This window comes from Lepeophtheirus salmonis, chromosome 3, assembly GCF_016086655.4.
Source record: "Lepeophtheirus salmonis chromosome 3, UVic_Lsal_1.4, whole genome shotgun sequence".
NCBI lineage: Eukaryota > Metazoa > Arthropoda > Copepoda > Siphonostomatoida > Caligidae > Lepeophtheirus > Lepeophtheirus salmonis.
The window spans coordinates 38,472,739-38,532,139 of NC_052133.2; the positions used below are offsets into that span (position 1 = coordinate 38,472,739).

A 59,401-nucleotide genomic window follows, 5' to 3' on the forward strand; every position below is an offset into this window, starting at 1 on the left:
TCCTTACACACGCTGCAGATGTAGTCCTCTGTCATGGCGTCTCAATACTGCCTGACAGTGGGTTTAAGGGCCTCGGTGTTTGGATGAAGGACACTCCAGGCCTTCCCCTCGAAAAGGTATAGTCGAGGGGTTAGGTATCATGGCTGTAATGGGGCCAAAAGGGTAAAAAAAAAATTGAAAGAACCATTCAAAACTAATTCAAAATAGTCTTGCACTGGAGGAGATGTTTTTTTTAAATTTTCATTTTCAAAAGTGGTCTCTCGACCTTCACAAGGCTCTTCCTCCCACATTTTTTTATGTCTCTCTGGACAGTCTTATTGAAACTCTGAGATCTCTTCCATGTGCCCTCATAGACTTGAGGGGATTGGCCTAGACTGTTTTCTTTTACTCCTCCGGATCCAGTTTGGCTTTTTTGACAGAATCCTTATTCTTCTACAATGTTTCGGACTTACTAACGGCTAAACGACGGTCCTGAAGACGCCCAACTGCATGGAGTTTGCGAATATAAATTCGTCGATCACGTTCAAGTTTCATTTTCTCGACTTGTACGTAAGCTATAGAGTTCAGGCTTGTTTTGTTCTGTAACTAATTGCTTATGATTTAATATATTGAAATAGGAATTAATTTCAATCAATCAACCTCCATTAATTATTGAATTATAGGTGTTCAGATTTCAATGGACCCCCCAGTATACAACGAGTATGGGGCAAGTCTCGAGTTTTTGAGCTCATTGAGTCAAACTCAAGGCAAGTCGGTACACGATAGTCTTTTAACTTCCAGTCCTAGTATGCCTGAAGTTGAGACACTGGTCTGGTACCTTCATTGAATTTCATATATTTAATTTGGGTTAAATATGGCCTTCTAACTATATAATTTATATTTTTTAAATTGTGATGAATAATTTGCAACTTTTGGGTGTACTTATAGCGTGCCAGAAGAAACAAACTGTGGGTTATGATTTATGAGACTTAATTCGCCATCCATATGCCCTTTCAAATACCAGAAATCTATCATATTCATTTTTTGAAATTGTTGAACCTTAATTATCACGAACTTTAAATAAAGTGCTCCCGTCAGAATAATTTATTAATAAAATAAGAAGATAATTATTAATTTATTTTATTAGTTAAAGAGTACAAATGTAGGCTTAACTAAAATCGGTCCTTTTTCCGTCCTAAGTTTCCATCCTTGAAAATGTATTTGAAAAACGCTCTCTATATCACATAATAATTACAAATATTGAATTCATGATAGAAAACCTTCAATATCTTTTATCTGCATTAATATTTTCCGACTATAAATGCTTAATTAAAGTAACTATTATTTTTATAAGCATTGAATGTTAATCAATCTAATCAGGGGCATCCACAAGATTATATTTTGGGAGGGCTTTGTTTTCAAATTTTATTTGGAAAAAAAAAATCCAAAAATCTATAACTATTCACAAAAATTAAATTTTGAAGAAAATAAATGTCATATATTAAATTTTATAGAAAATATTTCAAAATCTATGGATATTTAGAGCAAATTCAATTCATAGGTATTTACAAAAATTAACTTTTTCAGAAAAAAATTCAAATATAAAATTTTTTCGAAAAAAATTTCAAAATTTAAATTCTTTGACAAAAAAATCATAAAACTCAAGGCTATTCAAAAGAAATTAAAAAAATTTCCAAAAATTTTAAATATCAAATTTTTTGCTCTGCTGCATAGTTGCTATAATGAAGAAAAAAAAATACTAGTGAAAGCAAAAATTCCTTAATTTGGGGAGGGAGGCTATAGCTCCTCCAGCCCAAACCCTGCAGACGCCCCTGCCCATATAGCCGAAGAAAGTTAATTTGATGATGACGTCACTAGGTCATATCTATGATGCCGTCATTTATTAAAGATTGCTTCATGAGACGTTTTTTCAAGGACGGTTTTTAGCGTGAGCGATTTATTAAGGCAAAAATAAATGTGCAGCCCTTTTTGCCTTTTGTTTGTGTTAATTTGAATGTTGTTTTTTTTGGAAAAAATAATCAAAATCTCTTTAAAAACAATTTTACATACGCGAGGTCCTTTTCTTTTTTCAAATGACCTTAGGTTTTTTCAAATGGCAGTTTAAACAAATAAACGTTATGCATATATTATTAAAGTATATATTTTTAAGAAAATAATGTTTATATACAAATGACCTTAGATTTTCCCAGAAAGAGAAAAAGAAAATATATATTATAGAACTTGTTAAAACATTATGCCTCATGTCTCAAACTGTATAAATAAATTATTTCAAGTTCCATGGACGCAAGATGACTCTTTGCATACCTGTAGTAAGTGAGAAATACCAAAAAATGGACATTCGAAGGGAGTCTTCAAAGCAAATACTTTTTCTATTTCTCTCTTTTTGTTTCTATCTCTTTTTTTCTTCTCTCTCTTTGATCATATCTTTTCTAGCTGGGGCATATAAATATTTATGGACTTTTATTATGAGACCCAATCAAAAATGAGTTATATTCTTGTAATATTGTCGTGGCCTTATTTCAAATTGACAACGATATAGATGGAGAGCCTCTTTAAAATTAAAGTTCATAGTTTTAGCTATCCAATGCAATACTTTTAAACTTTTTGAATCTATTCGTCTTGAAGCAATAACGAATAGAATAAAAATCACATATTCTCTACTTTAAGCAAATATAACTCAACTTAGAAGTATGATGCAGACATTTTAAAAAGGGTTTTAGAATTTTTTTTTCGGATTTAAAATACATTAACATAATTTATTCCCTATATTCAACTCCAAGGGCTTAAAACAGGTTTGAACCTTAAAAAAACCCAAAATAATAAAAAATGTATGGCCTTTTTCTGAAGGCCACGAGGCTTTGAGAGAAACAATAAGACCAGATTTATAATTACGGGATCAAATTCTATTACATAAAGCATAGGACTGTTTTTGCTCGATTTTTGCTGTTGGACAGTAAGTAAATAATTTATTTTTTTATTATAAATTTTTAATAAAGAAAATATTTATTTACTTTTTTCAATTGACCTTTATTTCATCAGCCGATCGAATTTTTAATTCTTCTCAGTATCTACTCGTATGTATATATTTTTAATCTGTCTAGCGTGGAGCCCCCAGTTAACAACAGGGCCTAGGAGAAAATGCCTCCTATGTCCTCCCCTCTAAAACTGGCCTATCAACTTTTTGCTTCCAAATCGTACGGTGAAATTTTGGATTGATATTTCCCTAAAAATGATATAAAAGCTGTTATTTATTTGATTTAAAATATATTCCAGTAAAATATTCCAAACGTTGCTCTAATATAGAAAAAATATATTCCTCCTACCTAATATTTTAAGAAAATTTAACAAATTCGAAATTTCTTCTGTATAAAAATAAATGGTGGTAAACCGAAGGACAGTCTAAAATGTATTTCTTAAAAAAATACAAGATCCAAAATTCCTGTGAGGAAGAGGAAACAAATTTTAAAACATAATATTGTAAATAAATGTGATTTTTCAAAAATTTCAGAATTTTGAAGGGTAAAACATCTAATGATAAAAAGCTGACAACATACTCCAAACTTTTTCTTCGATATAAAAATAATATATACAGCTTATATCTTGAATAATATAATATGATGTAGTAGGTTGGTTCTACATCCATAGATTAAATAACGGAGGTGGTCGCCCCCTAATTTTTTGTCAAAATGAAGGGAAAATAATAATGACGATCTATTGTTGTGGAAATTACCCACCCACTTGAGTTAGCTCGGTCCTATCATCTGCAGCGAGGAAAAAAATAGAAAAAAAACCTTTTATATCATTATAGTTAAAAATGATGCTTTATCATATTTATAATATCTATATTGTTAAAAATAAAGCACATAATTTAATACCATCATATTTTCAAATTGATTGGCCTAATTTCGAACCCTTTGGTTCTCTGGACTCGATTTTTATATGACTCACTAAAGAGATTAAACGAATATATAAAAATGGGGATATTTCAAAACTGTTGATAATCTGTTGATCCATCACAGGTCAGGTAGTTTACACGGTCAGAGGGACTTCTTTATGGAGAAAACAATATGGAAACAACGCCCTTATATATTTTTAATTGGGGCACAAATTATATCATCAGGGATGTCCATAGGATTTTTTTTTTTTTTTGGGGCCCCCCCAAAAAAAAATGTGGTCCATTCGGCTTTTTTTCACAATTTCGAAAGAAAATATTCTTTTAGTTAAAAATTGACCAAAACTGCGGCTTTGACCTCAAATGCTACAACTTTTATCCCCTGAAAAAAGTAAGAACCCTATTTAAAAAACAAAAACAGTATTGAGTCTTAATTAATTATCAAGATTCCAAGGTGAGTCACTAGTTCAAAAAGATAACATCAAGTATAGTCCTAGTCAATTTGTTGATCTTTGACACGAGTCAATTTGACTAAGAACCGAAAAATCAACAATTTTCAGTTTTGGCTCCTAAACCCGGAAAAGTATATAAAATACCCAGATAATTAATCAAAACGAACCTTAACTATCCAGATTTTAAAAGTATGACCTAAAATCTATCATTGAAGGGGATAGATTATGTCTCTAACTCTGTCTATCTATTAGCATTACCTTGTGATGATACCAAAGTTCAATTTGGAATCTGATAGGAAAAACCGCTTTTAAACTGCATCAAATATTCGCATTTGCCTTTTCAAATTATCTGCATTTTTTATATTACCTGAGATAACATGGATCTTTATCATATATTTCACGTCTAACGATACTTGGTATTCAGACAAAACAGGGTTGATCTTATCTAGTGGTTCCCATTTTATTATTTTCAATTTTTCAAGAGTAAAATTTAAACAAGAGATTTGGTGAATACATTTATTAAACAAAATCATCTACAAATAGTTATTGGTACAACTTTTATACAATGTCTGAGACTTTAGTCTTAATAATTACGACAATACGAGGCCTCAATCCCTTGGAGGCCTTGACTATGTAGTCAGACTCGAGCTTGGGTCCACTCCTTCTTGATGGAAACCTCTAGATACTGGACAGTCCTATGAGGATTAGCACACAACCTCTCCTCCAGATACGCCTAGATAGAGTAGTCCAAGGGGTTCGCGTCTGGAGAGGAGGGTGGCCACATGCCGAGGTCCCAAAAGTCTGTAAAAGTTATCTCTAAGGAAGGCCTGGGTATTATCGGTGCTCTGAAGTTTTCCCAAACTTTTCTCTGGCACAAGGTAGCACTTTCTCATCCAGAAGTTCGATGTAAGCATCTGTATTGAGCCGATCCTTCCTCTCCAAAAAATGGGGAGGGGGCAGACTTCCCCTGTACTGCCCACAACGCCAAAAATCATGGTGGCGGTGAATAAGTCCCAAGCACGATAAACAGTCGTACGGCTGCTTCAAAATTTCAATCCTTGCTTCTCCATTTTACTCGTTCTCGTTTGTTTTGTTTTTAATTGAGTCGAAACTTTACATAAGGAATTTTGAGTCACAAAAACTATCTGTCTAGTATTATTATTTTTTTTTTGGTCTCGTTGTGAATATTCATGTTAGTAACTTAAGAGTTTGGAACTATAGGGGATAATTGGCTAACTATTAATTAATTTTGGTTTTTTTTTTCTTTTTTGGAAGAAGGGAAGTTGAGAGATATATAGTATTGTGTTGGTTCCAATTTTTTCGGCCCAATTCAATTTAGAACCTGCCCTTCAAATGTTCTTACAAATATAGATAAATTGAGCGAATTAAGCGATATGTAATAAAAATATTATACATATCTTTCAAAAAGTATTCCTGTTTTTATTACAATGCATTATAATTCGGACACGTTTTATTATTACTGATTTATTATCACATGCTCCAAACAAAAATTTTATTCCTTAGATCAAGTAGTCATGCAGTTCTATGGTATTGGGTGCACAATCAAAAATGAGGACTTCACAGATAAACTTTTCTTTATTAATATAGATAGATAAATGAATAATTATTGGTAAATAGGAAATATAAACACACTAAATGGCGTCACAATCGGTCAATTATACCTTTTTAAGGGCCCAAGAATAGGTCTGAACGATGTTGCAGTCCTTGGTTCTAGATGCAGAGACAAACACTAATTTTTGAGTAATGTCTTCATTAGATTTTGACAAATTAGAAAGGCTTGACAACCAGGGCTGGTTTTAGGGTAAGCAAGAATTGGGTTAAAGATAAATGTACAAGGCCTTTTTTCTTTCCCATATGCCCCCTAAATAGGGACTGCTCACAACTTCTTGCCTAAGGCCCACAAAACGCTTTATTTTAATTTTACTTTGAATTTAGATATTTCAACAATATATTTTGATCCTTTTGTCTTAAACAAGTATGTATTTATTCAACTACTGATTTCTGAATCACCATCGTGGTAGTTTGTTTTTCAATTTGATTACAATTTTGATTACGGCTAGTGTGTAAATCTCAGCAAAAATCAATTTCTGTAAGTTGTCCTTTTTAGGTCGCAAATCTTGGTCAAATTTTATAAAAGGGGCTATTTGTTTTTAAATATGTAAATAAAGATTATAAAAAAGCATTTTCATTATTTCATATTAATTTTATTTGATTTGATTTCTGTCTAACCTATAACAAATGTTTCTGAAGCAATTTTATAGAGCGAAAAGGAAGGACCACTCGCGTCAATATGGTACGCCATGGCTCAAAAGCTGCCTATCTGTTTGCCGGGGGGTGAGACTGTTAATGATTGTGAAGGAGGACATATTGAAATAAAAAATATACTTAAATAAAGTATCTAAACATACCACAAGTTGTCTTTTGTTGATTCCATAAAAATCCCGCTTTTCGTATTTCAGTCATGGTAGTGCAAATTTTGAGTCCCCAACATGTATTTATTTTGTATTTTTTCAAACTTTGATGTGGGCGATCTAAAGATGATATCTTAGAAAAATAAATTTTTGCAAAGGTTGATATTTTCTACCATATGAGGCCAACTTTTCTACAGTAGCCGTAATTGAAATTTGACAAAAGTTAAAAAACTATCGCCCTAATATACAATATTGTACATACAATATGTTAACCCGTCAAATACCTATTTTTTCCCCGTGAACCAATGTTCAAGTCTTTCAATACATTTTTTGACTGACGTAGGTCAGGTATTCTATTAATTTGTTTTTTTCTTATTTTCCTTGATATTTCATATCTGTATGTGTATTAAAAAATAGAAATAAAAATTATCTTCAACTTTTTTCAATAACAAGGTGAAAATTTGAGGTAATTTAAATCATTGTTGAAGGAGAGAGAGAGAGAGAGAGACAAACGACCACCACCTGAACCATATCCAAAAAATAGTAATAACAAGGGAAAAAATAACATGATTTAGCGTAAAAAATAATGTATTTGAGCTTATGTGACGACTTTATTTGTACAATGTTGTAAGTCTATTAAAGTACACACATAATATAACGTTATTTCTTGATAAATGTATAATACAAATATAATGAAAATATTTTATTTGATTAAGAAGAAGAAAAAAAACCTCTAAGATTATTCGAACATGAAATTCCTTCGTATTCATTCAGAAAGTTACTTCATCATGGTTATACCCGCATTTGTAGTTATTTTCTTGGGTTATTTGTAGCTGATTTGTTTTAAAGAAAGGTAAAGTGATATTTATTAAAATAAAATGATACCAGGTTTGAATATCAAATATCATCAAAAATAGTTTTAATTGGAGAATCACATTTTATTATATATATAATACATTTCCTCAAATTTTTTCACTTTTGAATGGAACTGTGCCGAACAATTCTACCGATTGGTCCATTGAAATTTGAACCCTTACTAATTAAGAAATAAATGAAGGTAGTGTGATTGAAATTAATCCAAATTTCGATATATTACAGCATAAAGCAATTAGTTACAAATCAAAACAAACTTGAACATTTTAGCTTACGTACAAGTCGAGAAAATGATACTTGATGAATATATGGATGAATTTCCATTGACACTCTCCAAGATGGCCGTCTCTAGGACCACCGTCTACACAGTCAGCAAGTCAGAATCGTTAGAGAGGAAGAAGAGCTCTGTCAAAAGGGTCAAATTGGACACGGAGGAGTTAAAGGAAACATCCCATGCCAATCCCCTCAAGTGTATGAGGGCCCATGCGAGAGATCTCGGGGTTTTAAAATAGACTGTCCAAAGATTTATCAAAAAAGGGGGTTGGAAAGAGCCTTGGGAGGGTGAAGAGGCCACTTTTGACATCTGTAATGAAATAACCCCATCTCCTCCGTTGTAAGACTCTTTTGAACTCTTTTTACCCACATTTGCATCCCCCCCCAACCCGTCACCCCCCTCGACTACACCGATGCCTCAAAGTTACTGTCAGCTAGCACTGGGACGCCATGACAGAAAACTACATCCGCAGAGGGTGCTAAGCCTTTCGCAGCCGCCTGTAAGCCATCATTGCCGCTAAGGACGGCTTAATAGAGAGCTCAGAACACATTTATTTAAAGTATTATTTTTTTTGAAACTTTATAGTTAACTAATAAATTATATCTTGTTGTAGTTTAACATTCAAAGTGTTCATATTTAAATGAAGCACTCGCTATATATCCTAATTTGATTTCAATATTGAATATTTGGAGACAAAAAGTGACTTGTCATAATGGATGAATTACTACAGATTTTGATAGACAACGCAACCTCTACCTTATCAACATAACAATAGAAGCATTAGTGGGTTGGGAGTGGTTTCATTTTAAAGGAAAGATTCTAAAGTTTTCTCTAAAAAAGAGGCATTCGCCATCAGGCATGTAGCAGTGAGGAACGTGCTTTTTCTGTCGAAAATAAATATTGCCGAAAAATGATTAGACATAAAACTTTATAAAATTAAAATAATCTCCATTTATCTCTAGAGGTTTTTAATTCTGCGCTTTATGAGAATCCATCCATTCCTTCCATTTTTAATATACAAAAAACAATATTTTCCGTTCATTATAATTTGAAATTTCTTTGACCGCGAATAACTCTGTGGGAAATAATGCTAGAGAGCTAAAACTGGCGCCATCCATTTTTTTCTCATTCATAAGGTCTAAATTATTGCAATTTGTTCAAATCGGGTTATTGGAACCAGATTTATTTTGTAAACGGACAAACTTTTAAGACCTTTGCAGAATCGCCATTAACTGATTTATTTTATGAACTAATTATCCACAACGTAAAAAAGATATATTACCAATATAATTTTGCATTTTTTTATATAAATATCTATTTTTCTAAAACCTCTCAATGAATAGTTATTTAAAGAGGATAAAAAATCACGAAAAAATCACAGGGTATTGAAAATACAGAAGTTAGGTTTATTCAGTGAATGGGCAATGCCCATATGGTACGTCACCTATCTGATATGATATTCAAACTATGTCAAACAAAATTTTATATATGTACTGTTATTATGAAACAAAAATTTAACATTTCTGATTTATAAAACTTGTTTTATTGCTATTTGAAAAAAGGAAGTTATATTGATGCACCCCGTATATTAAAATAAATTAATAATTATTCTTCGATTTAATCGAAAGGAAGAATTAAATATTACCTTAAGTTTTGCGGAAGTGATGAATCATGATCCCGTAGATAGAGAGGTATCCCTAAGAAGACCCTTCGTTGTGAAATTGAAGATAGAAATGCAACTATGAATCATCTAGTGAAAGATTTACCCATTAAAAATGGATTAACTAATAGTGCTTCAAGTACCATTCCTGATCATAATCTAGTATATTGATAAAAGGAAGCCAAAATTTATATATTGAATTTGATTTTATTTATTTCGAATATAACATTTAATCTCAGATGTGCCATATTATTGAGTAAAGACTTTAAGAGTGGGAAAAAATATTTTATAAACTATCCACTTCATAATTATCTTTGTTATTTAACTCTCAATTCAATTTTTTTACTTGTGCCGGATAAAAGCTATAAGAGTTTCGTTCAACCCCTACAGATTGTCTCTTATAAACAAATGAATTGTATTTAACAGTCTCTCTTTATAATTAGTCAAATTATTAAAAAGTTGTGTTTCTGATTGGATTTACAAAATGTATTCATACTCTTGGTTCATTCCTGCTAAATTTATTATAATGGATATACATTGAACATGATTGATCATTTCTGCTTGACTCTGTTGCATTAACATTTAGGATTTTAATCTATAATTTAAGTTCAATTTTTATTAATGTATTTAGTGAATTCTTTGTCTAATTTAATACAAGTCATTATCATTGTCATAGCTCAAATTGAAGAGACGGTACATTGTGAAACCCGGTTGACAATTCTTTCATTTTAAAATGATTTTAATGATATAGTACATATGTGAATTTTTTCTAAAATACTTTGTTTTCAGAAATTAAATTAGCCTTTATTTCTAAGCTTCATTGTATCAGAACAGCCAATTAGTTCTATAAATGGGTTTTTAGCTCCTTGTGTCTGCCTAGTAACCTAAAATTGTGTAGACAAAGACGAAATAAAATATAATATTTTACTTATAAGAACTTCACCAAAAGTAATCTATGAGATATTACTGAAGTATAAAATACCTATGTATATTTGTATAAAATCGTTGAAATATCATATGTTTTTAATAATCGAATCAAAACAATATAGTTATTTAAGAGAGGTTGCGTGATTTTAAAATTAATAGTATATCCAGCAGGGTGTTACCTAATTAAAAATAAAATTCCCTATTTATGTCGGTGCCAGCATAGAGAAAGAAATCTATGGGTACCAGCTATCCATTCCGGCGTTTCACTTGATACTATCTTTTTTCTTTCTTTTTTGAAGTAATAAGTTTTAATATACTTATGCTCCGTGAAACGGAGTCCGTTTCCAAAAGGACATGAATACAATTTCTTGTTTATTCTCTTGTCGTACCTATATAAAGAGCAATGAATTTAGTTATCCTTGATAAAGAGACTATAAAGGAAAATATATCAAGAGCATGGATATTCATTTAAAAAATCAAGTTAATGATGAATACATCAAGTCAGACTTTAACTCTGATCTCACAAAGATGTTTTTTATATGTAATATACCCTTATCCATTGCTAATCATCCTACGTTCAAAAAATTTATGGAGAAATAAACGGGTAAACACGTCCATTCCCGAGGAACCATCATTAAATTAATGGAGGATGTTGGTAATGATGTCATTTATAGAAATACCCCCATTGTAAATTGTGAAGTTGAGATAATTTTCAGCATGAGTCATCTACACCAAATTACGATCAAGTTATCAGTAAAAAGTATAAAATATTTACTAATTTCGAAATGGAACTCTGAATTTTTTACTATCTAACAGTAAGTATTCAATTTTTTTCAAATTTAACCATAAAATATGATTCAATTTTAGCTAAACATATCAAGAATTATGATACACAACTCATTAAATAGCAAATACAACTACTTAAATGGTCACAACAACGGGGGTAGTAGCTTGGATGGTTCGCAACAAGTTTGTCTGACACTAGTTTCTTCACTTAAGGCTTAGCTATGGTTAATAAGCCAAGAAATGGTGTTCAGAAAACTCATAAAAGGCAAAAACAACTGCTTAAATGGTCACAACAACGGGGGTAGTAGCTTTTGATGGTTCGCAACTAGTTTTTCTGACACTAGTTTTCTTCACTTAAAGGCTTGGGTATAATCATTAGGTTTTCCAATGTTACATAGTCAATAAATATTACTTTTTTGTCACTTAAGGATTAGCTATGGTTCATAGGCTCCAAGAAATGGTGTTCAGAAAACTCATAAAAAGGTAAAAACAACAGCTTAAATGGTCACAACAACGGGGGTAGTTGCATTGGGTATAACCGGGGGAAATCTTTTTTTGATGCTTTTTTGAGTAATATCGCGGGACATTACTACATAATTAGCTTTTGCTCTAAATCTTTACAATGTCATGTTAGAAAACTATATTAAGTCAAGAATGGTTGCCTGAATTGTCCTATCAGTTATAAAGGAGTCTTATGTTTATATCTAAGATAAGTAATTAAGGTTTAAAATTTGACTGCAGGGATTAACTTTTCTTTTTTTAGATAAACATGAAATAAATGAAAGTGGGATTCTAAAAGCTGTTCGTACTAAGATTGGAAGAAGATATGGATTTAAATCTAACATTATTTTATGATTTTAACATTTACTTTATTATTAATAATTATTAAGATCTCATCGGTAGAGATATATCTATCTTGTGCACAATTGTATATGCAACTTGCACATGAGGAAAAAAGGCTGAGATATTTTTGATTAAACTCCACGTTTGGCTTGTGTTTTGTAACCTAAATGTTATGACATATTGAACTGAATTCTGATGTTAGAACAAGAAAATATTATTTGGATCAATCTATTATTTCAATATTCTGTATTTATAATTTATTGTTATTATTAGTTATATGATTATAATTGTTTAATTTTGTATATTTAACTTAAATGTATGATGGTTTATTTTTTAGTATGTAGATTATATTTGATTTAAGCCTTCTATTTTAAACTTGGAACTTCAAATATATTTCGAAATACTCTACTTAGTCGTTTTATTAGTTATTATTCTGAGAATATGGGCCATAATAAATTACAATTTCATGCAGTGTGACGTTTTCAAATCTACTGTAACGGATAAAACCCGTCTAAGATATACGTAGTATATCTTTATTAAGCAGTTTGCTAATAAATACTTTCGTTATACCCTCAAAAATCATAATAAAGCAGGCAACTGATAAATACTGATGTGATTATCAGTGAGAATCACATCAGGAAGGATATGCGTTACTAGAAGATAAAGTTAAGCACCCACAGTGAGATGAACTATTCAAAATAATTAAAAATACAAAACATTTATATTAGGTTATCACAATAATTTGGTCTATTAAAATCAATCTATTGAAATAATCAAATTCGTTCTACGTTTCATAAAATTCCTAAGAATCGATAAATTAATTACTGAGATATCTAATTCTACCCAACTAATGATCTATTTATTTTTATAGAAATAAGTAATAAGCCATTTACATTGATGTAAATTTAATGGGATCTCTGTGTTATCATTCCACAAATATGATATAATTTAACCTTATTGTTGAGAAGTGTATTCATTATTTTTGATACCATATGCCCCTTGGACTCCTAAATACATAGTAGATTTATATTTTTGTATGAATAAAGCTCTTAACGATGAAAAAATGTTCAGCTCCTTCATTATTTAGTTACTAACAATTTATGAAATTCAGTTTATGATAAGTTAAAAATTATAGTTTGATTTCAATATAGTTAATAATGTATTTCCTTATTATTATTTAGATAAGATGGTAAATAATTTCTTCATTAATTGATGTATATTATGTTTATTCATGCTCTGTTCTTTTTTTGTTCAATATTTGTATTACGAAATATGTTATTAATCAAGAAATATTTTCGTTCAAGTTATGCATTTTTTTCTTAGACAGCTTTATTTTTATTTATAAATATTTATAATAGAATATTCCTTTAGCATTTTGTGTCATTAAAAAACCAAATAATTACTAATGATAATAAGTATATTCATTAGAAGGTATTAGAAAAACAATAGTTCAAGAAATCATTGGTCTAGGTATCTGTTTTAAAATAATTTCCGGGGCCCCTTTACTTACTTCTTGGGTTGAGATGGGTGTGATGTATTTTTTAGCACCGGGAAAACATGGGTTTTTAACTTCAGACTTGGCTATATTTTAATACACGCAAGTAATTTATATCTATATATTCTTAAGTACAAAGAATCTCTGTAACCTTAAAGTCACATCCCTATGAAGACATGATCTATTTTTTTATGAGGAAACACTCATTAGTTGTTTTTTTGAGCCAATAAAAAATGGAACATGAAAAATCGATTTCCTCAAAAACGACTCGATACATTTTCTTGAAATTCTTAAAATTGATAAATATGTACATACTTCAAAGAATATTAAACAACTTTTAAAAGTTTTGGGAACGATTTCGACAGTTAAAATCATGTGTATACAGGGATGTCCAGAAGGGGGAGGGGAGTTGCTTGAGAAGCGACTAAATTTGAATGATTAACAAACAAAAAATATTTCAGTAATGTTTGAAAAGTCTAAAATTTTATATTACGATAGCAATAAATATTTTGGAAAAGTTGGGAATCAATATTTAGTGAAGTAAATCGTGTTTATTTTTTAGCTAGCCCACTTTTTTGGAATTGGAATCTGAAGAATGCATTTTCTTTTCCTTGGCAGTTGTCATAATGATTTATTTCCTGAGTAGTTAACTTCCTTTAGTGAAAAGATTCAATTATATTCAAAACTTGATTGAACATTCGTGTTTGCTAATAAAAGACGAAGAGTACACTTTAGGATTTGTTGCGGAGCTGTAATTGTAAGCCCTTTATGGACTCAGAGTAGAATTGAGGATCGATATCGGAGTAATTCTTGCCTTTATCCTTGTTTATCCCACTCCTCCCTTGTCACAGCTGATTGTAAATGATCTAATAAAACATTATCACAGCTAACTGCTCTCCTCCAAAACATTCTTCAAATTGTCAGGGTTACCATGTTGAGTCGCAACCATTTCGATCCAAATTTTATAATGCCACCCATACATTGAGCTTCTTCTTAAGACCAACCTAATGCAAATGGTTACAAATGGTCCTGAGCACTGGAATAAATGTTCACATGCCGGGCCAACTCCACGATTTATATTATTTTATCGACATTTTCGATGATTTACCTACCAGAGCGTCCCTCATCTTCGACGTCCATATTGCCGGAACGGAATCGTTAGGACCACCCTTTCGATCTTGCATTATATACTGTATTGGTTCCATAAACAGAACTTTTTTTTTTGCCTCCTTCTCCGTCTTTTCACCTTGGTCGTAGTGATACTGAAGAATGTATCAAATTTTTTTGTATTTACTTCCATTTTGGAATGCTGTAACACACAACCTGGCATCACCAAACACAAAACTATAATTTTTTTTTTTAAAGAGTACGCTTAATTTAACCTAATAATATTGAGTAATTTTACTATTAAACAATTCATTGCAAGCTATTAGATCATTAATGATTTGATTAAGATACAATTTCACTGCAAGCAATTTAATAATGTAGTGCAGGGATATCCAACCTGTGGATCATGGGCAACATTGCGGCCCACCAAATGTTTAGGTGTGGCCCACTACTCGTTCTGACATAAAGTAGTATTTTTTAGCAAAAATGTCGAAATATTATTAAAACACGTGGAATGCTCATAATACGTACAAACTTTGAAAAATATTTGAGGGTATCTCGTATTTTGTGAGAACAGGGTTACCAGTTTAGCTTTTTTAAGCACTTTGGCCTTGAACATAGTTAAAGATGGTTTTTTGTAAAAGTGCAAAGAGAAGGCTGGAGCGATCCATGTGGTAATTAAGACACTAGTTAAAATCAGCTGCTTGTTATATGATTTTGGAGGGAGAAAATGAATTAAAGCAATAAAGAGAAGGACCCTCTATATTTAAAATAGTATTGGAGCCCGAAAAATGTTGTAATTATATTTAAATAAATTTACAGCAATGGTAGGCGAGAATTCTTCTTTTAGAGGGAGATGTTACAGACACACGACTTATTAAATAATGAATAAAAAAGAGCACAAACATCAACCGGTTTTCCTTTTCTAATCGCTATACTAAGTTTTTTCTTTACATACATCTCCTCTTTAAACATAGTATTTCCTGCTATAAATTCCTACAATTTTATCAAACTAAAGGCATTATTTGCATCTGATTGGTTATTACACCACATCAACCCGCACATAATTACTACATCCGTATATTATATAGATAAAGTCCCACGTTAAACATGCCGACTTGTATTGCCTATAATTGGACCTCCAGTGCGGCAACTTTCGCAAAATATTGGTTTTAAGAAAAATAACTAGTCCTTCCAATCTATTAATGATCATGTCGTTCAATTAAATCTATTTCAAAAGGTTATAGAGGCATAAAACTACATAATTTGGGAAAACTTGAAAGTGAAAAGATTCAAGGGATCTAATAATGTTTTACTTCATTACAACATCAGTCATTTTAATAATAACTATTTACCTTTAATTGATGCTATTAATTAATTTTCATCTATTAAAAGTACAAGTATCAGTTTAGGTTTTAGGGATTTTTTATTCAAGGCCGACGCGCTGGAGATAAGAAAGCAATCCAAGGCGTTTTGTATTTACCATACCGAAAGTAATGGTTTGTTAGTTATAATCAATGGGCACTCTATAGACAAAAGTACTCATCAGCCATTCTTAAGGAGAGACCACTAATATATGAAATGCCATGAGTATTAATATAAGTATTGAGAAGTTACGAGTCATGAAAAATGAAGAGTAACAATGACGATTTCTTAGGGAGTTATCATCTATATTATTAAAGCAAAACTTATCATTTAGCCGACGCCTAATTACTCCGTCCAATGGCGGATACAACCGCTAGTAAAAAATATCACAATTATATTTTATGTCTATGGCCTAAAAAATCCAGTCTTATAACAATCAAACCCCTTTTTTCATTAATATTAAGGAAAATAGTCAACCATTGGATATCAAAATGAAGCCGACAAATAATGCAAATTAAACCTTACTGTTCCTTACAAATATATCCTTCTAATGCCTAGTTTTATTATATATATGACACTAAAATATATTAAAAATATATGCTATTACAGCCTTATACAATGGAAATAATATGAAATTTTTCTCTAATGATCCTACTTTTCTCGTCCCTAATCGTAGGTGTTTTTTTAGTACAAATTAATTTGATTCCATTTGAGTAACAGTGCTTATCATTGGCATCAAGTAGTATTCAACGAAGAGTTAAGTCTTTTTTTTATTTTTTAAACCATTTGATGAAGTTTCATCAAGATTTATTTAGTAAAAATATCAAGTTCTAGCTCCCAAGGTGGCGTCTCTTTCAATTATGATGCTATTACAGGTTTGTTCTTGTTACATGCTAATAAAGATTTCATAATTTTGTAGCCTACTTATCATTATTATGGATGTAAAAATGGTCGAAATCCTCCTCAAGATACATTTAAAAAAAAGTATATACAAGCAACCTCCAAATTTTCCTTAATTATTTCTACCTATTTTCAAAAATGAGCATTATAGTTTATTTAATGATCTTTCTCAGTAGATGCGTTGTCTATCAAACTTTTCATTTTGATTGTACACTCACGATGATTTAGACAATTTTCACATCCCTATGCATTATTCTGTATTCATATTTGATATTAATGATATTATAAAATATTCGGAGTTATATTTTGTGATATTTCATTGGCTCACAGCATTAATATCTGACGTCATATGATAGTATATGACCTCATCATATTACTTTTGTCGTTTTCCCCCTCTATTTACTATTCTTTTCGAATATATTTTTATTTAAAATTCCCAATCGGACATTGCTGAAGTTTTATGGTTTGATCATCCGGCCAAGTGTCTCCTTGCTACGTATTGTCGAAAGGTTTGACAAATTATCTGCAGTCTTTTCCGTACTTAAATGAAGTAATGAATGAATGGCATGGCGTCTTCATCAATGAATAATATTAATAATTCGGAGAAAAATGAGGAATTAGAAGGTGAAACACCGTCGGTTATTTATTTGACTCTTGATTTCTAATTACTTGTACCCTTTATTATATTTCTTTAGATTTGGAGACTTCCCTTCTCGCTCTAGAAAAGCTAGACCGCGCTTCGCCTGACCTTTGGCCTAATCAGAGTGCGTCAAATTAGGATTGTCTTTATTTTTTGACATGCCATCTCTAATGTGTGTCGTTTTTATTCCATTTCAGTTCCTGGAGTGAGTCAATTTGTTCCTTTAGAAGCGCCCATTGATTCTCCTGCAAACCAAAACGACATACTTCAAGGACTCACTCAAGACGATTTAGCAACTATTCATCGTTAGTTAATTAAATACTATGTTAATCCTATAATCATATGTATATCCTTTAGAACTGGGTAACCTTGCACCCTCAACCCTACTCGAAGAGGTTCGACGTCTTCAAAACGTAGCTTATCAATTAGGACTGGAAGAGGCCAAGGAAATGACACGAGGGAAATATTTAAACATTTTTCGTAGAACTCGATAATAAACACCCAGGATGTTTTTAAAGTGCTCTACTTGTCTTGAAGCCATCACTCCTTCCCAAGATTTGTCAAATGCTCCGTGTGGACATGTGTTTCACTATATTTGCATACTTCAGTGGATTAACACTGGTAAACGTACATGTCCTCAATGCCGTGCTAGTTGTCAAGAAAAACAATTAAGAAAAGTGTTTTTTTCCGAGTGTGACGATCTTAACTCAACGACTGATGCTAATGAATTACAATCTCAAATAGATTCACTCAATTTTAATCTGCGGATTACTAAACAGGAAAATAAGAAACTTCAGGAAGATGCAGATCAATCCAAAGCCCAAGCTATCTCAATTAGAGAAGAATTTAGAGAATTAGAGAGAGAGAAAAAAGCGCTGTCCGGAAAAATTATAGATCTTAAAACTCAAATTCGATATTTTCAAACGGAAAAAAATGAAGTGGAAGTCCTCAGAAACGAGTTGCAATCCGTGAAAAATAGTTTGAAGCTGTATCAAAACATTGAAATTATAGTGAAAGGAACTGTGTCGGAAGTTAATAAAAAACTACATGAAATAGGGGACTTTAGTCAAGCCTCCAAAGAACTTGGTATTCTCATTGTTGCTTTAAAAAGAGAATTGGAGGCTAGTAAAACGGAAAACCAAAATTCAAAAGCTGATCTTCGTCAATATGCATCACTTATCAAGGAGCTCAAGTCCACTGTCACCCTTCGTTCAAAGGAAATTAAAGAATTAACTGTAGCCAACAATATTATTTCCTCCGATTTAAAACATTCTGAAGAGGAAAAGGACACTTTGAAAGACCAAATTAGAGCTTTACAAAGTACTTTAGATGCACATAGTGACAATGCAAGAAGTAGAATGAAAATAATTAATTCTGAGTACTCATTAGCAACACAAAATATGGAGGTAATATCTTATTATGTCTTCATGTGGAAACATTGTATTTTTAAATGTACAGGGGTCTCAGAATTAGAGTCCTATAAATGTAATTAATTTAAGAGTATTTGAGGGGTTTCCAAACCACACTGTAAATAATGGTGCAAATACGATTTTGAGCATTTTTGACCTTCCTATTCATCTGATCTTAACCCCCTTGACTTTGCTATGTAGAGTATGGTCGAGGAGGAGGTCATTGCAGTGTTTAGGCTGAGTAACAACTCCTTGATGGCAGCCGTGTACGCAAAACTTACTTGTCCGTACTAGGTGCAAGTCTTTGACGAAGAGTTCCTCCAAGTTGTTCAAAACGAAGGCAAGCACATTGAATGTCATATTGGTCAATTGTAAGACTATATTAGGCCTCTAATGCATTATTTGTACATATTCTAATACAAACCCTTATCTGAGAAAATTAAATTTTTGATTGTACTCTAAATTCTGGGCCACCTGTATATATCTAAGGGAATCAATACACTTTTTTTTACAAAATTAGAAATTATTTTGTAATAACACCTGGAGCTTCCAAGATGATCAAGTTTTTGTTTTTGCCTTTAATTGTTCAGATGGAGTTTCACTGATTAAGTATATGTATAGATCATATACTTACAATGACTCCATCTGACATAATAATTGTCTTAGCACTCCATATACATAATGTATATATCATTTTCTAGGAACGAGAGAATATTGAACCTACGCAAATTGAGTTCAAGAGAATAATATTTCCCAAACGCGTTGTCCATTGAGCTATATTGTTCCATCACATCTTAATTTTTGTTTTACACTTCTCAAAAATTTTCGAGGAAGCTAAAAATGATCTGAGAAAAGTAGCTAACGATGAATTTTGAATATGATGAATAATTCATATAAAAGCACTATGCAGATCCAGCTCCAGATACGATCTTTAATATAGTATACTTTGCGTTTTCATTCTAATAGATTAATGATTCACTCAGATAGATTTAGTGGGATACATTCCTTTTTAATCTCATTATTTGATTTTTTATCCATATATCGCTCTCTAGGTTAATGCGTGGTCATAATTTCTGATTTTTTTTTAAATCAGAATCATTGTCCGTTTCTAAGAACGAAATGTCTGCTGTTGTTTTTTTTTTTTTTCAATCGAGATTTTTGAATTTGCTTAGAAATTGAGGATTTTTTTTCAAATTCAAAGTAATTGAAGGACTGTTTTTGCTGTTACTAAGAAAATGACGTGGAACAATCTAAACCGAATATTACTAGGACACCCGTCCAGACCGAATCAGTTAAAATTAAAACGGTTTCCATCTGGTCTAGGATTTCCAGAGCGAATCCCTATAGTAATAACCATCCATATTTAAAAAAATTATATTTTAAAGAAAGTACGTAAATAACAGTTTCTATCGATTTGAAAAAATTAGGAACAGTCACAAAATATCAAGCAAAACATACCAAACACAAGTCGACTGATATACATATAATTGATAAAAACAGTCAAAATGACTACTTCGTGGTTCTTGAGTTAATTTATAATGTTTTTAATACATTCCAAAATAAATTACTGTTGTTATATAAGAAAACAACTGAATCAAATTATCTTACCAATGAGATGTGCAGTGTGCACTATCTATACTTAATCCTATAACTTCATACGTATCATATATGATACATGAGTATTAGAATCCCCAATTTGAGCAGTTTGACAATTGTTTGGGTTAAAATTTGTAGGAACAAAATAACAAAAATATATATAATCAATGGATCAATAAACATAAAAAATGCGTATTTTTTGCTTATAACCTGCTAGTGATATTAACGTATTACCTCATCCAAAAAGTGTTAAAAGCACGGGGTTTTTGACAAATTAAAATTTATTTTTAGAGGTGTTATATGTAAAAAAGTCATTCTTTAAAAAAAACAACTTAAATATCTTCGAAACTGAGACTTAATAGAAGGAAATAATTACTGATTCATAATTATGTAAATAAATTGTATACGAAAAGTGATTCCACTTATTAATATATTTTGATGGATTAATATGTAAACTTTTCTCTTTAGGAAACACAACTCCTTGACAAATTGCCTTCTCCAATGGAAGTAAAAACAAAGGTTTGCAGTTTAGTTGGTTTAAAAAGAAGCGCGGATACTGAAGTAAAAGAAAACAAGGAGAAAGAGCGTCAGTGGCAGTGTGATTTCAATATCTTAAAGAAGTCTCGATTAAATTCTCATGGAAGTGGAGTTTTTAGTCAGTTAGAAACCAAGTCTTTCAATCAAGTGAATGAAAAATTTTATGATGGATTTGGTGGTCATGGTAAAATGGACGTTTTTCCCACTGCTAAAATTGATAGCGTTAATTCCAATGGCATTGCACCTAAGCGTCCGCGTAAAGGGGTAGCCAAGGTCTTTTTAGACAAAAAAACAGCGACAAAAACTTTAGATAAATATTTTAATCTAGATACTCCTTGAGGTCAACTTAAAAATACTTTATTATTTTCATAATAAACCAAGTATTGTCTTTTATATTTACAATGACTATTTTAAAAGTACTTGAAATAAATTTTTTTTATGTTCTTATTATTAATATTGTATCAGCACAGTCTAACTATAATTATCACTTACAGTCGTGTTCATAAGCATTGATAATTATTAATCTAGGGATTATCTCCTGGAATTCTGTTTCGCCTGGGTTTTACAGTTACAAGGAATTTTCGAGGAAAAAAATATTTTCAAATCTCTTAAATACCTAATATATATACTTCATTTTGATATGAGATGCCGGTTTTACCGCGAGCGAGGCCTAATCCAAAGATATATGTGCAGGCAGGTCCTTTAATTTTTTTTTATCTATGAAGCGCGGTACCTAATTGAATTGCGGGGCTCACTACAGCTACAGTGGCCTAAGGCCAGTCCTATCTTCAGTTACATTTTCTAAATTAATTAATTTCGTTTTTTAATTAAATAATTTCGCGTGAGGTCCCCTCTATGTTTTGCGTTTAATTACTGAACATAAACAGGGGCGATTTCAAAAAATATATTCTTTTATTGTCGAAGTGACGTTTATATGTTTTTGTTTTTAATTTCCAATTTCATGAACAACGTAGTTAAACAATTTTCTGGAGTTTGTAGGTATTAATAGATATTGTACAAAAATACTTGGATATTAGTTATAATACTATAGTATTTTGAATAAAAAGTTATATCAAGTAAAAGTTAAGGTGAAATGGAATTACATATGTATATCTACACTTTAAAAAAAAAAAAGGAACTTAATACAGTAAATTTAGTTAATTTAACCTATTATCGAGCTTATAGGATTCCTGAATTAAGAATAAAGTATCATGGATTCATGATTTTTTATAATAAAAAAATTTGGATTTATATATTTTTTAAAAGAAAACATTTTTAATTTTTGTTTTTATCATGTAATTATCAAATCTAAAATCATCCTCTCCAAACCTGTATAAAATGATTAATTTTTAAATGAAAACGAGTTGAGCTTTGAATTTTGATGCTCTCATAAATCTGTCTATTTTTAATTTCGTTATTACTTTGTAGGTTCTTAAGCTGGTCAACCATCATCACGTGCAACAATGACCAAAGCCAAGAAGAAAGCTCCATTTGTTTGCTTCTGTTTAGAACAAGCTCGGTTACAGCCAAGATTGAAGGGAAAATCCATTCCCGAATTGGTTGATTTGTGCTCTGACGATTGGAATGGTTTAAGCAAGTCTGAAAGAGATAGATTTGCTCAGAACAAGCAAATTGGCGAAACAACTAGTCCTGTTGAAAGCAAAAAGGGCGAGAGATATGATAGTTTCGGACGGCCTTTATCTTTTTTAATGCAAAAAGAAAGGGAGACGAAGGAAACCGCAAAGCTCCGTCGTAGGGATATTCTTGAACGTGCGGGAGTGGCTCACAACAAGAAAAGTAATTTTCATTTTATGGATGTGACTCTATGGGTCTGTACTAATGAAGGAAAGAGCCTCCCTGCTGAAATAGCCATTATTGTCATGAACATGATCGAAGGAATCACTCAAAGATTTGTTCAAAAAATACACCCCGGTACGCCGCCACTTGGCTATCAAGGTGACATGAAAAAAAATTCAGACATTGGTCATGGGATTTGGTTAGATCATCAGGATGAGTTGAATTCGGATTATCTAGCGATTGTGAATAAGATAACTGACATACTCACGCCAGGCAAAGATGATTCTCCCGCAGTTCAATCTAAACTCTTGCCCATCTTTGTCGCACCATCGGACCTGGAGAGTATCAGAGCCGCCATGCAATGGCTCATTTTGGCTGCAGGTAATTTTTTAACTTTTTTTTAATTAGTTATAGTATCGACCCATTACAATTTTATGCATAATTTAGGCCAAGACCCATCAATGATTAATATTGTCCCTTATGAAGCTCACATTTTATTATGGGATTTGTTGTCTGTGGCCCCTTTTAAAACGCCAGAATCTGACATTCCTACAATGAACTTGGCCAAGGCTCATCTGGAGGGTGTTACATTCTTAAATGTTGACGAAGCAGCTTGTGATTTCCACAAAAGCAAGGATAGTACAAATTGTGCACTTTTGAAGGCAACTCGGTTGGCATTTAAAATTTGTGAATTCTGCTGCTTTGCATATGATTTGGATGCCGTTGAGGGGAGTCATTATCCATCAAGTAGTACTCGCTTTTCTAATCATTTTAATGCTTCCAAGTCGGATTATTTAAACTTTAGTAACGGCTCCGCCGCTCATTCAACCCTGAATTGTAGTTTCTCTTCAACCAACTTGAAGAAACCACATCTTGATCCCTCAATAAGTTTTGAATCCTTGAAAGAACTAGTCTCTCATCCACTCAAGGAATATCTTGAACTCCACAAATTCAGAGATTTGCAGGAGATCATGTTAAAGAACGGGAACTATATATCCTCCACTTATGAGAACATAACTTCTTTGTCCAATGGGGAATATGAATGTGAGCCAACTTCATTTTCTGGAGATTTATCTGATATCTCATCTATGTGTACTTACAATACTGAATATAGTAATTTTACGGATTAATTTAATATTTAAAAAAGTCCCAAAAAGTTCTCTTGGGAATTGATGTATAAAGAAATTATTGTATTTTCTATCCTTTCTTGTCTTGTACAATACTATTATTTTGACTTTAATGTTTAAGGATTCGCCATGTCGCAGTTTCCTGGTCTTCTTTTATGTTTATGGAAAAAATGTTTTTCAAAAAATACGAGGAATAAAAAAAATCCTTCTTCGTTAATATTTTGATTTTTTATATAGTATATACATGTATATATTCATGTCAAAAATTAGTAAAATATATATAGTTTGAAAAATATACACAAATAGTAAATGTTGAAGTTCTTCAATCAGTTCTTATCTACGTTTTCCCCCAAAAGGCACGCGATAATGAAATCTAAATATTTTTTATATTAATCTTGTTTCATATAGTAGGATATTACTATCATGTTTTAGTAGAGTTAAATTCAAAGCTCATCTTGGGGATGAGTCATCTTGACTTTTTAATTCTAACCTTTCCAGAAATGTATAAGATAATATGAGGAGTAAATCATATCGAATTCTAGGAATACAATGTGAATGATTACTAAGTTATTTGGTCGATATTCGTGGTTATTGAATATTTTTTCATTATGCAAATCGTGTCAAATATTGTATAAGAGTACATAAGGAATATCAGAGAAGGTTTTCAAGGCCGGGTTGGCTGTTGCAAATTTAATACTGAGATTATTCTATAATTTTTGCTGAACATAGATACTTTAATTAAACTTCTTATTTGGTTGTGATATTAAAAAAACAGTACTCATTTTAAATAATACATTTCCAAATACTTAAAAAAATGGATTAGATATATGATCAAGAACAGGAGAACTGTCAAATAATTATAATTATAATTTTTCTGGAGAGATGTGTCTAGATCAGTGACAAACAATTTCAGTATGTTGAAACATTGGATTCAAATGAAGTAAGGCAAATGTATTATGATAATTCCTCTTACTATTTGTGTTCAAAGAAATCAGATATGTTTGAATCAAATTTTAGATTCAAATAATCTAGAATATTAAAGCAATCAAATGTTTTTAAAAAACCAATCACAACCTCCTCTGGTCTCCCCTACAAGTTCAAGGATGTTAAATCCAGAGCAGATTTCAAGTTGTCATGTCATTTATGTGTGAGTAGTAAATGATTCCGTCCAATGAAAAGGAAGAGAGAATGAGAGGAGTAGCGAATGAGATGCTTCTTTTCTGTTTCTTACTCTCTCTTTGCTGTTGATATTCAGATTGTGGATTCTTTCGTCAGTCTCTGTCACCTGACAAGATAAATATAGACAGCTAGATATTGGATGATCGTTGGACGTTATGTGGTGGACGGTTAATAACATTGGAGGCCCTAGGAGAGTGAATCATGCAGCCGTGGCTATTGGGGACAAAATATATTCCTTCGGAGGTGAGTTTGAATTCTTTGTGCCGTCTAATGAGTGTTTTGAATTGTCATTGTAATCCTAGGTTACTGCACTGGAGAGAATTATAAGGACGAAAAGCCCATCGATGTTTTCATTTTAAATACCAATACGTACCGTTGGTCGGCGCTCCCCAAACCTAAACCAAGAGATTCTACTTACAGTGATTGGCCAGTTCAACGATATGGACATTCCATAAGTGCACGCGGAGATAACATTTATCTCTATGGTGGAAGAAATGCCAAGAAGATTTGGTCCGCTCTCTATATATTCAATGTGCAATCCCTAACCTGGAGCAAACCCAAGGTGTGTCTCTTTTGCTCAAACAAATATAAAAATAATGTATTATATTCAGTTTCTTAAAAGGTTTCAGGTGAAATCCCCATGGCTCGTGATGGACACACATCAACCATTATCGGGGATTATTTGTACATTTGTGGAGGGTTTGAAAACAATGATTTCTCTCACTTTATATCCAAATTGAATTTGAGTACAATGACTTGGTCAACTGCTTGGGCTGATGGAAAAGCTCCACAATACAGAGATTTTCATTCTGCAACAAAAATCGGTGATAATAAAATCCTCATTTTCGGAGGAAGATCCGAAATTAACTTTCATGAAAGTTACCCCACAGACGTTCATTATCTTGTAAGATACTTCACTAGCTTATAATATTCATACGTATATACTAGGACTGTGCTACAAAACGATACGAAATTTAGTGTCAAAAATGATTTCCAATTATTTGAATATGTTTTTATATTAAAAAAACTATTTTACTATAGTTCTCCATTTAAATAGACATTATTTTTATGTAGAAATATTACACCATACAATAAAAAATTGATTATTTTTTATTTCATAGTATGGATATTTAATCCGGTCTTGAAATTTCGTAACACCCTAATACATAAATATGAGTTTTCTAAACAAAGGGTTTCTAATTGTACTGTAACAAATGTTTAACTTGGTTCCTTTAATGCTTACAGGATACAGATACCATGACTTGGCATTCACCTAGAGTATCTGGCCTTGTACCCCCAGATGGCCGTCGTTCCCACTCAGCAGTCAACGTCAATGACGATTTGTTAATCTTTGGTGGCTACAATTCTGAATTGGATGTGCATTATAATGATGTTTGGGTACTCAACACACGAACATGGGTATGGAAAGAAGTAACACCCCATGGATCTTGTGTACCTATTCCTCGGCGCCGTCATGCAATGTGCCAAATTGACGGTGGATCTAGACTTTTTATATTTGGCGGTACGTCCCACTATGATGGCCCTCCTCTCTATTTCACTCAGGAACAGCTCAGCTATTTCCTGGCGATTGATGATGACTATTCTGCAGATAATATGCTAATTGACTTGAATGATACCTATGTCCTGGATCTTAATCCCTCTCTTAAAACATTATGTCTCTCAAAAGTGATTGAATCCGATTTACCCACTGAAAATTTACCTCTTAATATAAAACAAGAATTGAAATGGATGACGGAGCCAAACAATATTAGTACTCCTCTTCGAACATTGCCTCTTGGATAAATCATGATGATTCCTTCAAGTTGTATTGATACATTTTATATACATAAATGAAAAAGAAAAGAAAAAAACTTCTCAAATAGTTATATGATTTATTATTGCTAAAGTATCCGAACGAATTCTCTATGTAATTATGGATACCAAGATTATTATTATTTATTCAAAAAAGTGTTTTATTTTTACTATAATTATAATGCTCTATATCTCATGTAATAGATGGAATTAAAGTGTTTTTTTGTTTTCGCAACTCTTGTTCTAAAAATATACGTGTACTTACAATAATACATGCTCATATATTGTAATTCTATATACTGTATATTTCTCTGCATATTTATTTATGGCTCCTTTTTACAAAAAAACATTTTATTTCTTTCTAATGTCAAATTTTATTATACAATTATATTTATAGATGAGGAAACATATTCTATTATTTTATACTTATAAATTAAATGATATTTTGTCCACAATGAACGTTCATAATGATATCCGGCTATAGGTGTATTTACGCACTATCATAATATATACTTCATTAAAGTCTATAAAAACTTCAAGAAATATCATGATCGTTATATTCCTTCATTTTCTAGCTAAAGTGTGATTATTATATACATATGTATGTTTGATACTATTTAATAGAATATATAGCCCATGTTTACTGAGATGCCAATTCATAAGGCTTCTTCAAATACATAATAAGAGTTCGTTTTTCTCTTTCTTTGAACATTATTATTTTATTTTACTCCCAACCCATGCTCTGGTGTATTTTTAATTTCATCTCAATATCGCTGATGGATTAATTTGGTTTTTAATTTGTAAGGGGGAGATGTTGCGCCAGTTTAAGGGAAGGTCTATTGACTTAAAACCCCACTCCAGCGTTAAAATAATCTTGTTTTGTTACATTTTGCCCCGTCTAGTCTCTATTTTGTCAAGAAATGAAAATAATTATAGTCCGACAAATCATTAGAAAAGTATTTCGTGTCGTAATCGCTGAGAAAAAATTATTGGATGTATTATGTAATGCATACACTGAGAATAAATTTTGAAGAAAAGACCATATTTTTTTAAAGTAAAAATATATGAAATGAAATATGCACACAATTGATATAATGAGGCTATAAAACTTTTCTTTAAAAATGTCATTTTATAATAACATAAATATTTCACATTCGATTCAATTAAATAGTATGTATATCCAGGGGCGTCCGCAGGATTATCTTTTGTGGAGGGCTTGGGTTTTGGAGGATTTTTTTTTTTAAATTTCAAAAATAAAATTGCAAATATTAAAATTTTTGAAAAAAAATAAAATTATAATATTAAATCTTTTGTAAGAAAAAAAATTCAAAAATCCACAGTTTTTCACAAAAATTAAATTTTTGTATTTTTTTCCCGATATTACATTTTCTAGTAAAAAGCAAAAATCGCTTTAATTTGTGGAGGACTACATCCCCTCCAGCCCACCCCTTGTGGACACCCCTGATATCATTTATAAAGTAAGGCCGCTCGTTTAATATTTTTTTTTATAAAAAAGGTCATATGAAAAATAAAAATTTTGTTTGAAAAAAAAGGTGAAATTATTATTTAAAAAAATCTAATTTCATAATAAAAATGGGCTCTCACAATTAATTATCGTTGCCCCAGGCACCGCTCAGGCTAAAAACCGATGAGAGAAGCAAAAATTGACGGATACTCTGATAAAAGAACTAGATGATATAAAAATGTATTTAAAGTCTAAGAATTCTACTCTCAAATATAAAAAAATATTCTATATAATACTAACCCTTACTTGAAATATATAAAATATTTGCAAGAAATTGGTATTTTTTAAACACGTATTTAAATATTAATTTGTATCAGGATTGGTAAATCCATGGGTGCCGTCAGAGGTAGTACATACCCTCTCAGATGGTTTGATGAAACCACCAAAATACCCCCTCCCCCCACTCAAATTCTACAACTTTTATGTATTAAAAGAATGAAATACTCATACCAGTTTAAAAATTAATTATAACTGCGCCCCTTGGTGGAACAATGCCAATACAAAGTGGGACCATTTTTCTGTTTAAAAAAAATGGTATAATAAATAGGTTATAGGCTATAGCCTATAGGTTTGTTATAATGATCAGTTCAGAATAACTATTCATAGCTCGTTAGACAAAAAAATAATACAAGCATATTAATAATTAATCTCGCAACCTTTTACATATAGAAAAATCACTCAATGCTAAACATAAACCAGAATCTATAATGGCTAAATTTATAAATATAAATAAAGGATTAAAATGATTAAATTTGTAATTTTGAACTTTTATCCTTATAATATATAATTAAATATCTTTCTAATGCATTTAGTTATGCTAACTACAAAGTAATGATGATTTAAATAAAGAGGTTGCTAATATATTTTTTTAAATGTTTGGTTTTTAAATTTCTATTGTGATTTAATTAATAATTTGATTTCAAATCCGAATTTATTTAACATCTAGGGATAGGAAGAAGTGAATCTTTGAGGCAAGACGATAGATTCTCATAGGGATGTCAAAACAGACAACCTTGTTACAAACTTGGGGTTATTCCGGAAATGAGAACGTATTCGAAGATGGGGATGATGAAGATATGGAATCCATCTTGGTTGAAGCCTTGGATCAATCCACCTTGAGACCATCGAGAGATCCCCCAATAGCGGACAAGTAGAGTCCTAAATGAAGGGTTTCCCCTTTGAGTGTTCCTTATTGTCTCATTCCGCCTTTCAGAAAGGAGTCCATCGGCTTTGATCTGGATGCAGGCCGTACTTGGATTTATCCCATCAACTATCCGCTCCGAAGTTATCAACTCTCCATTTCGGAAACCTGTTTATTTCAAAACACCCTTGTATCCCTCCCCACGGGTCTGGGGAAGACCTTCATCGCTGCCGTTGTCATGTACAACTTTTATCGGTGGTATCCCGAAGGGGTTATCGTTTTTTTGGCGCCTACAAAGCCTCTCGTTGCTCAACAAATCCATGCATGTTTTAACATCATGGGCATTCCGGCAAAGGATGTGGCTGAGATGACTGGAAATAATCCTGTCAATTCCAGAAAAAAGGATTGGTCTTCCAAAAGAGTTTTCTTCCTCACTCCCCAAGTCCTTTCTAATGACTTATCCAGAGGATTACTCCCTACAAGTAGTATTAAATGTGTAGTCATTGATGAAGCTCACAGAGCACGAGGAGAATACGCCTATTGTCAAGTTATCAAGGAGCTTAGAATGTCTGGAGAATATTTTAGAGTCATTGCTCTTTCCGCTACTCCAGGAAACGACATCAAATCCGTACAAAGCGTTCTTATGAACCTGGGTATCTCTAAAATTGAGTTAAGAAGTGAAGACTCTCCTGATATTGTGCCCTATACTTTTAAGAGGAATATCGATAAAGTCGTTGTTCCTTTGAGTGCGGAGATGGAGGATATTAAAGACAAATACTCTGCTCTTTTGGAAATTTTTGTGGGGAGGCTACATCGTTTTGGAGTTATTGGTCAAAACAAAAAAGAAATTAAAGTGTCTAGCGTATCCAAGTTTATGTTGCTTCAGTGCCGTAATGAGTTTCGTCAAAATCCTCCTACTAAATATGTCAATGATAGAGGAGGCCAAGGAAAAGTAGAGTATAACTTTGCCTCATGTATATCTCTGTTTCATGCCTATGAACTCCTCCATCAACACGGTCTACGCCCATTTTATAATTTTTTATTAAAAACGACTGATGTTCACTCTGGTAGCAAGAGTCTTATATCGGAATTAAGTAAAAATCAACTTTGGACAGATATCATGGGTTATCTTCAAAATAAGTTTGACGGGGATTCTTCCAATCCCATCCTTAATTCTAGTCGTCCTAATTTATCACAAAAATTATCGCAGAGGAAGGATTCCAAAGACTTTACTTCTGGACATCCCAAGATTAATAAACTTTTAGAAATTGTTTTAAAACATTTTAGAGAAAAAGGTGATGCACTCTCTAGAGTAATGATTTTTTCACAATACAGAGATAGCGTAAAAGAAATCACGGCGAGCTTACACAGTCATAAACCTATGGTTAGAGCAATTGAGTTCATCGGTCAAGCTGGCACTAAGGGTAATATATATATATATTTGATATCTATAAGTCTTGTTACCCTCTTTAATTTCGCTTCAGTTAAAAAAGGATTGACTCAGAAAGAACAAATTGAGGTGATTAAAAGATTCCGTGAGGGTGGTTATAATACTCTTGTTTCAACATGTGTGGGAGAGGAGGGCCTTGACATTGGAGAAGTGGATCTAATTATATGCTTTGACGTATCGAAGTCTCCAATACAGTTAATTCAACGAATGGGAAGAACTGGAAGGAAGCGAAGTGGAAGAATTGTTGTTCTTGTGACAAAGGTAGGCAAACTTAAGACATTCAAGGTTACTTTTATTTGGATTTTTTTAAAATTTGATAGGGTAAAGAAGAGATTGCGTATAATCAATGCCTTTATTCAAAAAAGTCGATAAACAGGGCAATCCTTGAAAAACACCAATTGGCTAATTTTTTTCAAAAGTCACCCAGGATGATACCCCATGACATTCATCCCAAGTGCCATAAAATGGAAATGGTCATTAGTACCTTAGAAAATCCCTCCTCTACTGCAAAAGAACCAAAAGCTAAGACAAGAAAATCAACACGGTAAATTTGATGCATACTTTTTTCAAATTTCGATTACGACTAGTGCGGAAAAGTTATCATGGTATAAGAAAATAACCTATGCAAAAATTCATTTCTCTACAATGTCATCTTTAGATAGCACATCTCGATCGAAGTTTGAAACAAAGCAAAAAAAATATTTATTTAGTCAATAAGGATTAAAATAAAGTATTCTTCTTTATTTTGCATAAAACCATTTTGATAGACGTTTTTCTAACCATTAAAAAAATATTAATACAGTTATTTGCCATTCGCAGATCATCAAAATTTGCTTAAAATGGCTTTAGTAATATTTTTATAGGTTAGAAAAATGATTTTATGCAAAATGAAATATATTTTAATCAATTTAAAGTTAAAAACAAACCGCCCTAATGCATACATGACATATTTTGACCTTTATTTCTCTTCAGGGAAACCTCTACTACCAAAAAAAGTCGGAGTAAAAGGGTTGTCAGTACTCACAAGGAATCCAACTCAATCAATATTGACCCATTTGAGACCACGGAGATAATAAAACCTAAGGAAAATATGAACACAGAAAATGAGAGTCAACGCCCTCTGCAAAAATTAATATCTTCATACTCAATGTACTCTTCTATATTGGACTCTGTTGATAGTGATGAGAACGAATCTGAAGCCATTGAAATGAAGTCTCTCCCTCCTCCGTCTCCTTCTCTTAATGTATCTGAACGAGTTAATTCTCCCTTCGTTGCCAACATTCCAGAATGTGAGGCATTGAGTGAAGTGAGTTCGTGTAAGAAGAATGTATCCATTGTTGAAGTTGAAAGTGGAAGTGATCATTTCGAGACTATAAAGAGTGAATTCGATGATCTGTATTCAGAGGAATCTAATTTGGATATAAAACGTTTTCAATTAGAGTTATTTAACGAGGAGGAAGAAGAGGGAGAGGACTATTCTATTTTAGAAATGGCTAAATTCAATAGTGATGATATTTTGGAGGAGTACGAAAAGATAAAAAATGAATTTACTCAGAATAATGTCTCCAAAATGCGACCATCTCTGATTCAAAATGAAAATAATTTTGGGATTCAAACATCTACTCCTAGAAATAAATCGTCGACTATTCTGAGTAAAAATACGTTAACATCATTGTCTTCCTCTCCTCCGGGATCTACGAAAGCTCAAGCTCCTCATTTTAGTGTATCTCCTCATAACAACAAAAGTAAATCCGGGAAAGTGGATGAAAATCTTGGTTTATTCCCTAATTTTGATATGGAATTTGACCATGAAGATTTTTTTGAAGAAATTGATTTTGATTTATCAAATAAAAGTACTCCAAGGAAAGATACCAGTAAATCACAGAAAAGCTTATACTCTGCCACACAATTAACTTCTTTTGTGAGTAAAACCATGGCGGCGAGTTCTAATACATCATCACCCAAATCTAAAAACTCGCCAAAAATAAAGTCTTCCTTAAGGAAAGAAACTTTACAAAAGGGGTTTTCGATGTCACAAGCGAATTTTGAAATTGAACTGAATTCAGATGAAGACATGTTTGCGGACTCAATTTTATATAATGAAGAAATTCTTAACGTTTCCAAGAAAGAGCCTCCTCAAAATAACAATAAGTCGATTGATAGTCCATCCAATGTACGACTAAATAGCTCTTTCGCATTGTCACAGAGTAGTCTAAATTTGAGTAGAAGTGGTGGTAAAAAGTCTAGAGTCTCTTTTTTCGATGAATCTGAACATTTTCTTCCTCCTTCAAAAAAGTCTTTGTCATATAGAGACTCATCTAATTTAAATTCTGATAACTCTGGAAGGGATAGTGATGACTCGGTTGTTGTTGTGTATGATGATTCTCAGAAAATTCAAAAATCGATGAGTGATAATAAATCTGTATCATCTGCTCGACATAGTAGTGATAGATCCTCCTACCTAACGCAAAACTCTCCCCTAGTCTCTATGAAAAAGCGAAAAAAATCAGCTTTTGAGAGTGATTCCGATGGAGAGTCCGATTTTATTATCTCAAAAGATAAATCCCATAATCAACCAGGACTTAAAAAAAGAAGTTCTACCAAGAACAAAAGAAATTCATTCATTAATAAAGAAGTAGAAGTTGAGGACAGTGATGCATCTCCTGATGAATTTGGAAATGAATCTCAGTTTCCCGATTTGGACTGTTATGACGCCAGTTTCGTTGATGATGCAACTCAAAATCATCAAGGTACTACTGATACATTTGAAATGTATCTCCATTCCTCAAAGGAGCAAGGAGGCCGAACAGGAATGTTTAAAATGCCTTCCAAGCCATTGGCTCCCATAACTGCTGATATTTATTCGCAGCTTCCTAATCAAGATAGTGAGGATGAATATGAAAATGACTCATTCTGCGTTGACGATGATGATGATTTAGAATATAGTGATAGCAAGGATAATGGGGACAATACTATGGCGCTAATAGTAGATAGTAAGTCGTCAAATGTTTTTAAAAAATCTAAGAAAAGTAGAATTCGTAGACCTGCTGATGACGACTCCGAAACATCTGAAGAAGAATTAAAGGAAGATAAAGTTTTAGTGAGCCCCCCTCTATGTACATCACTCCCGAAACTCAAGAAAGGTTCTGACAAAGAAGAGCGCATTTTAGTGAATTCACATGTTAAAGACTCTAAAAAGAGTAGAATACTTTGTCCTATTGATGATCCTCAATCATCTGAAGAAGATACAGTTTTAGTCAGCTCCCCTCTATCTAAAGTATTCTCAAACATCAAGAAAGACGCTGACAAAGAATGCATTTTAGTTAATTCATCCGAGTTTCAATCATGTCATGAGCTAATATCCAATTTGAAATACACATTCAAACGGCAAGTATGCGTTCGCTCCTTTGAAGGAGCTGGATTTATCATATCACCTCGATTGGCTGTAGATCGTATTTCATATTCAAACTTCCTGAGTGGAGCCCAAAGGCAAAAAATTATCAAGAGATGCCAGCTAATGAATGATTTATATGAAAGGTCCTATATCATACTGGAACTTGAGGAAGACGTCAAAGCATTTAATCAAAGGACAAAATATGCGGATATGATACTCTGTCAGATATCCCAATCCAACATAAGACTTCTTTATAGTAAAAATCAAAAAACATCTGCTGAGCTAATTTCCAATCTATTAAGTAAAGAGTCTAATAAGGGACTCTCATTCAAATCCCTTCTCTTACAAAAAGGATCCATATTCAATGATGAAGACTTTAAAATTGTATCATTTTTTAAAAGTGTTCCCGGAATAGGAGTTGGAACGGGCTACCTATTATCTTCAAATTATTCAACTGTTTCTTCATTTGCAACAAGCGCTGTTTCAACTTTAATGCGGAAAGGGCATTTGGAAAAAGACAAAGCTTCTCAAGTCCAAGATTTTCTACGTAAAACATTTAATCCCTCATCTTAATTATTAATTCCTTTTTCTAAATTTTTTATTATATAAAATCACAAATAAAAATAGCTTACGTACATAATAATTATATTTATCCACACAAAAAAAAGTTATTTAATACAAAATAACGTATTTATTTTCATATATATTTGTATATCCGTATCTGAAAGAATATAATGTATGATCCTAATTATTCTATTTATTTCATTGGTTGCTTATGAATTTATCTAAAATCTTGAGGCAATGACGGTTGATCCATTGTGCAATGATGACAATGGAGCTGTTTTGTTATTAAAGATTTGTTTCAAACTTTTTCTCCGCTTCTTAGAAGAAGATGGAGGAGTTTGATGCACCTTAGTTCCTCCATTTGATGAACTATTCCCATTTGTCAACTTTTTTGCTAAATCAGATATAGGAACAAACCCCATCGGAGGCGATTCCGTTCTTATAATATCCTTCTCCTCTTTAGCTTCCCGCTCCTTTCTTTCTTTTATTCTTTTTCGGATATTTTCGAGTCTAATAGCGTCCTTTTCTCTCTCAAAGTCTTTATCCTTCTCTACTCGTTGACCGAGTTCTCTGATATCGCTTATTATGGACTTGGTTAGCCACTTGTAACCATCTCTAAGACCTTTTCCCTTTGTGGCATCAGTGGATTCTACTCGTGTGGGGCAAGCAGCTTCATTGACAAGTTTCTCGATATTGAGAGCTTCTACAAGATGAAGTTCATCTACCGCGTGTTCTTCGTCCGATTTATTGCACAAGAGCAGTAGGGGTTTTCCTCTTACCTTTTCATGACGCAGAAATGATTGCAATTCCAGAGAGCATTCCTTTAGACGAACTTCATCTGATGAGTCCACAACAAAAATATAACCATGAACTTCATGAAAGTATTTTGGCCAAATGCCACGAAAGCTTTTACTTCCACCCAAATCATAGATGGTGATATTATAGCCCTTATACTCAGTTTGAACCTTGGAAAATCCTACTGTAGGGGTGATGTTGATCAGAGGCTCTCCTACTAAATTCTTAGCAGTGCATGTTTTTCCAGCATTATCCAAGCCGAGCATTAAGATAAATATCTCAATATTTGATTCCGAGCCCTTCAAACATGAGCAGCAACATGGACTTCTAAGGAGCTTCTTCCTCCATATCTTGTGAGCCATTTTACATTCTTGGGATAGTTATATCAGTCAGGAATGGATTGCATACAAACGTTTATATATTCTTCGTGAATCATGAGAAATAGTTTTTCTTCGAATAAAACGCTCTCACTCAACCAGCTTTCTAAATCACACACATATTTTGTACCTTGAGTTAAGTTGAGGAGAGTGCTGCAAATACCTGAGAATACGTGTGTACATACTAACATACTCCCATTCTATTTCATAAATCATACTTAAGTACGTATGTATTTAGAAAGGGTTACTGATCTATGATCATGAGAGTTGCAATCAATGCTGAAAATCCATCTTATATAGGATAATATGTAGGGTTTCAACCTAAAGTCTAATATACAATTATGTATTATAAAATATATATAAAGGAGCAAATTTGAGTAATCCTCTTAGAGGAAGAGTGAAACTATTTATAATTACCAACATTGGAGATATGATCTAAGGTTAAAAACACGATTTGTTGAACTTTTTGTGAAAGGTTCAATACCCGTTAAAAGAAAATTATATATACGTATAATGGACATACTATAGAGAGTATCCCAGACTTAGAACGTCTCATTAACTTTAACATAATTAAATTAAGATGATTGTCTTTTGATATTTCGTTGCCCAAGTTTTATATTGTTACAGCAGGATGATGCCCCTATTCAAATTGCAAATGAATTACAAGAATTGTGCTTAAAGTTAATTTTGAGCACTTTTGGCCTCCCTCTCACCTAATCTTAACACCCTTTATTTAGTATTCTAAGTTATAGTTGAGGAAGAGGCCAATGCAGATTCCATACTCAGCAAGGTATTCTTGATGTCAGCCGTGGAGGCCACATGGGCAAAGTATTCCAAAGACGTTGTGTGTACTAGCTGCAAGTCACTAGTTAGTGGGGAGGGATCTCTACGAAGTTATTCAAAACAAGGGCAAACACATAAAATAAGATATTGTTAATTTGGTGAACAATGTTAAACCTGTCAACAAGTATTAATAAATATTTTAATACAAGCCATAATCTCTGAGTAATCTCTTTTTTTCATAGGATTCCAAATTCAGAACAATACTCTTATAATTTTTTTGCATATAACTAAATGTCCTTGAACCCCACTTATGATTAATTATAATCATCCTAAAAGTAAAAACCAAATAGTAAATCAAACATTTGTTAAATTAGATCCTATTGAATAATGCGTCATTTCAATGGTATATTTGTTTTATTCAGTAATGTCTTAAATATATAGATGAAATATTTATTAATAAGAAATCTCTTAATCAAGTACATTCATTTCTATGATGGATTCTATAATATCACGAGCCCCATGAAGAAGTCCAACACCTTGGATAACTCTGCTCATACGAGTAAATATTTATTTATATACTCCATCAGTGGCGTCGCTAGACCCTTTTATTGCGGGGGGCTTAAGCCTCCTCCCTGTTTTTTTAAATCATATCTTAAAATATATTTAAATCAGTTTTTGGTGTTATCACATATGGAATCCAAAATGGTTGGACAAATCAGTCTGAAATTTCCCAATTAGACATATAAAATAATCTACCATGTTCCTATTATGTTTTTTTGGGCCTCCAAGGTCACTAAAAGCCTGTTTTTGATCAAAATACAACTTCCTTTTCCTTCTCTCTTTCTATAAATCTCTCCTTCTCTCTGTCTCTTCCCTTTTCTCTTCTCCATATGTCTGTTTCTACATCCCTCTATCAGTCTCTTTTCTTCTACCTTCATTCTTTGTTTCTATTCCCTATTCTATTCTGCCTTGCAACCTGGGCACCCTCTGAATAAATAAAATAAATCTATTTAAATAAATATGGTGTTGATAATTTTTGGGGCTAAGCCCCCAAATGATGGAAGCTAGTAACACCCCAGTATTCCACTAATTGTACAATGACTTTCAGCCTCGTATTATATCTATAGTTACTTATTAGAATACCGGAACGCATCACAATATAAAATAAGGGTAAATATACCCTTTATTTTGTATGAAATAAACAATGTTTAACACAATTTTAATGACCTTATCAGATATTTATACAGTTGAGTGAATATATGTTAGACAGGCTTTGATAGATGTATGTAGGGGAGATCGGGATAGTTGCAACGGATAATATTTCTTGTGCATAAAAAAAAACTATAATCACAACATTTACGTTACATATGTATTTTATAATCACAGATTAATCAATAATAATTTTTGGAAACTTTTCTTCGAGACAATGGATAAGTCTAATTATGAGGGATAAAAGTTGAAGGAGGAATATTTTAGTAATAATACAGTCAGTTTTTCATTGTTTTTGCTCTATATTATATAATTTGAGGTAGGCTAAAAGACAAACTTTGCTTTAATAATATAGAAGATAACTCCCCAAGAAAACTCAAGTGTTACTCTTTGTTTTTCATGAACAGACTTACACGTAACTACTCCATACTTATATCAATTCATATGACGTGTTCTCTCCTCAAGAATAAAAGAATATTAATAAGTGTTTGAGATAGTTAATTTTATATGTTGGGATGACTGATGAGTACTTTAGCCTTTAGAGCGCTCACTAATTAAAGCAAACAAAATTCATTTTAACATATCAGTGTTTATATTTAATTCAAATCTTAAGACATGCTGAGAATGTTCATGAATTATGAAATACATAAGAGAGCAATAACAAAAAGAAACAGCCACACTGCCTTTGTTATTCATTTTCACCCCTTGAATATTTCATGAATACGACTACATTATTATTCTTATTCATCTTATTTCAAAAATATTTATATGATTCACATCAAGGAACAATATATATACAGTGCACCCTGTATATACGTTCGATGCTATATGCACACGCCTGCAATATTTCAATAATACGACTACATTATTATTTCTAATATCAAAATATGTTTATGATATACATCTTGGAGCATTATAACCAGTGCCCCCGATGACTACTTTTCATATATTAATATATACATACAGACAAACTTTGTTTAATTAATAAAGATATATTTACGCTTCACAGCAAGCATGTTTGTTTGTTCGAGCAAGACCTCTACTCACAGGGAATTGAATATTGGCTAAATTGCGGTGAGCGCAAATTTAAAAAAGAGTATGTGTTGTTAAGATCAAAATTTGAACGCTTTTGTTCATTATTTCTCCCTATTTTCAAAATTTTAACATATGAGTGATGCTAGTCGGTAGCATTTCGGGGATGTAAAGAAAATAAACCGGAAGTTAAAGTGGTCACCCTGAGAATTTGAAGAATGATTGGGAGGAGAGCAGCTTAGGTGTCATGACAATTAATTAAATTAGCTGCGAGCTGCCGTGAGACAAAAACCCTACTACGTATCTAGCAATGATATAGGCAAGAAATTCTTTGATGCCGATCCTCAATTCAACTCCGAGTCTAAAAAAGACTTACACTTATAAATCCGCAACAAATCCTCGGTGTTGCTTTTGGTCTTTCACGCACGTTATATATGCTCTCTTCAAGAATATAAGAATAATGATAATAGCAAAGGAAAATAAAAAAATAAAACCATATATTCAGGTAACAACTACAAAATCCAGGTCCTCTTCTATTTTAATATTATTTTCATCTATGCTGATTACAAATCTATGAAATAAACCTTTTAATCTGCTATAATTCATAATTCAAGTTCGTAATAATTCAACATCTTGAAAGGTTAAGTTTAGGGGTTGGTAACCTTTCACACTAAAAATAACTATTTGGACACATTTACCACGGAAAAGAAAACATTCAAGGTTAATAGAAATACAAGATTAGACCATCCATGTAACCGGGCTTACTAAAATTTTCAATTTGATGTATCGTACTGACTGGTGGGCAAAATATGAAGATTTTGACAAAACACACAACCACTCATAGTCTATGACGTCACTATTGCTAGAATTTTCAATTTAATGTATCGTACCGACTGCTGGCCAAGAAAAACAGATTTAGGGGAAAACATGCAACCAATCATACATAATGGCGTCAATATTAAAAGCGTGGTGGAAGTCAAACATCATTCGTACTTGCGTTATTGTATTTCTATTAACCTTGAAAATACGGAAAGCTGCAAATACTTTTGGACATATAAAATGAAGCAAACACTTTATACCCTTGTTTTTATTTTAAATCTACGATTTACTCTAAACTCATCAAAACTAATGAAAAATGCCAAGTTAAAGATTTATTTCAAAAGAATTAAAAAGTTGCTGTTAAATTCTAATTATACATGTAGCAAACAAAAAATGATGTTAACTGCCATCCTTGTCATCGTTTGAAACGTGCATCAGAACCTTGACCTTATTAAAAAAAAAAAAAAATTACAGAATTTCTAAATTAAATACACACCCTCGAGAGCATCATACAAGCACTTTTTATTCAATGACATATTATGGGTATGTTACAAGATGCCGATTTACAGAGAGAAAAAAACTTGCAAGATGCATGCGCGGATGTTTAGCAAAATAAGTCATCTCAAGATAAGTTTTAAAATCACAAATACGATCTAATTAATCAAATAAAAGGTATAATGAACTTCACAAAAATTATTTATCTAGTATTTTGTAAAGTTTCCGACTAATCAATTTATGCAAAGTACATAAATTTTAACCCGACCTTAACATCTTCAATCTTTATTACTGTTCAATATGAACGTACTTTGTCTTAATTTTTAACCTCTCTTTTTTGTTTTTTTATTAATTATCATTTATCGTCTGGAGAGCGTGTGAAGATATTTATATACTCGAATTGCATATTATACAATTCAATTGCAGGTATTTAAAAGTATCAACTTTGTCATATTACTTTATTGTGTAAGTCCTGAAAATTTCATTCAATTATCTTGATGTTTATGAAAATTGTATTGTTTTATTGAAGGATTCCAAAAACGGTCTTCAAATTTTTTAGAATCGTATATTTATTTATATACAAAACATAAATAAGTTCTTAATAAAACTATTTACATATTTTTATTTTTCAAAAATATTTTCTTTGTTGAAATTGAACATCAGGTTCTGAAGATATGACTAATTAACTTTTACAGGACATCACGGTTCTGTTTTAAATGTTACTTTAATTGGTCAGATGGAGTTGTACTAATTAAGTATAAGTATACATTATAGTATTAAAATTACTTCATCTGACCTAGGAATCTTCTTTGAATTCTATATACATAATGTACATTTCCTTCTGTAGGAACGACCAGGGTGCAAAACATATGCACATTGAGTTCAGGAAAATAATTTCTCCAAGTCCTGTGTCCATGAGCTACGTCGATTCCACCATCACAGTTTTTGCCAAAATTGCAAATATAAATGTCTCTATATCTTGGGAATTAATCATCAGATTGGAATATAGGTATTTATATACATGTGATTAGAATGTGTCGATTATTTCAATTCATGGTTAAAACTAGAGAGGGAAGACAAGCTATCACGGTCATGAACAAGAGGAAGATTGTATACGTCGTACCGAGATTCGACGATTCAGGCGATATAACAGTATGGACTCGCCAGGTTAAACTGGCAAAGGGATTGCTGGAACTGGATGAAATGGTGAGAGCGATACCAATGTTCTTGGATGGAAGGGCTTTCAGCTTATATGACGAGTTCACGGAGGAAGAGAAGAAACAAGAGGGGAAAATCATACAGGCGTTAAGGAAGGCATTCTCGATGATTCCGTTTACCGCTTACAAAACACTCAAGGCTAAGAAATGGAAACCGGGGGAGTCTGTTGAGGTTTGTTTGGCCGAAATCAAAACCCTCATTTGACTGATGGGACCCTCAGATTCGTTAGGCCTAATTCATCTCGCATTCATATCAGCAATGCCCCAGGATGTGAGCTCGCGTATGACAACAACGCCGGGAGTAAATGAAATGAGTGAGATCGACCTTGGAACTATGGCACGGGTTCTGACGAGTGAAATAAAATCCTCCATCCTAGATGAATCGCCACCGGAGATAGGGTTAGCTGTAAGAATGCAGAAATTGACCTGCTATGGATGTGGTGGACCTCATCTTAAACGGGAATGCAAGGAAAGGGCACCTGACATAGAATTGTAGAATAAAATTAAAATACGTTTGGGATAGATCGACACCGTCTTTTCCAGACAATTATCAGGGCGAGTGCTTAGGATGGAGATCACATCACATCGAAGAGGAAGTTACTGGCGGTGGATGGATCCATTGTGAACTGCAATGGATCGGAAGCAGTTGTTAGAATTGAGGTCAGATACCAGTTACACGTGTAGAAGTGTATTATAAGCGAAAAGTGGGTTAAAGGAGTGGAAGTGATTATTGTTAACGATATTCTGGGAAGGTACTCGGTTATTATGGACAAGGGAAGAGTAGTACTCGGAGCGTGTGCGTCAGTTCAGAGGGAAAACAGGTCAGAGAAAAAAAAAAGGAAAGGGAAGGAGATACCTGTTTTGGACTTCAGGGAGTTGAACGACTATGTTTAATGCATTGGTGCAGACGCGGATTATGTGGGGGAAAAACTACGGGAGTGGAGGCAGTTCTCAGATAATAGCGCTCTTCTGGATTTGCACGATGCCTATATGCAAATTAAGGCTGACAAGGAATCCTCAAAAGTAATGAAGAGGAATTACAGAGTAGAATGGTATAAAATGTCTCGTCTTGGATTCGATTTGAATTGTGCTCCACAAATTATGAAATCTGTTCTAGCATATGTCTTGTCAAGGGAAAAGGAAGTGGTGGAAGCAACTGATCTCTTCCCCGACGATATATTCATCAACTTGGACAAGATTGAAGCTGAGAAAGTGAGAAATATCCTCCAGAAGTATGGCCTCGGGACAAAACCCCTGGAGAAAATGGATGAGACGTGTGTATTGAGACTTGAGGTGTATAAGAATTAATATGGTAGATTGAGTTGGAGGAGATACGGTGAAGTGAATACAGAGGTGAGATAGGATATAAAAAGAAGGCAGGTGTTCTCGATCTGCGGGAAGCTGGGGTGGCCCAGCACATGGCGCTTGGAACGTGAGAGTCACTGACAGGTATGAAGTTTGGTGTGACGCTAGTTCAATTGCTCTTGGTGTGGTAATCGTAAGGAAATGCTTGTCAAAAGGAGATTAGTATAGACACCAAAATGCATTTCGCGAGATAATCGATGGACGAAGTACCGAAAAAGTTGGTTGAGAAGACAATAAGAGAATGCAACATATGTAATTCTATTTTCAAAACATCATTAAACAACTTGTGGTGGAGGCTCGTTGTCAGTGGAATTAGATTTGCATAGATTGGCTATTGACGTCACCCATGTTGTGAAGGAACAAGGTTAATATAAATATTTGTATTAACCTCAGTAAAATCCAAAGTTATTTTTAATAATTACATTTTTTGGAAAAAATATTCAAAAATTAAAATTGAAACATTAGTTTTTTTTGTAAAAAAGTTGCAAAAATCCACAGCAATTCACAAAAAAATAAAAATTGTTTGAAAAAAATTTCGAACAAATTATATTTCAAAGAGTAAATTTTTGAACAAAAATTCAAATATTATATTTTCTTGTAAAAAGCCAAAATTCTATAATTTTGGGAGGGTTACAGCCCCTCAGGTCCACCACCTGTGGACGCCCCTGAAATAGTAAGTCAAACTAACTTTGAGTAATCGAGTCAAAACAAAATGTATTCCAACTATTCCCGGTCTCCTCTACATATACGTTACTTTGCTGAAAATATAAGTCATATTTAATCCCATTGAACTATGTTGAATTTGAATCTATCATAAAATTTGTATATTTATATATGTGGCCCGTTAACACAAAAACAATCTACAAAGATTGATTGTATATTTCATTTGTATTCTTTGACGAATAATTAACGTCAATTTCCATCAACTATTTTTTTCTTATTAAACCATTGGAGGAGCCAAAAAAAAAAAAAAAAAAATATTTGAAATTTTATCCCAAAAAATATTTTTTTTTTTTTTTCATTATATTTTTTGTAACTGTGGATTTTTAAAATTTTATGACAAAAAATTTAATATTTGATATTTACTTTTTTAATTTTTTTTCCAAAAAATATAATATTTCAAATTTAATTTTTGAAATTTTATTCTAAAATTTATTTTTTGTAAACAACTGTAGATTTTCTTAAAAAAAATTTTATGTTTGATTTTTTTTTCCAAAAACTTAATTTTTAGTAAATAGCTGTGGATTTTTGAATTTTTCTTTTCAAAAAAATTAATATTTGATCAATTTAATTTTTTATATTTTTTACCAAAAACTTACATTTTTTGTGAAAAGCAGTGATTTTTTTGTTTCCCCGAAAATATTTAATATTTGAAATTTAATTTTCAATTTTTTTTGAACAACTGTGGATTTTCTTTAAAAAATTGTTTCAAAAATTTGATTTTTGAAATTTTTTTCCAAAATTTTTAATTTTTTGTGAACAGCTGTGAATTTTTCCCCTAAATATTAAATTAAATTTTTTATAAATACATAATGACCATGTAATTTTAATAGATCAAAATAATATGATGGTATCATTGTACAGTTGGTAATTAGAATGATCATTGTTGACTTTAAATAATTCATTTTAACACGAAGAAATTCCAACTTGTACACACAAGATATTGGATTTTTCGCTTTTTCTTGATTTTTTTAATGTTGACGTATTACATGTATGCACTGTGCGTTCGTATACATAGATATGTACAATATATTTACTCAAAATGTATTTCCCACTTCCTAAATTGGTATTAAGTATCTTGAAAAACCTGTTTTAACAATTACACATAATATTATAGAGGTAGAAGCAACGTTGATGAACGTCTGACCTCTTAAAAATGGGAGAGTCACAGATTGATTTATTCAATTTTTAAACAGATACTATTATATTTTTTATAGTATTATTCAAAGGCCGTGACATCTTATAGACTATAGAGTATTTCACATATAACACAAAATTCTCTCTTCAAGATAACTGAGAGATTCATCTCCTAATAAGTATGGATTATTATTCATATGATAGTTAATAGATATATAATTTTTTTTTCTTTAGCTAAATATATTAACTACATAATACTAGTATAAAAATGTGGACTTTTTTTTACAGATTCAAAGCATTAAACAATACATTTTTTGAGGGGTACTTCATGGTCCAGATGTTTTCGTCAAGAACAACTCCTCCTTATTACTTCCGCCAACGAAGTTGAATGTTTTTGCCTCTGTTTGTTAATACATGGGTTGAACAGTATCGGGATTCACACATAGATGACACTAATTTTCAATTCACCACATTTTTAACTTGTACCAACCTTCAAAAGACAGCTGTCAAAATTTTATGATAATGTATTCTTTAGTTTGTGAGTTATTTTGCTAAGTGCTAAGCTTTTTGTATTTTCAAAACAATACAAATGAGTGTTTTAATTTTAGACTTCTTCTTGACATGAAATTTTTTTTTTTTCAATGCCTTGGAAAATCTAATGGGTCTCTCCTCCATAAAATGAATAATAATATTAATATTTAAAAAAACCCAATTTGGAACGAAAAAAACACGTGTTTCTTTGATACGCCTGGGAATTTTCAGTACATGAGTTAGTTTGTTTGTTAGTCACCAGGATTACGAATAAAGTTATAGTTACATTTTGATCAACCTTTGTTCAAAAATTGTATATGCTCACAGTAAGAGGCAATTAAATTTTGAGAGGTCAAGGGAGGACTAAACGTTTAAAATGCATAATCGACCATAACTTTGTAAGAAACTGAGATACATAACTCAATTTGATTTTAGACAGAGGCTTTACCATGCACCAATTCTAGTTTGAATATGAATCACCTGGGTATGTATATAATTATAAATTAGAATGGTCAATTCGCCGTATTTTTAGCCTGCTAATTTTATTGTTGTTGAACAATGTGTTTCTAAAGCTGTTATCATTAGTATTTCATTCTTGAGAAGAGAACCACCAAGTAACCAACGTATCCAGGAGCTTGTGCACACATGAAGGACAGAGAGAAACGCAGATGGGATATAAGTGTAAGGCTCTTGTTCATGATTAGCTTTTTGTCACCTCTCAACCTCGACGATCAAAAGGAAAAGTAAGAAGAATTTTGAAGAAAAAACAAACAAAAACATTTAATAGGAATTCTTTTATATTTTTCTTGCTACCCACTGTTAATTATTATTTAGAGAATAGTTATTAATTATTATATACATTGAATTGATAATCTAATCAATGACTGAGTATCAAACAACGCGAGTTCTAAACGAAGGCCCTTGATTGATATAAATTAATATAAAAATCCAAATCCTATGTAATCCTTTTTTGGAGTTCATAATCCGTAGAGTCAGCTGCTTTAAATCATACAAGAGTCAACTTATGAAAATACATTAAAACAGCTGAAAGGAAAAAAACTACTACATCTGTTTTTATTTAAAAAAGCAAGCCCTGGATAGACTTAAATTAGAATTAAGGATCGAAAATGGAGGAATTCCTGCATATTTTCTTACTCCTATACACATACTTATATCCGATTGTCAGAGTTACAATATTAATTTTATTTTTTCATGCTAAAAATGCTTATGATTTACATCTCTATATATGTTATTATGTTGTATACAAATGGCTATCTAAAAATGAGATGAAAAATGAATTCACAGTCCATTTTGTGATAAAAATACGGCCATGATTGCAATTCTATAAGATAATTAATGCGTTGATCACTGTCATTTCTAGGTAAAGTTATAATGATGCTTATTTGATAATTAATTAAACTAGTCAACAAAATTTCAACTTTTTTTCCTGGTGTGTTCTTGATTGTTTTTACCTCAAGAAACATAACATGACCTTTATATAAAAATCTTTATAATAAAATTTCTGGTTTTGTGCAAACATAGATTAATTTTTTCAAAAATACTTTTTTACAACATCTACTTGATTTAGTGATATTTTCCACCTTAAAGACCTTAATAAAAAAAGCGTACATATATGTAATATAGTTTGTAGATACATATATTCCAGATTCAAAAAATAATTTAGTTATTTCTGTGTCTTTATTTGAATCCGAGAAAATATCCCGTAAGTGTAAAAATGACTAAAAATAGATCCTTTCATTGGAAGTCAAATACATTTCTCAATTTTGGTCACAATCTTAAAAATTATAGTTTGTCGTAAAGTCAAGACATGCAACCTCCTAATAAAAAAAGAGTAAACTAAAAAAATAATATTTTAAAAGTTATTTAAGATTTGTGGCTGTTTTGTTTTGCTTATTTATTAAGGAATCAATTATTTTATATGAAATGTTGCTCTCTGTAGTCCACAAAACTAGACATTTTAGGCCACAAAATTCATGTTTCTGGAGGTAAAAACAAACAGGAACACACCATTTCAATCCAAGGGCTAAGATTTGCTGACTAGTGATAATTGAAAACTAGCTCATAAACAAATTAAAATAAGTAATAAGTATTACCAATAACCAATTTCTCAGACATAGTATCTAATCATTCAATTATATATATCATTGTGGGAGAGGTAGTCTATGTAGTTGGATCCACTTGGCAAGTCTTCTATTTATTCAAGTTTCTACAAATTCTCCTCCTGCACGACAATTACTCAAAGTATACGGACAACGCAACAAAGGAGTGCTTTAGCCGGTCTTCGGACCTCCTTCCCACAGACAATCACAAAATTGACAAGGGATTAAATACTGATTTGAGATTGGTTAATTGATTTTTTTATTTATTCATACGGATAAATAGTATTACTTTCTTCTAGGATTTATCGATAAAACTAATCATCAAAATTTTTACTTTATTTTGTCTTAGACTGTGAAAGTGTGTTTTTTATTGCTTTTACTTTGGGAATCTTAAAAATGAAGTGTATGATATGAATTATCTGTTTATGTGGCCTATAGAGTGTTTTTTTTTTTTTTTTTTTAAACAAATATTTTTGTACAACATCTAAATGATTTATAATTATTTTTCAAAGGTCTTAAAAAAATGAAAGATATATATAATCTGTTGCTACGTGTTCTCTGATTAAAAAAAAAAGTATTTAAACTATTTCATATATTTTTCTGAATCAAAGAAAATACCATGTATACAATACACAAACGACAATTTTTTTATTTTCATTGAATGTCCAATAAATTCGTCATCTTTTATCACAATATTAAAAATCATAGTTTGTTGTAAAGTAAAGACATATAAATGAAAATAAAGAACCTTAAGAAAATTAATATTGAAAAAAAAAAAAAAAAATTAAGATCTGTTGCTCGAAAAATATTTTTGATACTTTTGTATTTCTGGGATCAAGTTAACCCCATGGAACAGCCGAAGAACGCCCTTTTTAGCTACACTTGCTGAAAAGGGAGTTTTCTGCGTATTCCAAGGGGTTATCTTAACAATAACCGAGACCTGAAATTGGGCACAAACATAGAACTTAGTGGCGTGTCTTGTATTTAAAAAAAAAAGATATTACTCAAACTTTATTATATTTAACACAAATTTGTACAAAAGTATATAACAATTATTACTAATGACTATATAGAGCCTGATAGAGTGAAATTAATGTATTTGAATTTCTTTACGACCGGTTCGTTAGCCATTAACAAATTGAATTTATTAAGATATCAAGGTTGAGTGATTTATAGGCAACAAAAGCAGAAATTTTGGCTTATAAAGGTTATTATCATATTTCTCAAGGTGAAACCAATCAAAACTTACCATTTAAATTGAAAGGCAAACATTTGTTTACTAATGTAATTAGTATGCTCCAAATTTGTCCATAGATGGCAAGTTTGTTCAAAAATAGTCAATGTTAAAATTGATATAATAGCTAAAGAATCTTTAAACTATGTGATTAAATTGTGACCAAAAGTTACGTATTGCTTTGAACTTTAAAATAACAACCACTGATATTTCAATATAGTTTCTACAAGCTGAGTAATATGCCAAAAAGATAAAAGTGAGTCAACTTGCCCCCTATTTTTATTAGTCTTAATAAGCCCAACAGCGAATGCAAATATATCTTTTTATCTTGAATTAGTTATAATTTGAAAAGTTCCGTTTTTTAGCTATGGAACGACAAATAATTCAATTAATAGCCTTACCTTACATATATCTATTAAACCATAGATTACAGCATTTGATTGTTTCTATTATAGAATCAATATCCTGGTATTTTTTTCCTAAGAAAAATCTTATATTTAAAAGGCTTAATCAATATTTTAAAAATACGTTTCATTGATTTTTTTTCCTTGTAGGACTAATTATCAATTGGATCAAAGATATTAAAGGACTTTTAAAATACTAAATTATTTGGAGAACTTATCCATCATGTTTGTTATCTATAAATACTAGGGCCTGGGTCGGTTTTACCGTGAGCGGATTCTTTGGTTATGATAAACGTGTGGGTCACTTTTCTGTCTTTTTTAAAATATGAATTTAATTTCGAATTCATAATTCCAATCTTTTTGGAGGAAATAATTTCGAATCTAATTTGGTTATAGAAGATAATGTCCATTCTAAAACCGGCACTTGGATACGGGATTGAACCTTTAATTTGGTATAATACAATACATACTTACAGTATTTATATACTTTTGTAGGTATAGTATATTTTTCTAAAGATTTTTAACTATAAAAGAAAAATACGAAATAGATGAAGATTAATGATCTATTACTAATCGCTAACAACACAAAAAAAAAACGAAATAAAAAAAATGTGGAAAATTTACGAGGGCACGAAAAAAATACCTAATCTCAAGGTTCAACAAGGAGTCTGACACCATTTAATTTAGTATCATTTGAAAGATATATTTATGTTTTTATTTAAAATGAAATAAAAATTGACCTTGTAGATCTTAGAGTTTTTAAGAAATTGCCTATTTTCGTCGGCTAATGAATTTACGGGGTTTTTAAACACAAAGTATATAAGTATTTTCCTAATTTTTAAGACCACCAGTAAGAAAATCAATTATGAATATGGACTGAAGAACCGTGCCATATCATGAATTTTCAGTACCGAACTGTCCATTTTTTCTACCCCCCCCAGGCCTAGGTATGTAGGATAAATTTATTGTTCGGACCTATCAAAATAGATTTTTTTAATTATACATTTAACAAAAATCTTTACTCATCTTTTAGTGATACATAGCAAATGTAAAATTGATTTATTCTATTCGGTCGCCATTAGCCTCATAGATGGCGACAAGCCTCTAGCGAAAAAAGTTGCAAGAATCACAAATGAAGTTCAGGTCCTTGAAAGCCCACTCCTCGTCGACAGAGGCCTTCAAAGCTTCAACGTTCGAGTGACGGATTCTAAAAGCCCCCTCTCAATGTGTAGCCAGAAAGAAAAGTTGAGGGGATTGATATCCGGACTATATGATGGCTACATTCTCTTTAATTTAAAAATTTGAAATTGAAACTACTTGAAAGAGATGTAGTTAGCTAAGATAGGCTGTACAATTTTCGCAATGTAAGGGGGCCCATCGTGCTGAAAGACGACGGTGTCGTCGGAGAAATTTGCTTGGACCCAGTAAAGCAGGTTGGCCTTGAAAATGTTGATATACATGGCTGCTGCGGGCCTGTAGCACTCCAAAAACCAGATGAGGGACTCTACAATGCCGTTGGATGCAGCAATGCATAGTACCATGGGTGTTTGGTGGAGGTCACTGTACGAATGCCCCATTTATTTTTCCAAAGCTGACATAACGGTCATTATTGTTATTGTAGACGGGATCAACGTCAAAAGTTTTCTCTTTTGAGAAGAGGATCACTTTGCCTTGCACTACACTCTTCATGTTATTGAGGAGTCCCTGGCGACGTTGAAGATGGATCATCTTTATGGTGGCTATGAGAAGGGGCTTCTCCAACAGTACCAGTGTCTTTCCACCCTACTTTTTCAAATTTTTGAACAAGCCTGTGTGACTCACTTGAGATTCTTGGTATGGACGCGCAGAGACTTGGTTGAGTCCTTTTTGATGGCTTCCTTGAGGGCATCCGCATTAATCATCGGCTTTTTCCAGAGTCTTCCTTCCTTTATATGGTCTCGTTGTGTTCTGCCTTCTTTTTAACATAGTGGATGGTCTTAAAGGCAATTCCCGTCTTACTACCTCTGTTGGAGTGTGATCCGCCGGAAGAAGAGTTGATGCCCTAAGCCTTGAATCTTGCTGCAATCACACTTCTTGTCCGATTTGAAAAGTTCTAATTGCAGCAAGTGCTTGAGACATATGAATACCTATATGATTACAGACAGTTCTAATTTCCTCTCACAGAACCTCTGAAATCAAAATAATACAAGTGTGTAAGTTTCAGGTTTCCACTCGGTATACATTGTATCCTGTAACTGCATTTCATACATACATAAAGATATACAGAGTAGGGCAGTAAAACGTGCACTCAAGAGATGGATTTAGATATACATCAATAATTTTATATTTTCAAGCATAGGCAAAAAAAATAATTTCAAAAAAACTTGTAGTAAAGGTTTTGCAAAACTTTTTTCACTCAATATGGCCACCTTCATTATCAACCACAGCCTTTACACGTCGCCTGAAGGCAATGCAGGAGTTGATGACAAACTCATCTGATAAGTTATCCTATGAAGTCACTATGGAGGACTTGAGTGAGTACTTATTTGGATGTGATGTCCTGTTGGTTTCCTTCTCCATAGTGTCCCATATAAAAAAGTCCAGGTGGTTCAAATCTGGTGAGGAAGGAGCCATATCTCTTTGGACCAGAATCGAGCCATGTTATATACACAGAACTTTGGCACTTGGCGGACTTATGTGAGGGGGTGCCATCCAGAGTCCACACCTAGTTACCCTCCAGGTAGTTGATCTTCATCCATGGCAAGATGGTGTACCTAAACACTTTATAGAAGGGATCCATGCCGATTTTCTGTTCAGCCTTGATAAAGAAAGGAGGAATCTTCTTTCCATCAGAGGCCACAACACCGAGGACCATTTTTTGGGCTGGATATGTGTTGTGGTAAGCTCCTTCGACCTTTTTTTTCTTTCTGCAAGATGGTGGTCGTTCCGGAAGTTTTGGAATTGATCAACTGTGAAAATCTTCATGTCTGAGAAAATTTTCACACTTGAATCATTTGGCTTGTGAGGATTTTTTTTGAACCTCTCGATCTTCAAGGATTTCATACTCTCTGTCAGAAGGTAGCGTGGGGTTATTGTAAAAGAAACTAATCCCAAGTTGTGCTAAATATCCCTCCTGATGGTGCTAGGACCCACAGAGAATTCGGTGGCGAGGCGATTCATCTACTTAGTGGGATCTTCCTTTATATTCTTCTCCAAACTTAACAAGAACCTCGTATCATTATTTAATTTATGCTTTCTATTTCCTGACATACTGGACAGGTTTTCCCAACTTTTTTTCATCTAGGCCAACTTAAAAACCAGGCTTCTAGGATACTTAACCATACCCGTAATCTTAATCACATCAACTCCAGCATCTAGGAGATCCGAGATGAGCTACCTTTTTGCTTGTGGCTCGCTCATGATGATAAAATCACTAAATAATTAGTATAGTTTGTACATATATGTAAAAAGAACGGCGGAATCAGAATATCAAAAATAATCACTAAACCTTTTCATGAGAAAATAAACATTAATTAATACTCCATGTTTTGCTGACTTTTGTTTTATTAATATGAATGAATGTTGACGAGGGTTCAGAGCTTAAAAGAAGCCAATTCTAATTTAAAAAAATCAATGTTCAGAACACTGACTAGGGGAAATAAGAGACAACAAAAAACAATGTATTTTTTTTGTGTTTGTGAGGTAACTCTATTTTAAATCACATGTTGGTAACATCGTATATTATTCCATTTTTGGTGTAAAAACATAGTTTTCATAATAACAGTAAAATAGTTATAATTTTGTGGGATTATAATGTATTCCTTGATTGTGTATATGCAATCAATAATTAACCATAAATCGTATTTTTAAGGGATCTACAATGCAACAGGGTTTACTTTAAAAAAAAAAAAGAAGTTATTTTTTTTACTTGACTACTCACATATTTGGCTTTTGTTTTAGCTTTTAATTTGCGATATAAATTTGGGAAAAAACATTCAATAATGTAAGATTAATTTATTACTCTTTTTTTTTGCCCCACCTATATTAAATCGATGTTGGTAAGTGATTCCAAACAGGATTGTCTTGAGAAAATATTAATTCCCATTGTTTATTTAATGAATCATAATTACATAATAAGTAATTTCTAAAGAAGAAAATATTTATAAATCATGCGTGTTATTTTCTTTTATCAAGAAGCTAGTAGCCATCTGCGACTTATGTTATCTAACATTGCATACTAAGGATTCAAAGACCCTTTGGAATATGTATGCTCCGTAAGAGCTGTCATATCTAGGTATTCCGTCTGAAATAAACATAAATAATTGCACAAATTCCATCAAGATCCAACTACATACGAGGGTCATTTGAAAAGTCCGTACGAAGTCCGAGAAGGCACTACTGGTGCGTATTGCGGTTATGTTTAGTTAGTAGCATTGCCATTAGGAAAAATGACTTTTTGTGCGCCAATCGTGGGCCTTTTTCTTACAGCTCGTTTTTCAAACGGTCCAATAACGATAAATAATATGGACTTGTAATAGGTTTTCCCTTTTCCAGATAGTCGATGAGGATTATTCCTTATGAATATAAAAGACAGTCATCATAATCTTTACAGCCGATTCCTCAATTCAAACGAATGCCAAAAAGACAGAAATAGACCAATCTGGCTGAAAGTTGGTGTATATTCTTCCAAGAGATACTACTAACTAAACATAAGCTCGATACGCGCTAGTAGTACAATCTCTCGGACTTTGTAAGGACCTTCCAAACTACCTTCGTATTTTGTCATTCATCTCACATGAGTCGTTTACATTTTACGTATTTACAAGTCTTGGGTGTCGGTAAGAAAATCCCAGACCGATTTGAGTACATAATTTTTTTTTTTGGATGGATCAGACTAATTCAGTCATTATAGAAAGTTCGGAATGGATCGGTTACATATAAAAATTTGATCTAGTTCGGTTTCAAAGAAAAAGCCAAGCCAGACTGATTTTCTGGATGTATTTTTAATGACCTCATGTATCAATTATATGATGAAGTAATAATGTATTGCTCAATTATAGATTGTCAAGGTGTTTCATATGTTTCTTGAGTTTTTGTTTTATAAAAAATAATGGACACATCACACGTTGTTACCTTTAGTAGATCACGCAACCTTTGATGAAAAGTAAAGAAAAAACAAAGAAAAAACGAAAATCAGCTTGTAGTTAGCTAAGTTATCTCCAACTATAGAAATATTATTAAATAATTGTTTGCTTTTCACAGCTTAGCAAAAGCTAATTATATTTCAAGCAATTATCGTTCAAACCACTACTAATAAGGTGAAAAGAAGAAGACAAATCGATAGTTGACAACAAAAGACAATGATAATTTTTATGTTTATGAAGTAACACCATGATCATCGACGTTTGATCTATGATACATGAAAATGAGATTCTTGGTATGAAGCAGGAAAAAAATCGATTCATACGGGGATGCCGAAAAAATAGGTTGATCATTTTAAAACGATTAAATATAGGTCCCCAGTCTTGGCCTAGAAAAAGTCAATTAAGGACGAACTGAGCCTTAACCAGACTGTGATATTAAGTGACGTTCTTACTTTTCATTTCATTTTTGAATGCCTAAACGCAAAAAAAAACAAACACATGTAAATTGATGACGAGGTTGTCATTTCATTAAAAAAAAAATGAACGAATGAGTGTCGTGTATCAAAAAAGTGTGATGGGGTCAAGCCTTCTCTCAACACTAGTTACTAATTAACCTTTGAAGTTACGTTATAACTAATATTAAATGACTTGGAGCTTATTTAGACTGTGTGTGGTAACGGTTAGCCAGGTTTATACATAGATATATGTAAATATAATATTATGTTGTTAAACTATGTACTAACATATTTTAGTCTGAAAATGAAGAGGGGTAGTGTCTACGATCCTTTGCTTTAATAGAAAATATACGAGAGTAGTCTTGTTAAAATAAAAGTTCAGACATTTTAAAAACCTGTATGTATTTAAGGGGAATCCAGGGAGCCCTGAATGTTACCATTGAATTGCTTTTTAATCATTTATTTCATTACATATTATTATAATTAAGATTCCATTAAATTACGTAGTATTAACCTTTAATCTGTGAGTTTAATCACTCATGAACTTGTATGAGTACATAAATGGTGCGTTTTGCATTTGAGTAAATACATATTTCATCCAATTGGAAGGCAGTTGTCACGCGAATAAGGAAGGAATTAATATGACAAAATATTATAAAACATACTTTTAAGTAATAATAGTTGTCATTAAAGCTTGGATAAACTCCCCACTCATCTGCGTTTTTTCTGCATTAAATAAATATAGGCTTGTTGGCATTTACGTAAAGCCACAACAAGATGAAGAAGATTCATTTTGTAAAGGAGTTCTCATAATATCAATAAGGAATGTTGTTAACTGCTTGCGTACAAGGAAGGTAGATACTTAATAAGTCTTTGTGTCTTCTTTGTTACCTTTATACGGGTAGAATGAGCGCTTATTTCAAGCATAATATTAATTTTATTCGTTGTACATATGTACTAGTATTTGAGTTTATATTATGGAAATACTTTATATGACTGGGTTTCCTAATGTACATATGGTTGATTGCCAACTGCTCCTTACTGTTGATAGAACGCTCAATGATTCTTTCTAGGGAACACGCTCATAGTTATAATAGGCTATGTGCCTAAGAAGAAGCTCCCTCATGAAATAATGTAGGGAATTCATTTGCGGCACATTTTGTGTCATACAAAAATATGACACAAAAAAAAAAATGTGGATAGACCGACTTTGGGCAATAATTTACTCAACCGATCCCACATCCTTTTTTTTATTAAGTTAAATTGTTTCATTTAGTTTGATCGCAGCCGTTGAATATTCAACAACCAAATAGATAGACAGTTGGGGCGAAAGTATTGTGCAGTAGGTAAATCTTTAGCTATTTGTTGTAATCCTCAAATAATTAAATATTCATTTCATCATGGAAAGGTGTCAGCAACATGAACAGTTTACATTATTATTTTGTCTTCATTTTGGCACATTTCGTGGTACTTTCATTTGGACAATTCGATGACGCCTCCTTCAACAACGATGTTCCAGATCCAAAGGGATTTAAAAGTGTTGTAAAATACTTAGGAACAGACTTTGTGATGTATGATGGATGCGTCCTACCCAAATGCAATCCAGCAGTTGCCAGTTGTGGAAAATTCAAAAAAGAAACTGCCATTGAATTCTATCACTGCGAGGGGTGAGTCTATACAAACGCCCACTCACTTATTTTTCTAAATTACATACTTATTAACAAATTTTATTTTTTACAGGACCAACAATTCAGGTGTTGTAGCTTGTCTCACGGATATTTTACCAAATGATACAAATATCACCATCCCAGTATTTGCAAATATATGCTCTGCTCAATGTTACCTCAAAGACGATCCAAAAACTTTTCAACGTATTCATCCATGCCCTTACTCAGGATTCAAACAAAATGTTGATCCAAATACTCAAAGATTGTTCTAATAAACTTTATTAAATTCATTCTTGCATCCTTTCTTATTTCCAAAACTTGAATGACGTGTTGTCTGTATGGTATCAAACCTAAAAACATAGGTAAAAACTAGATAGATAGCTTGATGCTCTTATGTACATAGCACTAATATCCAGTTTTTAAAAGAGTAGTCCTTAAATACATTTTGAGTATAGTTTTGTGTGCATAGAAGGTACGATTTGAATACCCTTTTGAAAAAATAATCGAGTCTTTTAACTCTTTTTAAAAAAAATATGTAATCAATGTAGACATATATTTAGGTAGAAAAATGTATATATTGTACATTTTAGGATTTGAAAATATCAAAGGTTAATTTGTACCCTATGGATAAGCGAATAAAAGGTCATCCCGAATCATTAAACATGATTTATTAATGAACTAACATTACCTATTTTCTTAGATAGTGTTGCATTTTTTTTTTTGAATTATGTATAGGTCATAATATTAACAATAAATCCATACACGACTTATTTAACATATTATTTAATATAAATCAGCTGCTGGGTGTATGAAAAGAGTGGATTTAATTTATTAAATCTAATTAATACATGGGGTGAAATGCCCCGGTCTGAACAAAGTAATTGTCCGTGATTTCTTCATTCAAACGCATTAATAACGCTATATAATATTCACTGTTGATTGCATTTACCTTCTCAAGGTAGTCTATGAATATTATGCAATGCACATCCAAAAATACCGAGGACATAACCCTTCCACCTAATTGTTGTGCTTTTGGGCGCTTTGGACAAAGTTCACCAGCTGTTGTCCACTCAAATGATGATCGTTTTGATATTAGAGTAAAGTAATGGATCCATGTTTCATCCATTGTCACATACAGACGCAAGAATTCTAGTTTGCTGCGTTTAAACAATGCCAAACACTCGTCAGAATCATTACCACATCTTTGTTTTTGGTCAACAGTGAGTAATTGTGGGACCCACTTTAAACAGAGCTTTCTGATGAAAAAATGCTCATGCAATATGAACGCAACACATTCTTTTGATATCTTTATAATGTCAGCTATCTCATGCAACTTCACTTTCCAATTATTCATAACTTTTTTGTGGGATTTTGTTTTTTGGATTTTTTCTGTTGTGACCGCCTCATTTGGACGTCCACTGCGTTCTGCATCATTCTTGTCTCTACGACTACGTTTAACGTCAGCAAACCGACCCTTAATTGTTGTTTCTGATGGAGTTAAGTCCCCATAACACTTTTCAATCCATCTCTTAGGTATTTTCTCACATCAAGAAAGGAGTTTGAAATGAAAACACGAAATTGTTTTAAAAATAACAAAATTAGCGTCACATATACCAAAATAACTCACAAACTAAAGAGCAGATTGTCATGAAACTTCGACAGCTGTGTTTTGATGGTTGGTACTAACTTAAAATGATGCGAATCATAGTAACAGCGCCATCTATGTGTGAGGCCCGGGACTTTTCAGTCTATATGGTATGAAAGTTAGGAGTTTCTTTTGATTTGAGAAGTTTTATAACTAATTTTGTCTATAAAATCAATTGTTTTTCTACCGACTAGTATAAAATCTGTGTTGAAGTGATATGTAATAATAATATCAGAAGCAACCGGTGACTTGTGAGCGCATTTTTAAAACAGTGCTCACACAACTTGAGCACTCCAAAGCTATAAGCCAAGGGGTTAATCGAATGTCACGTGATCAACAATTATCCGAAGTAGTTGAATAGACGACACTTTTTTGTCCGCTAGAGGCATTCAAGTGTCATGAATATTACTTTACAACTAATTACGTAACCTCCCTACAATCATGTTTGTATTGGAGTATTCAATAGGTGAATTCTACGAAGGGAAGACAAAATTGCATTCGTCATGAGTATAGAGAAAGAATTATATATAGGGACAAATTAGGAAATAAGCTTAATCTAAATTTCAGCTGTTAACCAACTGAGATGTTTTAGAGAACTATAATTGATACTTCTTACATATCGATTTGAATTTTTTTTCTTCCTTTTGGGATATGGCCCGATCATTTCATCAATTCAATTAATTCAGCTGATGTAAAAACAAAAAATAAATGAGAAAGGTTGAGATTGAATAGTCCAAACTTGTTCTTCAAGACAAGGATATCTCTATCAAATCTTCTATTCAATAGATGCTGAATTCTTCTACTTCAGCTTTATATTCAAAAATAAGTTTGCCTCACAATGCCAAACTGCCATCAAAATGAACTTGTTGTATCTAATATTTCTTTTTCTATCGTCATAGGGGAAAACGATAATGAAACGTCATTTGTTGTATCATAAAATCTTTATGTTGCAGGAGAAAAACATTTCACTTAGGTAATCTACTCTGGCCAAAATGGGAGTTTATCTATTACGATTCATAGTTATGAAGCACTCTAACATTTTTATATATTCAAATTCAATTATATTTTCTATACCTCTTAATTTTTGGCAAACTCC

The 59,401-nt window shown here is 32.1% G+C and overlaps 6 protein-coding genes and 2 long non-coding RNA genes across 9 annotated transcripts; 7 read left to right on the plus strand and 1 right to left on the minus strand.

The window, feature by feature from the left end:
• The first annotated feature begins 11,228 nt into the window (after positions 1-11,228).
• On the plus strand, positions 11,229-11,812 carry LOC139904863 (uncharacterized). The gene is made up of 3 exons (XR_011779114.1): positions 11,229-11,325; positions 11,378-11,662; positions 11,725-11,812. It is a non-coding gene; the product is annotated as an uncharacterized lncRNA (long non-coding RNA).
• Positions 11,813-17,376: 5,564 nt separating this feature from the next.
• LOC121115049 (protein lin-52 homolog) lies at positions 17,377-19,052 on the plus strand. The gene is made up of 4 exons (XM_040709205.2): positions 17,377-17,630; positions 17,702-17,770; positions 17,844-17,951; positions 18,004-19,052. Exons 1-4 carry the CDS (start codon positions 17,564-17,566, stop codon positions 18,138-18,140), a joined length of 381 nt encoding a protein of 126 aa, XP_040565139.2. The 5' UTR covers positions 17,377-17,563; the 3' UTR covers positions 18,141-19,052.
• On the plus strand, positions 18,153-21,635 carry LOC139904694 (E3 ubiquitin-protein ligase trul-1-like). Its single transcript, XM_071887384.1, has 2 exons — positions 18,153-19,052; positions 21,120-21,635. The coding sequence occupies exons 1-2, from the start codon at positions 18,153-18,155 to the stop codon at positions 21,525-21,527; spliced, it is 1,308 nt and encodes a 435-aa protein (XP_071743485.1). The 3' UTR covers positions 21,528-21,635.
• Positions 21,636-22,537: 902 nt separating this feature from the next.
• On the plus strand, positions 22,538-24,422 carry LOC121115050 (protein maelstrom homolog). The gene is made up of 2 exons (XM_040709207.2): positions 22,538-23,366; positions 23,433-24,422. The coding sequence occupies exons 1-2, from the start codon at positions 22,652-22,654 to the stop codon at positions 24,113-24,115; spliced, it is 1,398 nt and encodes a 465-aa protein (XP_040565141.1). The 5' UTR covers positions 22,538-22,651; the 3' UTR covers positions 24,116-24,422.
• A 417-nt stretch (positions 24,423-24,839) lies between these two features.
• On the plus strand, positions 24,840-27,787 carry LOC121115051 (kelch domain-containing protein 3). The gene is made up of 4 exons (XM_040709208.2): positions 24,840-25,534; positions 25,594-25,853; positions 25,914-26,195; positions 26,537-27,787. Exons 1-4 carry the CDS (start codon positions 25,447-25,449, stop codon positions 27,092-27,094), a joined length of 1,188 nt encoding a protein of 395 aa, XP_040565142.1. The 5' UTR covers positions 24,840-25,446; the 3' UTR covers positions 27,095-27,787.
• Positions 27,788-29,506: 1,719 nt separating this feature from the next.
• Fancm (FA complementation group M) lies at positions 29,507-35,361 on the plus strand. The gene is made up of 5 exons (XM_040709209.2): positions 29,507-29,778; positions 29,842-31,193; positions 31,254-31,480; positions 31,540-31,763; positions 32,192-35,361. The coding sequence occupies exons 1-5, from the start codon at positions 29,624-29,626 to the stop codon at positions 35,184-35,186; spliced, it is 4,953 nt and encodes a 1,650-aa protein (XP_040565143.1). The 5' UTR covers positions 29,507-29,623; the 3' UTR covers positions 35,187-35,361.
• LOC121115053 (uncharacterized) lies at positions 35,242-36,429 on the minus strand. The gene has a single exon (XM_040709210.2). The coding sequence runs from the start codon at positions 36,332-36,334 to the stop codon at positions 35,399-35,401; it is 936 nt and encodes a 311-aa protein (XP_040565144.1). The 5' UTR covers positions 36,335-36,429; the 3' UTR covers positions 35,242-35,398.
• Positions 36,430-55,952: 19,523 nt separating this feature from the next.
• On the plus strand, positions 55,953-56,950 carry LOC121115055 (uncharacterized). 2 transcript variants are annotated; one of them, XR_011779420.1, is made up of 3 exons: positions 55,953-56,339; positions 56,402-56,660; positions 56,734-56,950. It is a non-coding gene; the product is annotated as an uncharacterized lncRNA (long non-coding RNA). The 2 variants fall into 2 exon arrangements; XR_011779421.1 differs by having other exon boundaries at positions 56,196-56,335.
• Positions 56,951-59,401: the final 2,451 nt, after the last annotated feature.

What these genes read in the sequence shown, in the direction of transcription:
- LOC139904694 (XM_071887384.1), top strand. Translation starts at nt 18,153, where the DNA reads ATGTTTTTAAAGTGCTCTACTTGTCTTGAAGCCATCACTCCTTCCCAA. An exon ending in TAGCAACACAAAATATGGAG is followed by an intron (nt 19,053 to 21,119) that starts GTAATATCTTAT and finishes TTTTCTCTTTAG; the next exon opens with GAAACACAACTCCTTGACAA.
- Fancm (XM_040709209.2), top strand. Translation starts at nt 29,624, where the DNA reads ATGTCAAAACAGACAACCTTGTTACAAACTTGGGGTTATTCCGGAAAT. An exon ending in GATCCCCCAATAGCGGACAA is followed by an intron (nt 29,779 to 29,841) that starts GTAGAGTCCTAA and finishes TCCGCCTTTCAG; the next exon opens with AAAGGAGTCCATCGGCTTTG. An exon ending in TTGTTGTTCTTGTGACAAAG is followed by an intron (nt 31,481 to 31,539) that starts GTAGGCAAACTT and finishes AAAATTTGATAG; the next exon opens with GGTAAAGAAGAGATTGCGTA.
- LOC121115050 (XM_040709207.2), top strand. Translation starts at nt 22,652, where the DNA reads ATGACCAAAGCCAAGAAGAAAGCTCCATTTGTTTGCTTCTGTTTAGAA. An exon ending in ATGGCTCATTTTGGCTGCAG is followed by an intron (nt 23,367 to 23,432) that starts GTAATTTTTTAA and finishes TGCATAATTTAG; the next exon opens with GCCAAGACCCATCAATGATT.
- LOC121115049 (XM_040709205.2), top strand. Translation starts at nt 17,564, where the DNA reads ATGAATGGCATGGCGTCTTCATCAATGAATAATATTAATAATTCGGAG. An exon ending in GAAAAATGAGGAATTAGAAG is followed by an intron (nt 17,631 to 17,701) that starts GTGAAACACCGT and finishes ATATTTCTTTAG; the next exon opens with ATTTGGAGACTTCCCTTCTC. An exon ending in TGACCTTTGGCCTAATCAGA is followed by an intron (nt 17,771 to 17,843) that starts GTGCGTCAAATT and finishes ATTCCATTTCAG; the next exon opens with TTCCTGGAGTGAGTCAATTT.
- LOC121115051 (XM_040709208.2), top strand. Translation starts at nt 25,447, where the DNA reads ATGTGGTGGACGGTTAATAACATTGGAGGCCCTAGGAGAGTGAATCAT. An exon ending in TAACCTGGAGCAAACCCAAG is followed by an intron (nt 25,854 to 25,913) that starts GTGTGTCTCTTT and finishes GTTTCTTAAAAG; the next exon opens with GTTTCAGGTGAAATCCCCAT. An exon ending in CCACAGACGTTCATTATCTT is followed by an intron (nt 26,196 to 26,536) that starts GTAAGATACTTC and finishes TAATGCTTACAG; the next exon opens with GATACAGATACCATGACTTG.
- LOC121115053 (XM_040709210.2), bottom strand. Translation starts at nt 36,334, where the DNA reads ATGGCTCACAAGATATGGAGGAAGAAGCTCCTTAGAAGTCCATGTTGC.